This window comes from Camellia sinensis, chromosome 11 (genome assembly GCF_055761805.1).
Source record: "Camellia sinensis isolate YWXY chromosome 11, ASM5576180v1, whole genome shotgun sequence".
Lineage (NCBI taxonomy): Eukaryota > Viridiplantae > Streptophyta > Magnoliopsida > Ericales > Theaceae > Camellia > Camellia sinensis.
In genome coordinates, this window is record NC_138971.1 from 50,245,593 (window position 1) to 50,317,681 (window position 72,089).

At 38.0% G+C, this 72,089-nt stretch overlaps 1 protein-coding gene across 1 annotated transcript; it reads left to right on the forward strand.

The window, feature by feature from the left end:
- The first annotated feature begins 12,437 nt into the window (after positions 1-12,437).
- Positions 12,438-15,359, forward strand: LOC145802321 (receptor-like protein EIX2). The gene has a single exon (XM_082895013.1). It carries the CDS (start codon positions 12,438-12,440, stop codon positions 15,357-15,359), a length of 2,922 nt encoding a protein of 973 aa, XP_082751139.1.
- The last annotated feature ends 56,730 nt before the right edge of the window (positions 15,360-72,089 follow it).

The following is a 72,089-nucleotide window of genomic DNA, read 5'->3' on the forward strand; positions in this document are numbered from 1 at the left end:
CTACACTCCTTTTGTCTCCCACATAGTTGGATAATAAGGCTTCAGGTACCTGCCATTAGTTTTCTTGGAATGCACATAACCATTTAGGTTTCTTAGATGGTAAGCTCCCATAGGCAAGACTGTATGAACCTGATAGAGTCCTTCCCAATTAGGTGACCATTTGCCAAATTTATGGCTCTTAATGCCTATTAGAAGTATTGTCTTCCATTCTAAGTCACCTTTATCAAAGCTAATGTGCTTAACTTTCTTATTATAGCTCTTGGCTACCTTCTTCTTTTGAAAAAGAATGCTATTTAATGCCAATATTCTAGCTTTATCTATATTCTCTACTTCCAAGAACATGCTTTGATAGTACCGTTCAGAAACTAATTGGTCTTGGCATTTTACCCTTAAGGACTTAATATTAATTTCTACAGGCAATACTACATGATGCCCATATACTAAGGCATAAGGAGTGATCCCTGTACTTGACCTTGGAGAAGTCATGTAAGCCCACAATACATCTAACAACAAATTGTGCCAATCCATAGGATTATCTTCCACAATTCTTTGTATTCTTTTTTTTGAAGGACTTGTTAGATGATTCTGCTTGACTATTTGCTTGTGCATAATAGGGGGTGGAATTGATAAGACTAATTCCAAATTTTGCTGCGAAAGACTTTATCATTTTTCCATCAAACACAGTCCCATTATCTACAGTTATCGTCTGAGGGATGCCAAACCTATGGATTAATTTTCTGATATATCCAATAACCTCAGTCTGATCCACAACCTTATAAGGCTTAGCTTTAACCCATTTAGTGAAGTAATCTGTGGCCACTAGAATGAAACAATGATGTTTCGAATATGGTGGATATATTTTCACTATCATATCCATTGCTCATCCTCTAAATGGCCATGGTTTCACTACTGCATGCAAATCAGCTATTGGCATATGTCTTATCATGCCATGCTTTTGGCATGCTTGACATCCTTTTGCATACTCTATATAATCCTTTAAGATGGTTGGCCAATAGTAATAATGCCTTCGAAGCAACCATCTCATCTTCACACCAAGCAGATGGGCACCACAAATACCTTCATGTACTTCAGCCATAGCAGTCAGTGCTTCTTTTGCCCCTAAACATTGCAACAACAATCCATCTGCTCCCTTTTTGTAAAGAGCATTGCCATACACTATGTATTGCATGGACTGTAATTTAATTTTTCTGCTAGCCTTCAAGGAAGAGCGAGTTAAATATTGAATGATTGGATGTCTCCAATCATGCTCTTCTAAGTTATTTTGGTTAACTTCTACCATGATACCCTTTTTACCCAAAGGTGATATTAACTTCTGATATGTTGCTTGACTTATATCCACTTGGGGGTCACCCTTTCTTCTAAAATTAGAGGCCTTCTGGGCTACATCAATGGCCTTATTATTCATGAATCATGGGATATAAGTCACATTGGCTATCTGAAACCGAGAAAGCAAATACAATGCAGCAACATAATATGGCAACATGCTTTCACTTTGACATTTAAAAAATCCCTTGACTTGGTTGACTACTAATTGAGAATTCCTAAATATATCAACTGCATGAGCTTGTAATCTAATAAGTATCTCAAGTCCCATTATTAAAGCTTTATATTCAGCTTGGTTATTGGAACAAGTAGTTTCATCCACTCTGAAACCATGTGTGGTTTCTACCCCCTGTGGTGATTTAATTATAATACCAATTCCAACCAAACCATTGGCTTTTGATCCATGGAACCACATTTGTCATGGCTCAACATTAACCATACCAAGGTCCATTATCTCTTGGCTTTCTATTTGACATAGATGATCTGCCAAGAAGTTAGCAAAAACTTGTCATTTTACTGCATTTTGGGGGACATATTCTAGATGAAACTCTGATAGAGCTAATATCCATTTGCCAATTTTTTCTCTCAGCATAGGTCTAGATAACATGTACTTAACCAAGCCTGTGGTTATAATCGTTAAGACAACAATAGGCAAAAGATAATATCTTAATTTCATTGCTGCAAGGTACAATGCAAGGCACAACTTTTCTACAGCTGAATATTTACATTCACAAGAATTTAAAAACCTACTAAAGTAATAAAATGCTTGCTCCTTGCCTTCTGCATTGTCCTGAGCTAGGAAAACTCCCAATGAATCTTCTACTGCAACAATATATAACTTCAAGGGCTTGTCTCTCCTTGGTGGCATAAACACTGGAGGCTTAGCCAATGAGGCTTTAATTCCTTCGAAAGCAGCATAATGCCCTGCTGTCCACAAAACTCTTTTTCATTTTTCAGTTTTGACAAAGAAGAAAATACTTTAGTTTTCCCTGCAGTGTTAGAAATAAATCTTCGAAGGAAATTAACCTAACCAAGGAACTTTTGTAATTCTTTCTTACTTTATGGAGGTTTGGCCTCAATGATGGCTTTGGCATTATTCTGATCAACCCATATTCCCTTCTTGTGCACTACATACCCTAAGAAGTTTCCAACTGATACTCCAAAAGCACATTTAAGAGGATTAAGCTTCAACTTGAACTTTGTCATTCTTTCGAAAACTGCTACCAAGTGAACCAAGTGTTCCTCCATGGACTGGGACTTTACAACAATATCATCAATGTAGCACTCTAGGTATCCTCCAATAAGATCATGAAAGATAGTATTCATTGCCCTCTGATATGTTGCCCTAGCATTCTTTAGACCAAATGGCATTTTTACCCATTCGAAGGTGTCAATATTCTCAGGGCACATAAATGTTGTCTTGTGGATATCCTCCTCTGCAATGCAGATTTGGTTGTAACCAGAATGCCCATCAATCATAGACAAAATCTTGTGCCCTGCTGAACTGTCCACCAATAGATCAACGGTGATTATGTGGTACTGTTATGACATTGATGAGTTGATGAATAATTGAGTTTATAAATTGAAGTTTTCTTACGAAAATAGTATTTTCTCTACAATTTTCTTAAAATTTCTACTTTTAGCCATGGATTATGGAAGTTTTTGATGAAGATTGATATTATATATGACACTTGAAGTTTTAGAAATAATGAAATGAAAACGAAATTGATCCTTAATTCTTTAAATTGATGATTGGTTTTTAATATTAAAGTGGTATTTGAATGGAAAATTGTGAACTTGGAATGTTGTAGAGATGTTGGATATTGTCACTTCATATTTGCCATAATTGCTTGGATGGTGAAAGACAACTGTTATGTTAATGAATGTATGAATACTTTGAAACTTTGGAAAGATTATCAGGGGGGTAAATAGCATGTGAGTTCGGGTAGAGAGTCGGTTTTGGAAAGTATTGTGTATGGTTGGTACCCGCACGGGGAAGTATAGGTGCCCAATTGCCATGTCCAGAGCTTGTTGCCAGACGAGAAAGGGAAAATATTTTTGGGTGTCCACTGGTCTTGCCATATTGTAGTCAGTAAAAGTAGAAAAATGAATGATTTTGGGTGTCCATTTCCTGCCGTATTAATAGCCGAAAAATGTAGAGATATTTTTGGATGTAAACCTATGTATACGTATGTATTGGGACTATCTTTAGGGACTTCATGGCGTATTTATCCTCAGTGTTGAATTTATCACATTTGTAGAAATTGTGGATTCTTACTTTCTCTTTTAAAGTAATATAATGAGTTGAATTAAACATGATTTGGTTGTGATGATGCTATATGGTTCTTTGAATAACTAGATATTTTATTAAAAGTTTTTCTACCACTACTATAAAAAGCATTTTTTGCGACCGCTGCATGTCGTCACAAATAATATAAATATAGTCGCAAAAGACCTTTTGCGACGGCCCATGGGACGGAAAATGGGGTTCGTGAATGTGGCGGTGGCAAATACTTTTTGCAACTGCAAAACAGTAGTCAGAAACTATTTGCGACCGCCTAACCTACTTACGGCGACTGATGTTTTGTCATCGAAAAAAAAATGTATTAGTGACCATCTTGTTACCGTCGCAAATAATTTTCAATGAAATTTTATAAATAGTACAATAATAGCTTCAAGCGACGAATATTTTGAAATAAATCTACCAAATAAGATCCTGCTAAAAACAATAGCACCAAACCATTTATTTGAGACAAATTTGGCAAAACCATCTTCAGTTTTAGGCTTTAAAAAATGCTATTCAAGCTGCAATTCCTTGTAAAATTATATAATCCAACATGCTAGCTATAGAAAGGGTCAATAACCAATTGTCCTTACCAAATAGTGATGCAATTAGCGATACAAGGTGCTCTTCCAACTCCTCTTTGTAGCCTTTTTTTTCTTGTTCTTCTTGTTCACAGGAATTTGGACAATGAGAAAAAAAAAAAAAAAAAAAACCGAACAAACAAACAAACAAACAAAACAAACAAAACAAAACAAAAAGGATAAGAACAGTGAAACACACTAAGATTATCACCTTTAATTAAGACACAACCAAGTGGATTAAAGAGACAAAATACACTGATAAAAGTGCAAATCTTAACACACTCGTTGTGTAACGAAAGGAAAAGAAATAAACAGATTATATTTCAAAGAATTCACCAACCAAAAAACACTTTGAGAAAAAAGAATATAACTACAATGATTTATGAAAAGCAACAAGGTAGATAAGTAGATACAGGTAATCACTTTTCAATGGTGAATCATTCTCTGTCATGTAGTGTTTATAGTCAATTAACTTCAATTGTCCAAGAGCTAGAAAAATAAAAATAAAAATTAAGAGAAGACCAAATATTACATATCAAAAGATTTGTCAATTGCCACAGGCACTAGCTTCTCCCATCTACTTGGTTGATTTTGTCTAAAAACATGTATATAATCTCTTACCTTATTTCTTAGTTCTTTATGAATTTTTAGATTGTAAATATGAAGAAAATTATTATTATGCTTCACATATTAACTTTAATATGAAAATTATTTTTTTAAGCTGCTTAAAATCCAAAATAAATAAACAAAACACTAAAACCAAGATGAAGGAATATTGATCCAAAAATGTCATAAAGACCTTCCTACATGTTAAAGACATTATGCATCAATCACCACAATAAATTTAACATTGCAGTCCAAGTTCCACGTGTATTTAACATTGCAGTCCAACTTAGTGATTGGAACATGGGGTTTGCAAGTCGGTGCGGAGGTTGATCACAATATAACAAATTGAACACGTAAAAGAGCAAATATGACCACCCTATGGGGCTTCTCTAATGAACATTGGTCAGGGAAAGCAGACTGTATGATTTTATTGCAAGTGGTAGTGATACAGAGTTCTAGACAAAGAACTCTAAAGCTAGTAGTGAAAAAAATAGATAAATAAATAAATAAAGGCTGAAACATTATATCAATAGGTGGGACTCACCTATTAAAGAGCTCTTGGTTTAGAACTCTGAAAAGCTGGTAGTGAAAAAAATAGATAAATAAATAAATAAAGGCTAAAACATTATATCAATAAGTGGGACCCATCCATTAGAGCTCCCTAGAGTTCTTGGTTTAAAACTCTCAAACATTTTTGTTTTTCTATTGCAAGTTTCCAAGTACAATTATTTCACATTTTCATATTGTTATCAATCTCCCTCCAAGATATCCTGGTTTTCTCCATTTTTGTTTTATTTATTTGTGCTTTATAATTAGTTTTTTATTATAAATTCTTTTTTTTTGGTTACTTTATTGTACAAAATAACAAAAAAATGCTGATATTATTAAATAATTTAATTTATATTGTTAGCTTACCTTTTAAAATTGTGTCTAATTACAAAAAAATAAAAAAATAAAAATATATATATATATAATTCCTATTGGGATTTTGGACAAAAGAGACATACATTATCAACCGTAACTGCAAGTATAACAAAGAGAAAATATGAATTGTATTTTGTTTATGTAATTGAGCACAATTTTAAAGGGCAAAACTAGAAATTTATAAACTCAATAAAATGAACAATTTACATTATTAAAACATTCATGGAACACAAACTTAACCCATTAATTAACTAGGTATTCATGACTTAAACTTTTTGAAGCCATCAAGTCATCTTATATAGTTTCATGAAGTTGATGTTTAAAATTGCAGTGCACAAGTTAAACTATTGCTGAGTTTTTCGATGCCCAGGACGAACCATTAAATTAAGGGCAGAGTCAGGATTACACTAGAAGAGTCAAAAGTAAAGTATTAAATAAGTCTAAGAAGTTAGACCAAGTCTAATTTAGACGATTAAAATGAACAAATCACTATTAAAAGAAAGCTAAAATTAATTACAAAAATGTATTTCATGAACTTAAATTTCAGTAATTTATCACTAGAAAAATGCAAATGAGAAATAATATCACACAATTCATCCAGTAAATGAATGGTAATGAATTATAGATACGTACACAAAATTTTGAAATTATCATATACTAATAAATGAAAGATGAAAATACTTTGGTGCTTTTTTTTTAGGAAATAAAACGAGCATAACTATGGTACACTCTTCAAAATGCATACAGTATGCCTTTTCAAAACTACACTATAATGATTGGTAACAAAATCACAATAGTTAAATAACTTTTTCATATTAGTTTGTTATATAACCATAATAATTTGTAACTAAAACTTCTTTTATGGGGCATTCCTTCGTAACGTAATTATAATAATTTGTATTAATACTATAAAAACTCATAATGATCTACAAAATATACAAAATATTATACCCATATCTTAGCAATCTCACCAACTTAACATGCTAGGACCTTCTAAAACTCCACTAAAATAGAGGCTCTTTATATATAATATTTTACCTCATTCTCGTTTGACTCACTCTAACCGTCTCTTTTAAAAATAACCATATACTCCTCATATGATTTTAGATTAATTTGTAACACTAACACCATTAATTTACTTGCAAAAAACACTTGTACAAACTTGTACAATATGTAACTGATATAAATGTATTTTTTTGATATCACTATCTCACACCTTTATGTGAATATTTGATAATTTTTTTGAGAAATTATTTGATAATTCTATCATTGCTCGTGCTCCAATCTGAACCTGACACACCAAAGACTAGAGACAAGAGTTTCTACCCCAAGAAGACGGAATGATGAATTGACTTGGACATAAATGTATTCTTATTTACATATTTTAATAATTTTTAATTATATCCATTATATAATAATAATAATTATTTGATAATTCTATCATTGCTCTTTCTCCGATATGAACCTGACACACAAAAGACTAGAGACAAGAGTTTCTAACCCCAAGAAGAAGGAATGATGACTTGACTTGGACATAAATGTATTCTTATTTACATATTTTAATAATTTTTAATTATATACATTATATAATAATAATTATTTGATAATTCTATCATTGCTTTTTCTCCCATATGAACCTAACACGCCAAAGACTAGAGACAAAAGTTTCTACCCCAAGAAGACGGAATGATGACTTGACTTGGACATAAATGTATTCTTATTTACATATTTTAATAATTTTTAATTATATACATTATATAATAATAATTATTTGATAATTCTATCATTGCTCTTTCTCCCATATGAACCTAACACACCAAAGACTATAGACAAAAGTTTCTACCCCAAGAAGACTGAATGATGACTTGACTTGGACATAAATGTATTCTTATTTACATATTTTAATAATAATAATAATAATAATAATAATAATAATAATAATAATAATAATAAGTAGGTGCTCATGGCTTAAGACTTTTCAAAACCATCTAATTTTCTTAGAGGTCATTTGAAATGTGAGTTGGCTTTTTAATTTTTTGATTTTTTAATTATTTTAGCTTGGGGTTAAAAAGCTTCATTTGGGATAAACTTTTTGACTTTTGTGAGAGAAAAATGAAATAATCATGGGTTGGATGCGACATTTTATCTTATTTGGCTAAAATAGTCTATTTTGTTTTATATGTTTATTTTAGCCCCAATGTTCATCCCAAACAAGCTATTATATGGTTTATAAAACTTTAGGTAGTTTGGTAGAATTTTAGAATTATGATTTGAGAATAGAATTGTATTTTGAGTTTGTAAGTTTTGGAATTATGATTTAAATGTGAAAACTTTGTTTGGTTATGAGTTTTAAATTGAGTTTGAAATTTTTGATATGACATATGATATTTGATTCAAAAACTTACAATTTATAACCAAACATACAATCCAAAATTCTATTCAAAACTCATAAAAAAAATTTAAAAAAAATTCCAAAAATATTTTTTATTTAAAATATAAAAATACCAGGTGCAAAATAAATATATATAAAAAAAAAATGAGCACTGTTCCGGTCAACTGGCCGGACAACCGACCAGACGTCTAGAGGAACATTCGAGTGGATGACCGAGTAGATGTGTTTGCAAAAGTGAGTGTGAAATCAATTTTTAAAAACTGTAATCAAGCACCACAATCAAACCAATGAGTAAAATTAAAGTTAAAAAGCTCTACCAAATAGAGCTAATCTTTCAACACTAGCATCAAATTACATTCCACACTCAAGCTATGGGCTCAACCTCCAGTGTTCATGTGATGTTATTTGCTCTTTTTTATAATTAGGGATAGAGTCAGTGTAACGCCCTCAAAATAAACCCATATTATCATACATTCACGACATCCATAAAGGAAAGAGAAATAAACATATTTGTATTCATCAGAGTGTTTAATCCAAAACTATTACATGTTGACAACAAAAGTAAGTGCCTCACGGGCTTACAACTTTCCAAGCCAACACTTGGTTACAAAAAGGAGAGTACTAACTCTACACAAAATAAGCCCTTGGGTTAATATACATGTAATACACAAAAATAAACAAAAGAGTCTTCAACTCCCACAACTACCCAAGCTATGACCTCAGAGGCGGCATGCTACCTGAACTTGAAAATGACGTCCTATATAGCTTGAGCCAACGCCCAGTAGAGATATGCTAAATATAATATGAGCAATAACTAAAACATTAACATTTGATAAATGTTTATCTTACATAAATCAATTCATATCCCATTTCAATTACATGACAAATGTGTCCATGTTTCATTTCACTTTCCATTTCTTATCCAATTTCTTAATTCATAACTATGGCTCAGAACCTGGCCAAACAATTTAAATTAGATTACATCTCATATCAATAGTACTTCCATCTCAATTGAGATAACAACTCAAATTAGACACTTCCTACTTCACAATAGATACACATAATTGTTGTATCAATCTCAAATGAAACACTTCCGTACTTCATATATGATACATAGATTTGCTGTATCAATACTTCAATAGATACACATATTTGCTGTATCGATGGAGTCCATCCCCTATCTCCTCCCAAACAATATCCGGTTTAGGAGTCCATCCCCAATCTTCCCTTATACCGTGGAGTACATCCCTTATCTCCTCCCACACAATACAATGTATATAAACACATATCATTACATGATCAATCTATACATAAATTTGATGTATTATTCCAACCGTGATATTCGATGATGTATTCAATTGATTAGTTTTAGTTTGCCTAATCATTATGCATTGTCTACAACAATCAAGACCATCCTCCACCGATAGTCCAAAGCAATTATTTCTAAACAGAAAATAATTACCTCAACAGATAATTTATCAACAATTTTCAAAGGTGAGTGATTAATAAATCCAACTCCACTATTCCATCTCATATTATGCCAATTTCATTATTCCCAACTCAATTTCATATTTCTATAACATTTCCCAATTAATTATATAAATTAATTCATAACAAAATTTAGGGCTCTCTCCAATTTTTCTCAACTTTGACCCAAAGGCTCAAATATCAACAACAATACCAATAATCTCATTTCTAGACCCCAAATACACATGTATAGGCTCAAAATACAAAACCCCTCTTTATACATTTTGAAACCCTAACACCCAAAATCACCCAACTCAACATTACATCAAAATGACCAATGGTTTATGTCAAAGACCATAGAAATGAGTAGTTATCCCTCCCTCAAATTCGGAGCTCAAAGGAAGAAGATGTAGAAATCTCGAAGTGCTCCAAATCAAGAAATTTTCAGATCAAAAGATAGCTCACACCAAGGTCAACACTTTTTACAAAGGCCCAGAGGTGGGAGATCACTCTAACTAGATCAATACCTAGAGAGAAGTTGGGTTTTAGAGAGAGGAGCTCTCCAATGGAGGTTTTGAAAAGTAAGAGAGAGAAAAAAAGTTGAAAAAGTGATCAAAAAGGGCAAACTTCGGACTGATACACTGCACTCCCTGCCCGAGCCTGGAACGCCCCGCTCGAGCGTCAAACACAGACTCACGCTCGAGCGTGAAAAGCACCGCTTGAGCGTCGATTGCACACCTGCAAAAGTTTTGCAGACATGGTCTCCGCTCGAGTGTCAAACTCCCCGCTCGAGCGGAGGGACAAAAATCAAAGGGTCACGCTCGAGCGGGAACGCTCGAGCGTCAAAACTCCCGCTCGAGCGTACGAAGACCTGCAGAGAAAAATACTGGGAGATGGAAATTTACGCTCGAGCGTCAAAACTCCTGCTCGAGCGGAGAAGCAACAACAAAGGGCCCGCTTGAGCGTCAAAAGCCCCGCTCGAGCGTGAAGGCCAAATTCTGGGCATCAACTTTTGGTTTCAAAGCACAACCAACCTATTTCAAACCTGCCCAACACAACCCAAGACTCAAATACAAAGAGTAAAGGATGGAAATGAGAATGAGACAACACTACAACCGCAGAACCTAGTCCGGAATACAATAAATAAAGGAAGGACAAACCGGGATCGCTATAGTCAGCATTATATTATTAGAGGAGTCAAAAGTAAAGTATTAAATAAGTCTAAGAATTTATATCAAGTCTAATTTAGACGACTAAAATGAACAAATCACTATTAAAGAAAGCTAAAAATAATTACAAAATTATATTTCATGAACTTAAATTTTAATAATTTACCATTAGAAAAATGCAAATGAGAAATAATATCACACAATTCATCCAGTAAATGAATGGTAATGAATTATGGGTTATTTTGGCAACAAGCCAAAAAAAGCTAAAAACCAGCTTTTAACTCATTTTAAGTCACATCACCTCACATAAAATAGTGAAAAAAGTAAAAAAAAAAAGTCAAAAAGCTAATTTTTATCTATTTTTCCAAAACACCCTAGATACGTACCCTAAATTTTGATATTATCATATACTAATAAATGAAAGATGAAAATAATTTGATGGTTTTTTTTTTTTTTTTTTTTTTAAGAAAAATAAAACTAGCATAACTATGGTACACTCTTATAAATGCATATAGTATGCCTTTTCAAAACTACACTACAATGATTGATAACAAAATCACAATAGTTAAGTAACTCTTTCACCATAATAGTATGTAATATTTTAATATTCATAACATTATCATATTAGTTTCTTATATAACCATCATAATTTGTAACTAAAACTTCATTTATGGGGCATCCATTCGTAACATAATTATAATAATTTGTATTAACACTATAAAAACTCATAACGATTCTACAAAATATACAAAACATTATACTCATATCTTAACAATCCCACCAACTTAACAAACCAAGACCCCCCCTAAAACCCCACTAAAATAGAGACCCTTTATATATAATATTTTATCTCATTCTTGTTTGACTCACTCTGTCTCTTTTAAAAATAACTATATACTTTTCGCATGATTTTAGATTAATTTGTAACACTAACACCATTAAATTTACTTGCAAAAAACACTTGTACAAACTTGTACAATATGTAACTGATATAAATATACTCCCTATGTCCCAAAATAATAGTTCTTTTTGGGGAATTTAACTTTTTTTGATAATACAATTATTACATTTTTAAAAAAATTGATTTTCTAAAATTACCCTTTGATAGTACATTTTTTGGAGAATATCAATGTCATAATTGTACTTTTTATGTTGTTAATAAATTTAAAAGAATGGAAAAATAAAAAATTTATATTATTTTTGTACTTGATTTTTTAAAATGGACTAATATTTTAAGATAATGAAAAATAAAATATGAGACTAATATTTTGAGACGGAGGAAGTATTTTTTGGGTATCACTATCTCACACGTTATCTGAATATTTGATAAATTATTTGATAATTCTATCATTGCTCTTTGTCCAATATGAACCTAACACACCAAAGACTAGAGAGAAGAGTTTCTACCCCCAAGAAGCCGGAATGGCCTTGTTTCTACCCCCAAGAAGAAGATGGAATGGCAGTCCACTGATGACTGGACTTGGACATAAATGTATTCTTATTTACATATTTTAATAATTTTTAATTATGTACATTATGTTATAATAATAATAATTATAACTAGGTGCTCATGACTTGAGACTTTTCAAAACCATCAAGTCTTCTTGCACAGTTTATAAAATTCTAATCTTTCAACACTAGCATCAAATTACATTCCATACTCAGAAGCTATGGGCACAACCTCTAGTGCTCTTGTGATGTTATTTGCTCTTTTTTTCATTGAAAGACTTGAGTTCATTTGCAGTAGTACAAATTCAAATGTGAGTTGCATAGCGAGTGAGCGAGAAGCTCTTATGAAATTCAAAGGAAATCTCACAGATGAAGCAAACCGTTTATCCTCGTGGGTTGGAAAGGACTGTTGCACGTGGAAGGGAGTTGGTTGTAGCAACAAAACAGGCCATGTTGTGAAGCTTGATCTGCGTAATCCAATTCCTATGCCTTTTGGACTCCTCACTGCCGACAACTATGATCCAAATTTCGAAATGAACAAATTGGGTGGTCAGATAAGTCCTTCCTTACTCGATTTGAATCATTTGCATTACCTAGACTTGAGCATGAACAATATGGAAATTTCTAATTCCTTAGGATCTTTGAAAAGCTTGAGATACCTTGACCTCTCTGGGTCAATTTTCGGTGCAACGATTCCTCATCATCTGGGAAATCTTTCAAGGTTGCAGTATCTCAACCTTAGCAATAATTATTTACATGGTCCAATTCCTAATACACTTGGAAGGTTGACCTCTCTCACAGTCCTTGACCTCTCAATTAACAGCTTCAATGATTCAATGTTGTATTCTTTGTGTAACCTGAGCAGTCTTGTCCATATAGATCTTAGTTCTACTACCCATAGAGGTGGAATCCCCCATTGCCTTGGGAATCTTGCTTCTCTTTCCATCCTCAGGTTGAATGCAAATTTTCTTCAAGGTCCAATTCCAAGTGAGATGGGAAATATGACACAACTTACAGAGCTTGATCTCTCTTTGAATGAGTTTGAAGGTGAAATACCAAACTCCATGAGGAACCTCTGCAACTTGCGTGTATTGGATTTGTCCAATAACATGTTCACTGGAAAGCTTTCAACTTCTATTGGAAGTCCATTTGGTTGCATCCATAATAGTTTGGAAGATTTGTCTCTTTCTTCCAATAAGTTGAGTGGTGGTCTGCCAAACCATTTGGGAGAGTTTAAGAAACTAGAGAGGCTTATTATTGGATGGAATTCATTTTATGGTCCACTGCCATCATCACTTGGAAGAATATCATATTTGAGAGTGTTAGATACTAGAGATAATCAATTGAATGGGAGCATTCCAATAAGCCTTGGACAACTTTCAAAACTAGAATATCTAGATTTGTCAAAAAATGCATTTGTTGGCACCGTATTTGAACTACACTTTGCCAAACTCAAGAGTTTATATGAATTGTACTTGCATTCAAATTCATTAGTTTTGAATGTGACCTCCCAATGGGTTCCTCCCTTTCAACTCCAAGTCATACAATTATCATCGGTCAAAGTAGGACCGCAATTTCCTCAATGGCTCGAAACACAAAAAAATGTTACACATTTAGACATGTCTAATGCAAGCATCTCAGTTGTCATCCCTGATTGGTTTGAGAGTATTTATTGTGGCATTATATACTTGAATCTTTCTAACAACCAAATCAAAGGAAAGGTGCCAATATTTCAAAAATGTAAATATAGATATAGTGCTCATGATAAATGGTTACTATTGAGTTCTAACAGATTTGAGGGCCCACTAACACCGCTTCCTTCAGATGTTTATTTCTTAGATCTCTTCAACAACTTGCTTTCAGGACCTATTACTGTGAGTGATGATAATGCGACTATAAGCCTCCAAGTTCTTGTTCTCTCAAATAACCATTTGACTGGTGTCATTCCAGTGTCTTTGTGCAAGGCAAAGAATATAACTCTTATTGATTTCTCAAACAATCATTTATCAGGAAAAATTCCTCCTTGCTTGGGGCAGTTGAATCAGTTGTCGGTGCTAGATTTGACGAATAATAGTCTATATGGTGAAATTCCAAGTTCATTGGGTTCCCTACAATCTCTCAATTCCTTGCACTTGCGTAACAATAAGTTTTATGGGAAGCTTCCTTTGTCCTTACAGAATTTGACAAATCTTTTCACCGTTGATCTAGGTGAAAATGTGTTCACTGATAATATCCCTCCATGGATTGGATATAACCTAACTAATCTTAAATTTCTCAATCTTCAATCAAATAATTTCTACGGTGATATTCCTCCACAACTCTGTCATCTTCAAAATTTGCAATTGTTGAACCTGGCACAAAATAACATAACGGGAAATATCCCTCGTTGTTTTGGCAACTTCATTGCCATGGTTGCACTAGATCGTGGGTACATTTTCGATCCAACTCTCTATTATCATGTTGGAGCAAATTATGAAGAGAACATTTTGGATGCAATGAAAGGAAGAGAACTGGAATACACCAAGACACTCAAATTTCTCATCTCCATGGACCTTTCGAACAATGGCATTGTTGGAGAGATTCCAGAAGAGTTAATGGATCTTTTTGGGTTGCTAAACTTGAATTTATCTGGAAATCATCTAAAAGGAAGGATCCCTAATAATATTGGCAATTTGACACAATTGGAATCCCTCGATTTGTCTCGAAACAAACTTTCTGGCCCCATTCCTCCAAGTCTGTCTAGTTTAAGCTACCTAAGTCATTTGAACATGTCATTCAATAATTTATCAGGGCGAATACCAACGGGAAATCAACTTCGAACTCTCAACGATCCTTCCATTTATGTAGGCAACGATGGCCTTTGTGGTGCACCACTAAATAGCTGCATCGATGATGGTGATCACAAACATCTTGATGAGAGTAAAGTTGCAGATGAAACTGATTTGTTGTGGTTCTACACTGGCATTGGACCTGGTTTCTTGTTTGGGTTCTTGGGGGTCTGTGGCACTTTGAATTTCAAGAAGTCTTGGAGGTATGCATACTTCCAGTTCATCGAAAACAACTACAATTGGATATCAATAAACATAGCAATCAAGTTCGCTCAGCTAAGGAGGAAGTTCAACAAAGGCAAATTTGGAGGATGAATTTATCACCCAATTGGTTCGTCTCTCTCTCTCATTATGTACCTATATTACCTCTATATCCTGTCATGATTGCGATGTGTGCATCAAATCAACATCTTCATATCCCATGATTTATCTTGCATGAATCTTTCGAATTTTTTTTCAATTCCTTACCGTCATTAACATAACAATGCTATTCATGTTAATGATTTTTGGAACATCATCACGACTTGAAGAATAACCATTCAGATTTTGAAGTGGAGGTAGAGATATTTCCACATTATCATCAAACATGTCTTACATTCAAGATCATATAGTAAAGTACAGATTAAATTCCACCAAATTTCTTTACCAAAAGTGCCAAAATTCTTTGTTACATGCTTAAAAACATTGAAACAAATGCAGGTTTGTTGTTATATAGTTCAAATAATGCAAATACATTTCTCAAATATTTTTTCAGTAGTCATTTGTTGCATTATTTTAGAGAGACAATGTTAACATCCACTAATAAGCTTGTTATATGCTTTGCTATCATTAAAGGGTTTTATATTCACCTAGAGAGAGGACCCTCAGAGGAAAGCAGCATTGAGATCATGTTATGGATTTTCTTGAGTTGTTGGAAAGAAATAAGTTTGAATAATTCTATAGTTCTAGCATATATGTTGATGGGGTTTGATGATTTTGTGCCTTTTGTAAAATATTTTAAAGTAAGTATTTCCTTGTATAAATGGTTTGTCCAGAATATGTCATAGACTATGTTTTACATATATATGTATTCTCCTTTTATGGGTGAATTCTATGATTTTTGGATTTAAATCTTATTCTTATTTGCCAATTGAGGTCATGGGCTCTAGTTTTAATTGTGGGAATTGAGCAAAATGTTCCAACAATGATATACATGTAGTAATGGTATCACCAACAAAAACCTTATCAAAACAGAGAGTTATTGTGCAACAGTCAAATTCACATATAAATTCAACTATTCATGTTTTTCTTCACATTGTAGTAATCTTTGCTTGTGTCAAAACTTTTAATGATTTAGGAGAAATACGCAACATCAGTAATATACAAGTATCTTTCTCAACTTGCACTACTTTTTATTTAATTTCTTAATGATTAATCCTTGATAGTTTTTTTTTTACTTCATTTTTTATTCTCTATCTATTTGTATCTATTGAGTTTTAACCAATTTACAGGTGTTTGCAGTTGACTTTTTTAATAACTTTTTGTTGACTTTTTTTCATCTTTAATAATTTTTTTTTCTGAAAAATTTAAAAGTTATTCTACTCAACTAGAGAAATTAGAAAAGATCAAAACTTTGAAAATATTGATAATAAATATAATATAAAAAAAAGTCAAAGGGATTTTAAAAAAATTAAAAACAGTTAATTTTTTGTAACTTTTTTTTTTTCTTTTTTTTTTTTTAATGGGAATGGAGCTAGCTCGTCACATCAAAGTACATCAACTGCAAGCTCGAGACAACTTAAAGTTGGTAATTAACCAAATGAACGGCGTTTATGAAGTTAGCACAAGATCTCTTACCCTATCATACAGCAGCGAGCGAATTAGCACGCACACCTCCAACGTCTATAAATAGAAGCTTCTTTAGGTCCCTATTTTGAAATTTGGGTATTTATTGGTGTATAGTACTTCTGTATACGTATCGGGTACACAAAACACGTACTTAAATTTTTTTTTTTAAAAATTTTGACGTACCCAGACGTACCTAATATATCAGTTGAAACAATATTATTTTCTACTACAGAGATAAAACTCTTTTCACTAGATTTTTTTTTTATTTTTAATTTTATGTTTAACATGATTTTAAAATTAAACTATGATTTGTAAGTTATTTAATATATTGATATTTAATTTTGATTTATACTTTTACTTTTGGCATTAAATGTTAATTATAGGTTAGATCTCAACAAATTAAACCATTTAATTAATTTTTCTATTATTCTAAATTAAAATATATATATATATATATATTTTTTTTTACAAACATACCAAACTGTACACATATCCTATTTTTTTTTTTAAATTTTACTGTATCGACATACCCGTATCGTATCAGTACCAATATTCATATCCCTACCCGTGCTCCATAGGATGCAGATTATATAGCAAATGCCGCTGATGCATTACACATTGAGTTGGACAACTTTCCTTAAGCAGATAGGACACAGCGCCATCAACAGACATACTCGCAAAGAAAGCACCTACCCTGGGGAACTGCCTCGATCTTTAGGGTGCCTACGAGATACAAGATGGCTATGGTGTTGCACAGAAAAGTTTGTTGGGCAACAAAAACTTTGTAATTAATATTATAAAAAATAAAAAAGAAAAAACTACTCTAACTCCGAAAATTTTATCTTGCTGTTGCCTTTTTCTTTTTTCTTTTTTCTTTTTTTATCATTTGAGATTCGTTTACACAAGACAAATCAAAAAAATAAATTAAAAAAATGGACATAATTTAAAAAGAAAATTACTAAAAAAATCAAAATATCTATATATTATATAAGGAAAATGGCATTTTTAGTAAGGAGCATTTTGAGAGTTTTAATATCTCGTACTAATTTTCTGAATTTTCTTAATTTTAAACAATTAAAAAAAATCTCCATTAGCTAGCTAATTAGTCTATGATTTATTTGATAATATCATATCGGGAGAAAAAGGAAAAAGTGAATTGTTTTACTCATATAAAGTCAACTTATATGTCCATTTAATATTATAGTGTGATACATGTTTCAATTTAATATAATTTAAATTTTAAAATAAAATTTAAAAGCATTAATTAATTAACTTTTGTGTAAGTTGGTTGGTCTTTTGACCTAACCAATTAAGCAGAATCATTTTTTATTTGATTGATTCATTGGTTTAACCATGATTTTAATAGTTTAATCAAAATATATTGATTAGATTTGTTTGATTTGAAATAAACTAAAGATTGATCTGATTAAAAATTGAACAATTGAGATTACTTGACTAAAAATAAATTTGCCGTCCAAATAATTGTTAAATTTTATTTTATAATCTCACATCAAAAAAAGAAGAAAATATTGAGTTTTTTTACTTATATAAAGTAAACCTTAATATTGTAATGTTGTGTATGCTTCAATTCAAGTCAGTTTAAATTTTAAAATTTAAACATCATTTAAAAGTTTTAATTAATTAATTTTTATATAAGTTGGTTGGTCATTTGACATAACCGATTAGGCTGAACTCTTTTCAGTGAGGAATATTGTGAGGGCTTCAATATCTCATATTAATTTTCTTGATTTTCTTAATTTTAAATAATTAGGAAAAGCTCCATTAAGCTAAGCTAACTCATTAGTCTATGATTTATTTGATAATCCCACATCGGGAGAAGAAGAAAAAAGTGAATTGTTTTACTCATGTAAAGTCAATTTTATACTTTCATTTGATATTGTAATGTTATACATGTTTCAATTTAATATAATTTAAATTTTAAAATAAAAATTTAAAAGTTTTAATTAATTAATTTTTGTGTAAATTGGCTGGTCTTTTGACCTAACCGATTAGGCTAAATCATTTTTGATTTGATTGATTTATTGGTTTAACCACGATTTTAGCAGTTTTATTAAAAATATATTGATTAGATTTGTTTGTTTTAAAACAAACTAAAGAATGATCTGATTAAAAATTGAACGACTGAGATTGTTTGATTAGAAATAAATTTCATGTCCAAATAATTGTAAACTTTTATTTTATAATCTCATATCGGAAAAAGCCGGAAAAAGTGGGTTGTTTTACTTATATGAAGTGAATTTTAATATTATAGTGTTGTGCATGTTTCAATTCAAGCCAATTTAAATTTTAAAATTAAAATATCATTTAATAGTTTTAATTAATTAATTTTATATAAATTAGTTGGTTTTTTGACCTAACCGATTAGGTTAAACCATTTTTAGTTTGATTGATTAGCCAGTTTAACCGTGATTTTTCATACCGATTTTCTTAATTTTAAACAATTAAATTTTTTTTCCATTGGCTAGTTTTCATTTAACCATATAAAAATAAAATTCTAATTAGTTTATAATTTATTTTATAATCCCACATCGGGAGTAGAAAAAAAAAAGTGAGATGTTTCACTTATATAAAGTAAATCTTATACTTTCATTTAATATTGTAATGTTGTGCATAGTTCAGTTTAAGATAGCTTAAATTTTAAAATAAAAACTTTAATTAGTCTATGATATGATTTATTTTGTAATCCCACATCTAAAAAAAAAAAAGGGTGAATTTTTTCACTTATATAAAGTTAATCTTATACTCCCATTTAATATTGTAGTATTGTGCATGTTTCAATTTAAGACTGTTTAAATTTTAAAATAAAATTTAAAAGTTTTAATTAATTAATTTTTGTGTAAGTTGGTTGGTCTTTTGATCTAACCAATTAGGCTAAATCATTTTTGATAGCCCAACAATCATGCAGTGTCTATAACAATCAAGACTATCCTCCACCGATAGCCCAAAACAGTTATTTCTAAACAGATAATAAATGCCTCAACAGATATATAATTGACATTTTCAAAAGTGAGCGATTTATAAATCCAACTCCACTATTCTATCTCTTAATGATCAAATTTCATTATTCCCAACTCAATTTCATAACAAATGTCATTAATTACACTAATGACCCAAATATACCCAAATATGGTATTTTTCCACATTTTCTCAATATTGACCCAAAGGTCCCAATATTATCAACAACTACAATAATCCCCCTTTTTAGGCCCAAAACACATATGTATGAGCCAAATAAACAAACCCCTTTTCAACATTATACATCTCAAACCCTAACATCCCAAAACCAAACCATTTATACAAAAGCCTAACATTTAGGTTAAAACCCATAAATATGAGTAGGAATCCCTACCTCGAAGTTACAGCTCAAACGGAGAAGATGAAGAAATTGAAAATGCTCCAAACACCAAACTTTTCGGATCAAAGCGAAGCCCTTGATGATCACCACACTTTTTACAAAGGCACTAAGAGAGTAGGTCACTCTAGCTAGATCAATCCCCAGAGAGAAGGTATTTTTTAGAGAGAGGAGCTCTCAAAATTGGTTTTGGGAAAGTAAGAGAGAGAATGAAAAGTGAAAAGTGATTAAAAAATGCCCAGCAGCCAACTGATATACGCATGACCCGCTCGAGCGTAGAATAGGACGCTCGAGCGTAAGACACAAAAACTGGACCCGCTCGAGCGCGAAAAAGGTACATCTCACAACGGATGGAGCCAGTACAAGATCCTGCGCGGTAACAGCATACACGCGCCCTGTAGGCCCCTGATCAACCTGCTCACCTCTCGGAGTAAAGGACTGATGCACAGACTGAGACGATGAAGCCCCCTGATTGGCCCTCGAGGCCTGAACAGACTGTGCTGGCTGCGAACTCTGCGTCTGTCTCGAACCAGACGCATCGGCTATACCACCCAACTGTGGATAGAACCTCTTTAGGTGTCTTGTCTGACCACACTGATAACAAAAGGACGACCAGTCTCTGCCCTGACTCTGGCTCTGAGGTCAAGCTGAAGATGAAGCTGCTCCCTGACTTCCTCCTCTCTGCGGGCAAGCTGGAGACTTGTGGCTCAGCTGACCACATTTGAAACAGGTAAAGTCCCCCTGGCTACCTCTCCCAGAACCCGAACTCGCACTGGAAAGGTGCATCTCGCTAAAGCACTCTGGGACTGCTGAGGGTTAGAACCCCTCTGCCTCCTACCATTCCCCTGGCCTTCCTGACTCCTCTTGGAACCCCTCATCCTCTCATCCTCCTCCATCATAGACTCCATATGGGTCGCGGCATCCACAAGATGCCCATACTCCCGGATCATGGATCCTTCAGCCCTCATCTTAAGGCCATGCCTCAACTTCCTTTCGAACTCAATACAACGGCGTTCCTCCGACGTCACGAGCTCAAGTGCGAACCTGAACAAACTGGTAAAGGCGGCCTTAAACTCGGCCACTGACAAACCTAGCTGCTTGAGCTGGCAAAACTGATCCCTCAGCTTTTCCCTGATAGCTGGGACTAAGTACTTCTCCTGGAAAGCATCAACAAAAGCCTCCCAGGTGCCACCAATACGGCCCCTCGTGAACTTCCACCATTGACCCGCATCCCCCTTCAGCTGGAAGGATGCCAAGGTCACCTTCAATAACCCGTCCTCGATGTCAACCATCTCAAATGTCTTGGTCATCTGCTCTAGCCACTCATCAACCTTGAGTGGCTACTTCGGATCCCCAACAAACTCGTCCGGATTAGACCGGAAGAGCTCCCTTTTTTGAAAGGAAGGCCCTGCATCAACAACCGGGGCCTGAACCTGGGCCTGAACTGGAACCTTAGCTTTAAGGATGCTCATAGATTCCCTTAAAGCATCGGCTATCCCACGGGCTAAGGCGCTCATAGCCTGCTGACCTGCTGGCTCGGCCGCATTGGCCTGACCAACCCCTTCCTATTGCGCCGGAATATCATCCGGTATAGGCATTTCCTGCCTCCTAGGCCTGCTTGCCTACCACCACGCCTTTGCCCTGACATCCTAATAAAGGTAACGAAGAACATTAGCACATTCATAAATGTGTCAAAGCTAAAACACTCGCGTCCTAATGCATGGACAACTGTAATTCACTCCACGTAAGCACATAATCACATAAGCACTTACGAATTTCATTTCAAGATAATGATAGTCCCGAGGCGTTACTAGAGTTCCGGTTAGAAACAACATTGATCAAGTGCTTTTCCAACAAGACTCACAGAAACCCAAGGATCCAATCAACATCCTAGAAACTAAATTCCATACCCATATAGTTACATAATCATGTTATCACATAAGCATATAACACTACATCTAAGTCTCTATCAAGCGAGACGAACCCATTGTAGTACTAACCACTTCCTGCGTACCCAAAGTATTCGAACCCGGTACGCTCTGATACCAAGTTGTAATGCCCTCAAAATAAACCCATAATATCATACAATCACGATAAAGATAAGGGATCTCATATTATAATCATCAGAGTATTCTTACAAAAAGTGTTACATGTTGACGACAAAAGTAAATGCCCTATAGGCTTACAACTTTACAAGTCAACACTTGGTTACAAAAGAAGGGAGTACTAACTCTACACAAAAGAAACCCTTGGCTTGATATATATGTAATACAACAAAAATTAACAAAAGAAGAGTCTTTAACTCCCACAACGATCCATGCTAAGACCTCGGGGGCGGCATGGTACCTGAACCTGAAAATGATGTCCCATATAGGGTGATCCAACGCCCAGTAGAGATATGCTAAACATAATATGAGCAATAACTAAAACATTAGCACCCGATAAATGTTTAACTCAACAAATCTCAACTTATAAACATGGCTCAGGACCTGCCCAAAAAACTGAAATAAGACTACATCTCTACCAATAACACTACAAACTGCCATTTTACGGAAATTGCGTCCGTGGGATTCGGCACCCATGTATTTTCATTCTCTTATGGCCATTTTACGGATATTTCATCCGCGGGACTCGGCACCCATGTACAGATATATTCGGATTGACATTTTATGAAAATTACGTCCACAGGATTCGACATCCATGTATTATTATATTCAAATGGCCATTTTACGAAAATTTCATCCGCGGGATTCGGCACCCATGTATTCAAATACACAACTTGATTAGTTTCACCTAATCATCATGAAATGTCTACAACAATCAAGACTATCCTCCACCGATAGTCCAAAGCTGTTATTTCTAAATAGATAATAAATGCCTCAACAGATATATAATTGACATTTTCAAAAGTGAGCGATTTATAAATCCAACTCCACCATTTTATCTCTTAATGATCAAATTTCATTATTCCCAACTCAATTTCATAACAAATGTCATTAATTACACTAATGACCCAAATATACCCAAATATGGTATTTTTCCTCATTTTCTCAATATTGACCCAAAGGTCCCAATACTATCAACAACTACAATAATCTCCCTTTTTATACCCAAAACACATATGTATGAGCCAAATAAACAAACCCCTTTTCAACATTATACATCTCAAACCCTAACATCCCAAAACCAAACCATTTATACAAAAGCCCAACATTTAGGTTAAAACCCATAAAGATGAGTAGAAATTCCTACCTCGAAGTTAGAACTCAAACGGAGAAGATGAAGAAATAGAAAATGCTCCAAACACCAAACTTTTCGGATCAAAGCGAAGCCCTCGACGATCACCACACTTTTTACAAAGGCACTAAGAGAGTAGGTCACTCTAGCTAGATCAATCCCTAGAGAGAAGGTATTTTTTAGAGAGAGGAGCTCTCAAAATCGATTTTGAGAAAGTAAGAGAGAGAATGAAAAGTGAAAAGTGATTAAAAGATGCCCAGTAGCCAACTGATATACGCATGACCCGCTCGAGCGTAGAATAGGACGCTCGAGCGTAAGACACAAAAACTGGACCTGCTTGAGCGTAAAGAAGACCCGCTCGAGCGCCAAGATATAGGAATAAAATACATCCGCTCGAGCATGAAAAACAGTCCGCTCGAGCGAGGATTCTCCCCTCCCAGTATTTTCTCAGACAGTGAACACCCGCTCGAGCACCAAAAGACCCGCTCGAGCGCGACCCGCTCGAGCGTAGGGAAACCCGCTCGAGCGTGAAAAACAAGCCTGCAGTACTTTTGTACTTTTGCAATGGCACGAAATGCTGGAAGAATGGGATCTCCGCTCGAGCGCGCACGGACCCGCTCGAGCGGACCGCTCAAAAACTGGGCAACAAGAATTTGAACTAAGGCTCAACCCACCTGTTCGAAACACGTCCAACACATCCTAAAACTCAAACATAGGGAATTAAAGAATGACAACAAGACTTACAACCATTAACTCCACGGATCCTAAGTCCGGAACACAACAGTCAAAGGAAGAGAAACCGGGATCCCTGCAATATATATATATATATATATATTCTAATAAAATGGTTAAAATTTAATTCATTCTAAATTATTTTTCAATACTTTTAAATAAATTTTATGTTATTATTTAATTTTAAAATTATTTTTAATTATTTATTTAGTCCGTGCATATGCTACTGTATATATATAACTTTTTTAGATGAATTCCATTGACTAACCGAAGCCAAAGCAATAAAACTGTCAATGTAACCAAAATATCATACCAAAATAGCATACGTTTCCATATATGCATATGCAAATGCAGATGATTAGCTCCTAACTACATATTGATTTCAGCAGTCCACATAATGACCCAAAGGGGATCTAAATCAATTATCACAATTTCAATGTGCATCAGGCAATCCTACACACTATACCAACAATTAGTATAGAGAAAAGGAAGATACTATGATGTTAATGATGCATATGGTATACATTTTATAATTTATTTATTTATTTATAAAATTTTACAAATTTTTATAATATAAACACAAAATGTCATAACATTTTTATCACAAAAGTCATAATTTTTTTCACAATAAAATATTATAACAAAAATTACAAAGTGTCATAATATTATAATTCTTAACTTTAGGATGTACATCATAAATTCAATATTCGTAACTTCATCACAAAATATCATAACATATATCACGAATAATTATAATTTTATTTTCGGATGTAGGTTAAAAGCTAGCTTCATAACTTTTTTTGGCTTTTTTAAAAAAAACATACAAAAAAGTAGAGAGATGATGTAACCCAAAAAAATTAAAAAACCCAAAAGTTGACTTTTAACTGAGTTGCCAAAATAGGCCAAAGGTTTGTTTTGAGAAGTAGGTTAAAAGCTAGTTTTTTGATTTTTTTTTTTGATTTTTTTTTTTGAAAAAATGTGTAAAAAAGTAGAGAAGTGATGTGACTTAAAAAACTCAAAACAATCAAAAATTAACTTTTAATCTAATTACCAAAATAGACCAAAATTATTACTTTCTTAATACATACACAATTTTGAAATGCACACAAATCTCTAAAACTATTTTTTTAGAGCTCTCAATCATTTTTAAAGAGAAAAATCACCCACCCAACTAATCCACGTGGTTTATTCGCTTTCTTGGCGCTCATGCTTCGTTCTTCCCTAGCCCTCTTAGATGGTACTCACTTTTATCCACCAAATAATTAGTAGCTATTGAGATGGAGAGATGCTCTTAAAATCATATTACTTACAATAATAACACTACAAATTTAGACTTATAAACTCAGAGAAAAAAAAAAAAAAAATTTAAATTCATTTTAATAATAAATTTCACATTTTATCAATGTAATTTTCATCACACAAATACATTTAGAGTAAATTATATATTGGAGGAAATATCATTTTTTCTCCCAAACTATCACGCGTTTTTCAAGTTGACCCCCATACTTCAATTTAATACTTGAACTTTCAACAAATTGATCAATTAGACCCCTGTTGTCACATTCCGTCCACAATTGGACGGAATGTGCTGATGTGGGGGGCAAATTGATTTTTAAAGTATAGTTTGGGAGGGGCAAATTGATTTTTAATTTGGGAGGTAAATTGATTTTTAAGGTATAATTTGGGGGGTAAAATGAAATTTTAATTGAACTTTGGTGTCACGTCAATACATTACGTCCAACTGTAAACGGAAGGTGACGACATGGGTCTAATTGATCAATTTGTAGAAAGTTCAGGTACTAAATTGAAATAAATCAAAGTATGGAGGTCAACGTGAAAAGCGCGTGATAGTTTGGGAGACAGAATGATATTTCCTCTATATATTGATAAGAAAGAATTCATAGAATTTTTGTTTCAACAATCCACAGACTTTTGTGCATGGAAAGAGAAAGATGATAACCCCCGAGTAACTGTAGATCAATAATATTGACAAATCTTTTACTATTCAATGGCATTACAAATAATTCATTTCATTAATTAACTATTAAATTAATTCATAATTTTGAAAATATATTTCAATTAATAATTTTATAGTTTAATTGTTGTATAGGGGGAGTAGTTAGGAATTTTTTTTTCTTTTTCTTTTTTTAACTCTTGTTAAATGAAAAATGCGTAATTCTATTTTCGCACACCCATTCCCCTCAATAAACACTTAATGTAAATCTTCTCAATCAATACACGTCAAAAAATAATTCTTAGTACATATTTTCTTATCCCAATATAATACCCTCATCTTCAATTTTAATACCCTAGTTTTTCTTCTATCCACTCACACTTCATTCGTCACCATTGCTGTCACTCTCAACCTTTCATCGACACCACTACCACTCCTAGCTCACCCATTCCCAACTTAGACCCCTACAATTAACCTCAAAAGTTGTTGGTTTGCGGAAGGAGACTTGTAGGGGTGTATGGTTCATGATGGAAGATAATTGTAGGTGGAGGGGGGCAAAGGGGATGATAAATAAGAGAGGTAGCACTGGCAATGGAGGATGGTTGTGATGTTTTAGAATTAGGGTTTAGGGAGAAGAAAATAAAGGATGGTACTTTTATTCTAAGACAAAATTGTATTAACAAAAAATTTCATTAAGTGTGTGAATTAAGGAGAATTAGTGTGGAAATAAAATTACTTATCAAAAATCTGTCGATGAGGTATTTATAATTTTCAGAACTAAAAGAGACAATCTATATTTTAACAAACCTTAGAGAGTATATTTGTAATTTACCCTAGATTGTATTAGTTTTTTTTTGGCTCCAGAAAATACATGGATAGACACTCCCCGTGGATAAATGATTCTCCTCCATACCATTATTTGGAGGGCAATGGCTCCCCTACATAACATTATCCTTATATACTTCATTTTATAGGTCTTCTTCCAAACCCACACCTAGAATATGAAAATTTATAAAGGATAATGTTATACAGGATAAAAGTAAAAACTCAATTTTCATATATACAGAAGACAAATAACCGACGTTACCCGTACTCCTTGTGTCCAAGCTGCGCTTTGCTCTGATCGACTTGAGAACACAATGAAGGTGAGCTACCCGACAGTGTGCTGCCAGAAACCCCTCCGACGATCAAGTTAGCACACTTAGGGAGAGAGAAAAGAAGGGAGACAAAGTGGTAGGTGAGTTCTGATTAGAGGATGTTCCAGACCTGAGTATGGGGGCGCAACACCGTTTATATAGCTTCTGTGCGCACTTCTGCGTCCATTCTCCCCTGGACGTGTGGACTTGCTCTCCTCTCCCATTTCCCCACGTGTCAGCACAAATACAACTAAACACCACCTAACGAAACCGCCAAATGGCTTTGGCACTCACGGACAACGCAATCCCCTTCCTACAATCTCATGGCGCCGCATAGCTCTCTTGACTGAGCTATGCTTAACGCGGAGCCATGACATCTCACAACAACCGTGCCACTTGTCTGGCTTCTTTGATAACCTCACATCGTGGCTCAACCGAGCTCCATAGTCACAACTGAGCATGAGCTTGGTCCAAGCCGTTGAAGCACTAATCCAATCTGATTCCAAAGAGTGCAAATCTCCCTCGGACCGGCAATCCACAACCGTTCTAACTAGACCGGACTGAGGCCTCGGTCAAGCACACACTCAATGTTTGACCAAGCAGAGGGCATCGACTCTAGTCCAAACCAACTCGACCCAATATTTAGTCGTAAACCTCCCTCTCAATTGCCCCTTAATTCCGTCCACGCCAGCATGACCGGGATTAACTTCTTCGGCTGAGGTCATCCATCCCCTCGGTCATCCATTTTCTATCATTCGCCGAGCTCACTTTGATGCACGGCCTCATGACTTGCTCAGTTGGCACTTCGACTTTTCTGTCTATCCTTTCAAGACTGTCACCGGTCTTATCACAGACTCGCGTCCTTCGTTCATTGGCCTCATGCAGCCAACCCAGCCGCCCCACGCCATCTCTTTAGTTTCAAATTTTGGCACCTCTTCACCCCTTATACATACACCGTTTGCCTCTTTGCATTTCTTCTTCTACTGTTCATTTCCTCTCTCAGACGACCCAAAGATCCTGAGCTACAATGCGACCACACCCCATTTTCTGCATTTTTAGCCCACATCGAAGCATTTCTCTGGTGAATTTTTCCTCGCCGTTGTCGCGTGGAACCTTTTCTCTATCTAGAACTCCGATTCTTGCCCCAACCTGTAAGTCCATCGAACTCCCTCAATTGTTCTCAACTGTTCTTCAGCTTTTGCGTTTGCCATTTTCTAAAACTCAACTCCCATAGATGAGTCTAGGGCGTGATAATCAGTAGGCCTCATGTCTTCAAATGAAGGTAGGCTTGGGTTCTTTTCCATTATGATTACAAAAGCTGTCATCACCCCCACTAGTCCTTGACATTGTTCATCACCTTTTTGTGATGAACACGTATAAATTTGGGATCGATCGGGCTACAAACATTCGTTTGATCCAAAATCACAAGTGAATCGAACAAGTATCTTGTTTATAAAACTTCTAGCGAAAACCGATCTAGTAAAGCGTTGGGCCGCTCGACCAGGCTAATATCTGGTTCGCTCGAGCGACCGAGCTATACAGTTACCCAACGGGACTAAGGTGCTCTTGCACCCAAAGTAACCGAGCTAAAGTCTAGGTCATTTGTGCACCCGTGCTATCACTTACACTTGGTTTTTAACTGCAGAGTCCTAGGGGACTAGGCACACCAACACAAGGGCTCTCAAAGACCGAGCAGCCACCGTGCAATACTTTGCCAATTTAACACTGTCGTGCTGAACAAGTCGGCCTTCAATGGGGTGCTACTGCTTCCTAGTTAACACACCGGACGCATTGGCCGCATTCCGAGAAGAATACGGCATCCCGACTGATGTGTATTTGGAGCTCAATGAGGAAGACAAAAATCCATGGGGTAGGCTGGACTCCTACCCCTTCACCGTGCTGAGCATAGTAGAAGATGGACTATGATTCCCTGTGCAACCCTTGATCTGCGAGTACTTGAGAAGAACCGGGCTCGTTCCAACACAAATATCCACCAACACCTTTAGAATTATAAACGGTGTGGCCGAGTTAAACCACCGGCGTAGTTTAAATCTGGGCCTGGCCGAGATCTTGCATCAATACACGCTCGGTCGAACAAAAGACAGTTTCAACTACTATTTGAAAATACGACCGGGCAGGGAACGATTAGTAACCAGCACGCCAGACAAGGACATGCATGATGATGATTTTTTCTGGGTATCCGGTAACTATGAAACGGCTAATGCGCCCGGTTGGTACATCAGTAAGAACTTCGGTTCTTCTAGTAAGCCCATCTGTTTTGACTGATTTATTTCGTCAATATTAATTGTGCCGAGCTAATTGTTTTCCTTGCGCAGCTATCGAAGAATTACAAGCTAACTACCAATATCTGAACGAAGAGTCAATCAGGGCCATGCTGAGATACCGGCACCGAGATTGCTACGAGCTTCTCGGTTATGTCCCGACTTATCATTATTCAGCTCCCCGTAAGAGCAAGGTTACAGATTTTCTCTGGGCTCCTTCTCCTCCGCCTGACCCAACTTTTCCAAACACGTCCTTAATTAGATTAACCAAGGAAGAAGAGACGGCAAAGCGGAGATGGATTAAGAATCTAATCACCACCACTTTTGCCGAGCTACCGAGCGTGCCACCTCTTGCTCCTACCGTCGGCCAGAGCACAGGGACCGTGATCGCCTTGGCCTCCACGACCGTTCCACCTGCTGATTCTAGCCATGCTGGCAAGCTGGCCCGGTCTGCTGACCCCTCTACCGAGCTCGTGGCTGAGCTAAGCACTGAGCAACCAATGCAAGTTGTTGAGCCCACACCTCCGTGGAAGCCGGAGTTTAAACACCAGGGTAAAGAGATCTGAACACCACATTTGTCAAGGGGGACAAGGAGTACCTCTTGGCTTTCAATTTATCAAAGGCATTACTACTGCCGAGCGACGGGACTGGAAGTAATCATGTTCCCGACACCCAGCTCGTGAAATCAGCAGTCAAGTCCATGACTAGGGTATGATTCAGAATTTACTTCTCTGCTCGATTTACTCCTTTACTTGAGCTAACTTCCTTCTTACTTCTTGTAGACCATCCAAAAACAATATCTCGTCATGGACCGTATTGTCAATTTGTGCCACAAAGTGACCGAGTTGAATAACACCGGCAAAAACATCTCAGCTGAGCTTAGCCAAGCTAAGGCCTCCCTCGAGATCGCCAACGCTGACAATGCCAGGCTTCTCGGCCATCTTGGTGGAGCTGAGCAAGAGAGGGACGCTTTGAAAGCTGAGCTAGAGGCTGAAAAGAAGGCAAGGCAGGGCGCCGTGGACGAGGCCAATAACCTCGACTTCAAGTAGGCTGAAGATAACTACGTCAAGCAGTTGAAGCTACTAAGGACATCTACTTCAAGTCCGGTTGGAAGGCTGCTTGTGAAAGATTTGGCCAAGGATTTGAAACCGAGGTGTTTACCTCTTCTCTTCCTACCTTCTTGCCGGTTTACATGATTCCTTATGCCAATGAAGTCTTCAACTCTTTGCAAGAGGAGGCCAAAGAAGAGGCCGAGGGTGAGGCCAGCCAGAAGGAGACTGGCAACAAAGAAAAAGCCACTGTAGTCAACCTAGAGGCCTCTATAGAGGGAGCCGGGGATGAATTTGCTGACCTCTCCCCCCTAGCTTAGTCAAGAATCCTCCATCTTTTTGCTTTAAATTTTTTTGTAACCGGGCTACAAGCCCCGCCTCTTGTATTGAAATTCTCAATTAATGAAAGTTTGTCCAATTTGTCGCTTGTATTCTTGTATTCTAGCAATGTATGTTGTGTTTCTTCCTTGCAACTGTGCAACACATACCGGACAAGCGTTCAGTAAATCAACTCTATTGGCCGAGCAAAAATCACCTTGGTTAGAAGCTTAGAGTTGAACAATTCATCAACTCCATTGGCCGAGCAAAATCATCTTGGCAGAAGCTTGGGGTTGAACAAGTCAACAACTCCATTGGCCGAGTAAAACCACCTCGGCTTCTATCTTGGAGTTGAACAACCCATCAACTCTATTGGCCAAGCAAAATCATCTCGGCTAAAATCTTGGTGTTGAACAAGTCATCAACTCTATTGGCCAAGCAAAATCATCTCGGCTAAAAATCTTGGAGTTGAACAATTCATCAACTCCATTGGTCGAGTAAAACCACCTCGGCTTCTATCTTGGAGTTGAACAAGTCATCAACTCTATTCGCCGAGCAAAATCATCTCGGCTAAAATCTTGGAGTTAAACAACTCATCAACTCTATTGGATCCGAGTAAAATCACCTCGGCTGGGGGGGGGGCAGTTGCCCCTTGTCCATTGCACAATCCATTAATCACAACAAATTGGTTATGTACAGTAACTCTTTGCTATTACGTTCATGAATTTACAAGGTGACGAGAAGAATTACATTGGTAAATGGAGGGGACTACTTTCCCTTTACAAAAAATTACATTCAAAGATGGAAACTAAAAATAAAACAACTTCAGATTGGCTGCATTCCATGGCTGTGGTATAGTTTTGCCATTCAAGTCTTTCAGATGGTATGCCCCTTTGCCTGCCAGACCGGTGATCTCGTAAGGCCCTTCCCAGTTTGCCCCTAGTTTTCTTTCGCTTGGCACCAGAGTGTTGCCCATCACCTTCCTTGAGGCCCAATCCCCAACTTTGAATGGTTTGGGGTGAACCGTTTTGTTATACTTCTGGGATAGTTCTTGTTGATATGTTACGACATGGATTAGGGCCTTTTCTTGGCGCTCTTTTGCTGGTTCCAATTCTAAGGCAATGACTTCGGCGTTGAAGTTGGGCTCAAAATTTTCGCTGCGGACGGTGGGCATACCGATCTCCAATGGGATGATTGCCTCCATACCATAGGCCAAGGCAAACGGTGTCTCCTCGGTCGAGCGTCTTGATGTTGTTCGATAAGCCCAGAGAACATTTGGAAGTTCCTCGGCCCACTTTCCTTTGGTTTTCTCTAATCTTTTCTTCAGCCCATCTAGAATGGTCTTGTTTGATGCTTCGACTTGGCCGTTGGATTGAGGGTAGGCTGGTATGGAATTATAGAATTCTATCTTTAGTTCCTCACAAAATCCTCTCAACAACTGCCCATCGAATTGGTTGCCATTGTCAGAAATCAACGCTTTAGGGACTGCAAACCGTGTTATCACGTTCTGCCAGACGAATTTCTTTACATCCTTTTCTTTAATTGTTGCCAAGGGCTCGGCCTCAACCCATTTGGTGAAGTAGTCCGTCGCAGCGATAAAGAACTTACGGTTGCCTGGCGCAGCTGGGAGTGGTCCCACAATGTCAAGCCCCCATATCGCAAAGTGCCAAGGACTTGTGAGAGGGAGGAGTTCTCTGGCCGGCAGATGAATTTGATGTGCGAACTTCTGGCATTTCTCACATTTTCTCACATATTTCTGTGCATCTGCCTGCATACATGGCCACCAATATCTTTGCAAAATAGTACAGTAGGCCAGAGATCTTCCACCGATGTGGCTTCCACACATGCTTTTGTGAATTTCGTAAAGGAAATCATCGACTGTGTTTGGGTGAACACACTTGAGGTATGGGCCGGTGAACAACTTCTTATACAAAGCACTAGATGGGGAGAGCCAAAATCGCTCAGACTTTGCCCCGAATTTTGTGTGCCTTTTTTTTTTTTGGTCGACAAGATCCTTTCTTTAAGGAAAAAGATGATAGGGTCTATCTAAGAAGGGCCTAGCTCGTTGTAGAGAACTTCCGTGTAACGCCCCAAATTTCTTGCCCAAATGATAAGACAACAATATGGCTCTTTCAAGGAAAACCGAATATAAATCTCTAAACTTACATGACATGATACAATAGTTCTTCATGCAACAATACATTAATCCAACAATAAGTAAATAAACAAATAAATACCCCCAAGGGTTTACAAGTTTCTAAGGCTTGAGCCTGGTTACACAAAATGGTTATTCAAACCCACACAAACACAGCCCTTGGCTTACACACAGAGTCACAGCAAATGAGAGCATTGTACTTCTAAACCACATACTTCCATGCCCCTAGTTGGGTGGGATCACCACATCTTTTCTTTCACAAAAATCCCGTAGGGTGAGCATAAAGCCCACAAGGAAATTCTTAACAAAGTATATACATTTTATACAAGTCTCAAAAGATGAAATGTACATGCCATGCTATGCCCTTTTTGAAGATAAATCACATTTTCATCTTTTGAAAACCATCATGCTCAATGATATCATGCAATTTCAATTGTTCAAAACTTAACAATTTATTTCAAGGGCGATAAATACGACTTTGGTAATCCCTAGGTCTGTGTTTGCAAATAGACTATACAAGTACTACCAATTTGTCATTTTTGCCAACATTGACTAGAAGACTCGACACCTACAATTTGTCATTTTTACCAGTATCAACTGGAAGGCTCGACACCTATTCAATTTCATCTACACCACCTGTCAAGACTTACCACCGTATTTACCCCAAAACCAATTCATGGAAACTTATTTCTCAACATTCTTTTCTCATTGCAAGTTTTCAAATCAACTTTCAAAGTTTAATGTAATCAAATGAATTGATATGCCAATAACACAAGATGAATATAAATATTTTTATTTCAATTCTTCATCCAAGGAATAACACAATTCTCTCTTCTCAAGTATCCTCAACAATTAGTCATTTCAAGACTATGTCAACGTTTTGAACAATAATTTCCAAAATGAACAACAATTCTCATATTCCCTGAAATTTATCATTTATATAAATATAAATAAGAAAATTTCCAAACGTCTATTTATTTTGACACACAAAATAAATATAATAATATCATTCATGGATTTTCAGTCTCTTTTAAAAAAATCTCCAAATTCTAGGTTTTCTCACCAAAATTATATAACTCAAATCTTTTGAAAGAAAACTTTCCAAAATCATCTTTTCTTTAATCAACGAAGATCAAAACCCATAAGATCATTTTAAAAGAACAAGAGACAAACCCACTCTCAAAATCGCTCAACTTCTTGAATCAACAATCAATTTTCAAAGCTATCGAAGGATGATTTCGAAAATCATCTAGATCTTGCAAAAATATATATATAACTCTAAGAAAATCCCCATCTCAAGTTTTGAAGAAGAAATGAGATGAAACTCCCAAAATCAACGATGTCGAAACTCGATCTTCACCGCACACAACGAAGCGCTCGAGAAATTAACCAACTTTGATGAGGAACTTATGGCAGAACTCTAATGGATCTTGAGAAATCAAGGTTTTGATCCTATTTGGCATAGGGAAATGTAGAGAGAAATGAGAGGAAAGGGTTTTAGTGAGAGATATGCAATAGTGATCTGAAATATCAGATTCATGAACTGATATAACATGGTCCGCTCGAGCGTGGAAAGCCCCACTCAAGCATCAAATACACTTTCCCAGTACTTTTGTAGACAGGTCAAACTTTTGAAACTAAACATTCTTCGCTCGAGCGCATAAACGGCCGCTTGGGCGGACAAGTAACTTCTAATGCATTTTGCATTTTTGCTTCGGGGGCGCTACCCCTCAACCCCGCCAGGGCGCTACCCTTGGACCCGTCAAGGGGCGCTGTCCCCTGGGCCCCCGCGAGCTGACTTGGCAGCTCGATCCCCGACATACTCAGTGAAGTGGCAAAACTAGGATCGTTACTTTCTGTCTGCTCTAAGTCTTCGATGCTAGGTCTTGGGAGGAATTCAATTAGGAGAGGGCTGAGTGTAGATTTGTCGATCATGGAAGCTAAATTGGCCAACTCATCTTCCCGGCCATTATTTTCTCGGCCAATTTGTTGGACTCTTATGGCTTGGAATTTCTTGATTTGCTCTCTTACCAAAGTTTGGTACTTGGCCATTATGCCATCTTTGGCTTCATATTCCCTAGAAACTTGGTTTGTAATGAGTTGGGAGTCACTATAGACCATCAGCTCAGATGCTTGCATTCGGAGTGTGTTTTTCAGTCCGGTTAGCAGCACTTTGTACTCGGCCTCGTTGTTTGAAGTAGGAAATCCTACCGTGATGGAATATTCAATGGTTAGTCCGTCCGGGGAGATCAAGATCACTCCCAGCTCAGCTCCATGGCTGTTTGAGGCACCATCGACAAAACATTTCCACATTTCGCCAATGAAAAGTTTTCAACATTCAGCAGGGTCTTAAGATGTTCAAAAGTCCCGGTGATCAGAATTGTTTGGCTGCTCGGCTAGTTCCGCGGCGAGCGCGCCGTTGTCGATTGTAATAAGAATGCCTTCATCCTCCCGTGGCGATGCGGCGTTAGATCCTACGGGTTGCCCAATTATTCCAAAATCTAATGGCACATTGTCAGGTTGAAGTGTGCTTTCGAGTGATGGGTCTGTAAACGGGCGCACAACTTCCGCGTCGCCTTCAACACTCTGTTGGATGGCAGGTTATGCAATTTCCATTGTGCCTATACCTTGCAGCCCGGTTGCACTGGTAAGATCCACTGGGCAAACGGATGTATTTCTGGTGAGAACTCCGCAACGAAGTCGGCCAAAGATTGGGCTTTGATGGCCGTTCGGGGTTGAAATTTGACGTCGAATTGTCCCAACTTGATTCTCCACTTAAGGATATGACTGGAGAAATCTGCTCGCTCGAACAAAGCTTTCAACGGGGAATTCGGTCAACACCATGACTGTTTGAGCATGAAAGTAGTGCGCCAATTTTCGTGAGGCCATCATCAGTGCTAAGGCGATTTTTTCCAGTGGCAAGCATCTCAACTCCGCCGAGAGCAAGGTTTTGCTCACGTAGAAGATCGGTAGATTCTGGGTACCTTCTGCCCAAACAAGCACTGTGCTTACGACATGTTGAGAAACAGCCAGATAAAGATAGAGTTCTTTCCCGTGCTTCGGTGTGACCAAGAGTGGAGCGGAAGATAGGTACGTTTTCAGCACGGCTAAGGCTCTATCACATTCTTCATCCCATGAAAATTTGGTCTTCAAGGCTTGGAAGAAAAGGCAGCAATGATCTGATGACCAGCTTATAAATCGGTTAAGCGTGGTTGCCATCCCAGCAAGATGTTGCACCTCCTTTGCTGAGTTGGGTTGCTTCAATTCTCGTATAGCCTTTATTTGGGACGGGTTTGGCTCAATGCCATGGTTGGTGACCAGAAAGCCCAAGAATTTCCCTGATCCCATACCGAAGGCACACTTTGACGCATTCAGATGCAACTTGTGTTGTTTGAGGATGGCGAACATTTCCGCCAAGTCAGACAGGTGGTCGGTCTCGCGTTTGCTCTTTACAACCATGTCATCGATATATGCTTCCATTGTTTGGCCGAGCAAGGAAGCGAACATCTTGGTGACCATCCTTTGAAAGGTTGCCCCGATGTTCTTCAACCCGATGGGCATAACTTGGTAGTAGAACGACCCCCTTGGTGTGGTGAAAGAAGTAATCTCCCGATTTGGCTCATGCATGGCTATCTGATGATAATCGCGGTAAGCATCCAAAAAGCTGAGTCGGTTGTGTCTGGTTGTCAAGTCTATCAATTGGTCTATTCTAGGCAAGGGAAAATTGTCCTTAGCTTAGTTAACCATCTTGTAATCGACGTAGACTCGCCATTTCCTATTCTTCTTCGGTACCACGACCGTGTTGGAAACCCACCGAGGGTAGTACACTTCCTGGATTGCCCTTGCTTCTAGCAAGTTTTTGACCTCCTCTGCCACTACCTCGACGTGATGAAGTGCTGATCTCTACGTTCATTGAATGACAAGCCGAGCATCCGGAAAGATGTTGAGTTGGTGGCAAATAAAGTTTGGATTGACGCCAGGCATGTCGTAAGGTGTCCATGCAAACACTTCGATATTCATCACCAAGAACTCCACCATCTCCAGCCGTTCTTGGGTGGACAGGCTAGATCCCAACAGAAAGAACTTGTCAAGGTTATTTTCATTGATCCATACCTCCACCAAGTCTTCAACAACCTTTTCTTCAGCCCTAGTGCCACATCATCCAAGACACCTTGAACTTCTGGACCTTCGATCATTTGCACGAAGCCTTTGGCTGCTTGGCTTCCATTCACGGCTATGAAACACTGCTTGGCAATGACCTGATCGCCCCAAATCTCTTTAATCACCCCTGTAGCAAAGGGGAACCTCATAACTTGGTGGTAGGTCGATGCCACTGCTTGCATGGTGTGAAGCCATCCTCTACTTAGGATCAGATTTTATGTAGAGGGCATCTTCAATATCCAGAACTCCACTTGCTGGACCACGGATCCGGCTTTGACCGGTAGGATTATCTCTCCCATGGGCCACTCCGGTTGCGAGTTAAAACCAACCAGTGGCGAAGTTGCTGGAGCCAAGTTTGTATCTCTTAGTTTGAGCTGCTTAAAGGCATCGTAGTACATGATTTCGACCGAGCTATCTTGGTCGATCAGAATGCGCTTAATGTCAAAGTCCCTAACGCGAAGGGTGACCACCAGCGCGTCATTGTGCGGCGTTTGAATTCGTTCAAGATCCCGATTTGAGAAGCTGAGCACATTTTTCTCCTCGATTTTACCGCTTTTGACCGCGGGCTGGACAGACAGGACTTCCCTCATATGTTCTGCTTTTTTGATGATCCCTCAGAGCTTGCACACCCGTGTTGGCACGATGATACCGTGGATCACATTGACCACGCCTTGGGGGGGTGCTTCTAGGGCAGCCAAACCATTTGGCTCAGTCGGAGCATAGTGCATAGCCTTGATGCCTCCGTCGATGTAACGGTCCAAGTGACCAGCGGCAACCAACTCCTCCAAGTGTTGTTTCAAAGGCAAACAGTCCTCCATACGATGCTTTCACTCGCCATGAAAGGTGCAGCGATATCGAGGATTGAAGCCCTTATGCGCATCGCCCAACTTAGCCAGAAACCGGATGTACATCTTGTCCCAAATTTCGCTAAGGATGCAGTAGATTAGAATTTTAAAAATCGTGGTGATGCCTGTTCGGGCGTTCATCTTTCTCTTCGCATCTTTCGCAGCGTCACGGGGGTAGTCAGCTCGGTTGTTACGGCAACCTTTACTTCGGTTGCTGTGGTCTGCACCATGGTCTGACTCTCTTGTGCGGTCACTTGGACGGTTTGCCTCCTGTCCGACTACGTTAACTTTTTCGACCACCCTTTTTTCTGTTGCCACCGAATTCGCCTTCACAGTGGTCGCAATAACATCATCCTCTACACGGATGTGCTCATTGATGTGTTGGATCAATAGCTCCATGGTCACCGGTTGGTTCATGGCGAGCGAGTCCCTCAGTCTATGTCCAACCGAGAAACCGTGCTTGTATTGGATGATTGCTAGGTTGGTCTGGCAATCAAGGATTTTGCTGAAGGTTTCCTAATATTTGGCATTGTATGCTTTGAGGGAGTCACCCGATTCCATCTTGACGCTCAGAAGGTGGTCAACTTCCTTCGGCATTTTTGTGTTGGTTTTGAATCGGGTCACGAATGCTTCCGCCAACTGCTGCCACCTTTTGATACTTTCCTCCGGTAGCCTCTCAAATCACTTCAGGCCCAGCTTGCCCAAACTTGACGGGAAAATAAGGCACATGAGAGCATCGTTACGCCTGTATCTAGGCATAACCTACCGGAAGTGGATCACGTGCATGTATGGATCGATTTTTCCGTCACAGAGCGTAAACTTGGGCTAGTGGAAGCTCGCAGGGAGTGGTGTGGTCTCTATCTCAAGGGAAAAAGAGATGGCGCTCTACCTCGCCAAGTCTTTGTCCAAAGGGGCATGTGCAGTTGGTTGTGGTGGCGATATTACGACTTCCTCACTGGCGCGACCTTCACGAGATAATCGCTACAGCGTCGGCACCTTTTGCGCCTCCCGCTGGTGCGCTCATTCTTCTAGGACGTCCCTCAGGTCCTCTGAACGGGCGGAGTAGGAATACCTCGACATCGTCAACAAACGTGAGGGACAATAACTGCTGTTCTGCGTGTAAGACTTCTCTGCTGGTGGATCGGAGTCACCAACCCCATAGCTTCTGGTGATGAAGAGAGAGGGTCTCCGCCACTGGTTTTGGCTGCCTAAGCGACGGGGTTGGGTGCGCTCACTATGGTCACCCACTCCAATAACACCATTCCCATTGACCTGCTGCTTTAGCGCCTTCATCTCGCCGCCATCCTTCGAATGATGGCATCTTGATCTCTCAGCTTATGCTCCAGGCGCTGAGCGTGCGATTCTCTTCATCGCCGGTTCCCGTCGGGGCTTCGCGAGTGACCAGTACTCCTTGCGTGCTTGTCTCGCGCATCTCTGGGGAGTTTTCTAGGAGAGGACTCCAAACCAGTCATGGCAGGGATGGCTGGAAGACCATCTCTTCTCTGGACGGACTCCGGGGAGATATCGTCGATGGCGAACAATGGTACATCGTCGTTGTTTGCCATTGAAGCTGATCGGAAGAGCTTGAAGGACAAGGTTTTGTCTATCGGAGAGAAGTTCCCACAGACAGCGCCAATTGTACGGGAGCCAAATATCCGACGTTACCCGTACTCCTTGTGTCCAAGCTGTGCTTTGCTCCGATCGACTTGAGAACACAATGAAAGTGAGCTACCCGGCGGTGTGCTGCCGGAAAACCCTTCCGATGATCAAGTTAGCACACTTAGGGAGAGAGAGAGAAGAAGGGAGACAAAGTGGTAGGTGAGTTCTGATTAGAGGATGCTCCAGACCTGAGTATGGGGGCCCAGCACCTTTTATATAGCTTCTGTGCGTGCTTCTATGTCCATTCCCCTATGGACATGTGACCTACTGTCCTCTCCCATTTTCCTACGTGTCAGTGCAAATACAGCTAAACACCACCTAACGAAACCGCCAAATGGCTTTGGCGCGCACGGACAGCGCAATCCCCTTCCTGCAATCTCATGGCGCCGCATAGCTCTCTTGACCGAGCTATGCTTAACGCGGAGCCACGCCATCTCACAACAACCGTGCCACTTGTCCGATTTCTTTGAGAGTCACAACCGAGCATGAGCTCGGTCCAAGCCGTTGAAGGACTGATCCAATCTGATTCTGAAGATTGCAAATCTCCCTCAGACCGGCAATCCACAACCGTTTTAACTAGACCAAACTGGGGCCTCGGTCAAGCGCGCACTCAATGTTTGACCGAGCAGATGGCATCGACTTCGATCCAAACCAACTTGACCCAATATTCAATCGTAAGCTCCCTCTCATCATATTTCATAAATAGCAAATAAAATTAATAAAGGTTGTTTAAAAAATTAGCTATTTTAATTGACTTTTAAATTTTCTATGAAAATATGTACAAAAGAATAAAGAAAATATTTTGTAGTCGTTTTTTGGCTATTTCATTAGACATGACTAGATACATGAAAATTGTCGGTAAGGTCATTAAAATCATCTATATAGTGACCGACTGGTCCGAATCGTTCGATTTTGATGAATTAGATAATTGCTTGCCAACCCTAAAACTATTTTTTTTGTAAAAACCTACTATATAAAATTTATGACATGGATGATTTAGACTTGCTCAATTGCACCATTATAAAAATAAAATTATTTTTTCACGATTCCACTCAAATGCAATTTTCCCAACTTTATTCACAAAACAGAACAAGGGCACAGAAGGAGAGAGTTCTCCATAGAAGAAAAGTTGAAGAAAATTTCGGGTGTGAGCGCACGTCACTGATGTGGCAGCTGTTTACTGGCTATTAGTGTAGAATTCAATGTGGTTACCGCTAATTACTGAGAAATCATACACAATTCTTGAAGTTCGATGTTGTCTAGCGAATTACCTATGCTTGAACACATTCATAACACAATTTAATATTAATCAAAACTAATTACTCTCATACAATTAATGTACTTCTCTCCTTTCCTTTCCAATTTATATGCAATCACTTCCTAATAAATTTTTGAACTTTTTACAATTAAAAATAAATTTTAAAAATGCTATTGGCTAACCCATTAAACTACCAATTTTAAAAATATTAAATAATTTCATAATTTATACCTTTCAAAAGGAAAGATAAATAAATGGAGAAAAAAAAATTATTTTCCTAATCTCCCTTATCTAACCTCTCTTACCAATTTTCAAAAGGAAATATTAAATCCATCTTTCTTATTCTATCTTTTAAGGTAATTTTGAAAGAATAAACTAACAACGGCGATGATCGATAATTCTGTGAGGATGTTTATCACGTAAGAATGTAAATAATCTAAAAGTGAGAAAAATCGTTGATTTTTTAGTGTATTGCAACCTTACTGTTATGGGTTTATATACACATTTAGGTGTCCTTTGGGAATTGGGACAACTTTTGGATTTGCTTACAATGCCAACAGTCACCCTGGTTCACCAAAGGGTTTGTGGCTTTAGATGTTTGAATTCAAACCAAGTAGCTTCCAGATTCTTCAAGATTTTGCAGGAATGTTTATTACCATTCAAGAGAGAAATGATCGGGTGTAGTGAGTCACACCGAATTATGGTGTGATCACTCCTATTCCATCAAATTTATAAGACTTGATATTTTTTTTGGAAAATTACATTTCAGTAGAATAGTGGAAAAATAATTTCATTTTATTGCACTACAAGAAAAAGCACTATTGGCGACTAAAAAATCACATTTCGTCGCTGAAAGTATAACATTTGGCGACTAAAAATGCATTAGTAGCCAAAAGTTAAGATTTTTGGCGACTAAAAAAATTTAGTAGCCAAAAGTATAGGTTTTGGCGACTAAAAATCTGTTTGGTTGCCAAAAGCGAGGCTTTTACTGACTAAAAAAATTTTATTAGCCAAAAATAAGGCCCTTTGGCGACTAAAAAAAAATTAGTAGCCGAAAGTGAGGCTTTTTGGCAACTAAAAAGTAGTTTAATCGCCAAAAGTGGAAATTTCAGCGCGGGAAATTTTTTTTTGACGAATAAAAAATAATTAGTAGCCAAAAGTATTGAATTGGCGACTAAAATTATGTTTAGTCTCCAAAGTGGTGTCCTTTTTTTTTCTACTAAATAATTTATTTTTACATAAATTATGTTCAATAAAAAATAATTATGTTTATATATATACTTTTATATTAATACAGGTCTACGTACTATATAAATAATATATGTTGCATATATAATCATATGATGTTATGGAGGTGTAGTGGAAAGAGTGTGTTGTATAAGGTTTATGGTGTAGGAGGTTGATGGTTTGAATCTCCACAAGAGCAAGGTGTAATTTTTGTTTTTTTTTTTTTTTTGGAATGAGCTTTTGGCGACTAAAAATTTAGTCGCCAAACGTATAATTTAAAAAATATAATTGACTATTGGCGACCAAAGTTTTAGTCGCTAAAGACTTTCTTTTTGGCGACTAAAAGTTTTTTAGTCGGCAATACCTTTCCTGACCATTTTCCAGCGACCAAACCGCCGACTAAAAAATTTAGTCGGGCAAACTTAAAAACTGACTTTTGGCGACTAAAAATTAACTTTTGGCGACTAAAAATTTAGTCGCCAAATGTGTTTTTTCTTGTAGTGTTGGTGATGCAAGTCTCATGTGTGTATAGGGTGAAAGTCCATTCCTATGTTTGGTGCAAGTTGTAACAAAAAATATTCTCATCTGTAGTACAATTATATTATGTTTGTCCCATCTATATGTAATTTCTCAATTCATTTTTATGTTCAAAGCATACATAGTTTAAGATAAATCTTCTATATATATACTATATATTAATTGAAATGTATTTTTCTTCTGAAAGACTCTATAAACATTAAACATTAATCTAAATTTTTTATTTAAAAAAATAAATGTTAAGAAATACATATAGTATAGAAATTTTAGCCTATCTAAATTTTTATAATTTTGAAATTTAATAACTTAATATAAATATTAAAAAAAATAAAAATAAAATAGCAATATCTAACCTATCATACTTAACCATATATAATTTGAAATTCAAAAATCTTTAAAAATAAATTTTCAAATACAACTTTAGTTTTATATAATTTTTAATTTTAAAAAATTTTATTTTTATTTTTAAAAACTATTTGGCGTCTAAAAAACTATGAATTTTTTAGGCATCACGACACATTTATTAGTTTAAAAAAAAAAATCCACATGGCACACATGAAAAGAATTTTTTAAAAAAATACATGTATAATGTATATTTTTATGTTGCGTCCAATAATATATGCGAAAAAGAACCATCAATATAGGGTAATCAATTATTGTAGTTAACTCATTCAAATTTACATAAACATAGAATCTTCCATTTTGTAAAGAAAATAACAAAAGAGAGGGAGTGATATGGGGAGTGAATGGCAAATAGTTAGGAAGAGAAAATAAAGGAAAAAATAGGAAAAAAAAAAAAAAGGAAAGAGAGGAAGGTGCTAGGAAAGGGAAAATTATTAGGTACTTCTGGAGTATCAGGTGTCTGTACTCATTTATCAATCATCATTCACGATACCCTCTTATGTTCCTTAATCATCCAACAGAAAATCATAATACTCCACATTCTCCATCAATCATAATACCATGGAGCACCAAGTGGCCGTATTCCGAAAGTACAAAATAATTACTAGCTAGGAAAGTGTTGAAACTTCTTTGAGCGGGAAAATTATTTTTGTTTAAGTGAATCTAACTGTTAATCTCATAGATGGATTGATTTGGATCATTCTAACCAAATGTTAGAGTGAGACATTTTCAAAAACAAAACTATTTTATTATATGGATTTTTTATTTTTGTGAACATAATTGGTGAAAAGTCCATATTCATAGGATCATATGTTATTTAATCTAAAGTTTGATCCTTTTTAGTAATAGAGACATGTTTAATGAAATTCTTCAATAAGAAATACAAATTATTTTTTTAAAGAATTTTTTTCCACTAAAAAAATTGTCATCTCCAAAAAAAATTTCAATAAAGTCATCATTGCTAGAAAAGTTATCGACGATAGTGTGGTGATGATTTGAACAATAGCACTGATTGGTAGCTTGAATTTGAGTTTGCTCAAAATCGCCCAAATTTTGGCTTGCCTGTTGTCCGGTCGGTTGTTCAACAAGAAGGTGAAAGCTACGGTCGACAAGGGTGACAATCGCGGTAAACAAGTGTTTTATTGGTCATCTAGGTGGTCATTCAGAAGGTCGTCCGGGTAGTCGACCGACAAGAAGGTGAAAGTCGCAGTCGACAAAGGTGACAACCATGGTAGACAAATGTTTCACAAGTTGTCCGGGTGGTCGTCCGGGCAGTCGACCGGCAAGCACAAATTCAAGCTTTGGGAAAACTCAAATTCGAGCTACTAATCATTTTTCTTTGAACAGATAGGCAGATTAGTTGGATAAATAGGTAATACATGGATGAATAGTATGATGACATGTGGATAAATAGATAGGTAGGTAGGAGCAAAATGATTTTTCAAATTATAATTATCCTGTTGATCCCAAAAGAATAGAGTTTCGACCTATTGACCCAAAAGTTTTAGAATTGAACCTTTGGCTTGAGTGCCATTTTTTTATTGGTGAAAAATAGAAAGATCTACACTTTTAGGTGTGTTCAAAATATTTTTTGAATCAGAGTGCTTGTGCCACGCCCCAATTTTAATTAATCGGAAAAATTACCAAAGCCTATAATTTAGGTCCATTTTTTTTTAATGTCTATTACCCTTTGGTGATAGAAACATAATAATACATGTTCTCTCTCTTATTGAAAACAACAATGTAATAATACATGCCAAGCTTCTACTGCGAAGCTACAAATAAATAATTACAAGCCACAAGATACATTTTTCATTCCCTTAGCATTTATGATAAAATTTATACAAAAAGATACATGGAATCCATACTCTTCAACTAATGAATCCGAAATTCTCTTCCTGAAAAAGGATAAAACAACGAGGGGTGAGTACAAATGCCCAGTAGGAATCTCATATTTCAACAACAATAGCTAACACATAGATAGACATGATCATGCATGCAGAGTGATACCATATAGTAAGGTGACATTTTGTAAGTCCAAAATATTATACGAAAGGTATCTTTTCTTAAAATTTCACTTGGACCTTTAAGAAAACTCTGCCATAAATGTAGTCTCTCATCATTAGGAAACCATAAATTTTCTTTGAAAACAAGTACACTTAAAGAAGAACATCATCTTAAATTCATTAACTCGATTTCAAATTATTCCTCATTTCGTTTCCATTTTAATATTCCACATTTCGTTTCCATTTCCAATTGCCATACTCCATAATCCAGAGGATTAGAGTTCAAACAATACACAAGAATCACAAACCCTTTTTAATTCAATTTCCCAATTACTTACAAAACAAAGCTCATAATCTTCCCTTTTGCCACAAGCAATCCATCGAGTTCATCATCACTAGCCCTTAATCCAATTACCCACATGATGCCAATGTCAATCCTTAATCCATTTTTCTTCAATTCATTTTCAATTCATTTATTCTTCTAAATTCATGAGTCAATTTCATTATTTCACAACAACCAAACTGAGACTATAACTCAGTGGTTTTCCAATCATACAAAACACATATAAACACTTCAAACTGCCATTTTACGGAAATTTCATCCGCGGGATTGGCACCCATGTATAAATTTCGGAACTTTCACCCAGGACACTCCGACCAACTTAGTTATCAATGGAGTCCATCCCCTATCTCCTCTCAAACCATGGAGTGCATCCCGTATCTCCTCCCAAACCATAGAGTACATCCCCTATCTCCTCCCAAACATTATACAATGATCAATCAATACACATATTTGATGTATTATTCCAACCGTCATATTCATTGACATTTTCCAGATGATTAGTTTCAGTTTTTCCTAATCAACATACAATGTATTTAATCACACAATCACACATGGAGTACATCTCCTTTCTCCTCCCAAACAATCATACATATACAATGTATTAAAACACACAGTCATATTCAATGAAAACCATTTCTTAGACTTATCATATTATTTACTGTTTTCAACTAGCACAATACATGTGATCCAAAATATGATTTTCAAATGAAACAAGTGCTCTTAAATATAGTACAAGAATTTCCAAAATCTTTTTCCAAAACATACAGTTTAAATCCTCAAAATCTATTGCATTCTCCATGATATGCATGATTTATAAATACTCCGGTTTGCCTAGTCAACATGCAAGTCTACACCAATCACAACTATCCTCCACCGATAGCCCAAAACAAATACACCTAAACCGATACATAAATTCCTTTAAAGATATGTTTTTCCAAAATCTCATATGGGAGTGATAATGCAATCAAACTCCATCATCATCATTAATAATCCTCCGCTTTCACATTTACAATGACAATTTTAATTGTTTATACACAATAGCAATTTGATCCAATTAGGGCAAAACTTCCTTTATTTATATCAACCCAAAATCAATACAACTCAACTTAATTCAACACAACTCAACGTAGTCAACACAATTCACATGATTCAATTTAACACCACTAGATATAATTCAACATAATTCAAGATAAATTCTTAAATCCCATTTCAACATTCCATAACCGAGTTTATGTCATCTATATCATTAATAAATCATTTCTTCCAATTTCCTTTCTCATTATAACACGATTTACAATGCTCATAACAAAGTTCATTCGCAAATTTTAAGCATAATTTTCAAATATAACCAAATTTCAATTAAACTTGTACATATATAATTCAACCTACCAATTTCATGATTCTACTTTCAATTTGGCCCAAATCATTGATTATCATCATGAATCAACCTAGGGTTTCTAGAGAACCTAGAAATTTCAAGAAAAAAATCAAATTTCTTAACCCATTACTTTTTATTCCAACTTTCCCATTGATTATACACCTAGGGTTCATAATCCACCATTTTAACCCATCAATTGAACTCCCAACATCTCAAACCCTAAACCCCCAATTCTCATAATATACTCTAGATGCCCAAAAATGTAGGTTTTGTATGTATATAATCAAAATACCACAAATCTATCTATTTATGAAAGTATTGAGGAAGAACAAGAACCCCTACCTCAAGATTCAAGCAAGAAAAAAAAATCTTTGAGAAGAATCCTCCACAAATCCGAATTCCAATCGGTTGGAAAGTGAGATCTTCAAACCTTCTTCACGTTTTTGCAAGGGATCTTGGCCAAATCTTTGAGAAATTGGAAGTATTGGGGCCGAAATCTCTAAGGTTTTCGGACCTAGGGTGAGAGGAAGGAAGAAGGAAAAGGAAAATGCAAAGAATGAGCTAAAAATCACGTTTTAAAACTGCTGAATTCGCGCAGTTCGCTCGAGCGTATATTTCCTCGCTCGAGCGTACCTGCTTCCAGCATAGATATGAAAACTTCAAACGGGTATAACTCTCTCATCGGGACTCCGTTTTAGGTCGTTCTTGTGTCCAAATCGAAGCCCCAGAAACAAAATTTCCAATGGTTCTAGCCTCACATCCAAATTCAAAGTGTGGAAAAAGAAAAAAGCAAAAGAGTGACGGCTGTTCGTGGGAAGATTATTCGAATTAAAGTTTTTGGTCTAATCTTACTTTACCATCATGTTACCACTTCAATCAATGACCCAAAATAAAATATGGAGGCTCCAAACAAAGTAATAAAATGTCAAAAACAATCCCACTAGCCTTAGAAATTCAAACTCAACTAGGCAGACTGCTCGAGCGCCCAATCTCGCGCTCGACCACGCAGACCAACAAAGCTGGCCACTCGAGCGACCACTTCTACGCTCGAGCGGGAATTCACAACTCTCAGAATTTTGGACAGACTGCAAAAATACTGGAAGCCTCACAAGTCCGCTCGAGCGTCAACTCCCCCGCTCGAGCGGAGGGAAAAATTCTGAATTGCTACAGCTTGGCCTAGTGATTATGAAGTTATGGGTTATACTCCTATAGAGAGGAGTTTGATATTTGTAGTGTATATTTATTTTATATTATGAGGGTTGTATTCTCAAGTTTTAGCTTGATCACTGTTGGCTTTTTAGCTATTGTTGGGCTAATGGTCTACTAGATGTAATGCTTCTCATATTTATAATTACTATCCTATTGATTAAAAAAAAAAAAAAAACAAATTCATTGTTTGAAATCCAATTGAGTGTGTGAACGATACATACTTTTTGATTGGTAAAAAATTAACATCTAATTCCTACCATACACGAGATTTATGTATAAAATTAAATATTTAATAAGCTACTTCATTAAAAATTCTAATATCTTTCTTTTTCTCAATCTATATAGTTTCAAATTTATTCTATTATATTCAAGAATGAAACTAGGAGAAGATTACAGGGGTCATGTCCCTCGTTTTTATGAAAAATTTTGTTTACAGTAGTACTTTTAAAAAATATATTCCCTCTGTCTCAAAATAATAGTCCCTTTTGAAGAATTTAACTTTTTTTGATAGTACAATTATTGCACTTTAAAAAAATTAATTTTTCAAAATTACCCTTTGATGGTACATTTTTTGGGGAATATCAATTGTCATAATTGTACTTTTTATGTTGTTAATGAATTTAAAAGAATGTCAAAATAGCAAATTTATATTATTTTGTCATTGATTTTTGAAAAGGAACCAATATTTTAGGACAATAAAAAATGGAATAAAGGACTAATATTCTAGGACTGAGGCAGTATATATATATATATATATCTTATTTTATAAATATAATGACGTCTTAATATAAAAAATATATATCTCATTTTTCTACCATCTTACATTTTCTTTTTATTTTGTATCAAAAAAATTTCTTTATCCCATTAGAGTTTAGTTCTATGGTATTTGAATTTTTATTTTATTTTATTTTATGTTTTTGTGTATATATTGTTAGGACCCTACTTGTCGTCAAATTCCATGGACAAACTTGGGTTTAAATTAAGTTGTAATTTTTCAGTTTTTGGTCTTCCTGCTTGAGCGGGAAAACTGGCGCTCGAGCGGAAATTTCACTCTCACAGTATTTTGCTCATCTGCAAAATATACTAAGTGGTGTGTTTTTACGCTCGAGCATGGGATCTTCCGCTTGAGTGTGAACCCTGGTTTGGAATATGCGATATTGAGTCCCCGCTCGATCATCCATTCTCACGCTCGAGCGGACCTCGTGATCTCAACCTCTATAAAACCTCAAGTTACTTCAAATTTAGGATTATGTATTCTAGATCTTCTTTAAAGGTTTTAGGGTTTTCTATTGGGGATATTTTTCTGGTTTTCCTTGATGTTTGATTGAGTATTGAACTCATGTTCTTATAAGCACACATCAAGGAGTTTGGTTGATCTTCTTTGAGAGTATTCTTCTTCGGTGGGTTTCGAAGATTCAAGCACAAAGTAATCAAAGGAGTTTGATGTTGCGTGCAGTCGTTGGTTCGACAATGGATGTTGTGGATTCAACATTAATCTAATCAATTCTGAGACAAAGGTTGCAGTGAAAGGTATACAAAAGATTTGAAGACAAATTGGAAGTGTTTGGGTAATTTGTTTGGTATCTTTGTAATCTTTCTTTCTTCAGTAGTAGATTGATTTGTAGCGTTTAACCCGTGATTTTTTTATCACAATTGGAGGTGCTCCAATTGTGGTTTTTCCACGTCAAAATCGTTTTTGTCAATTTATTGTTTTCAAAACAACAATCTAAATCACATTTGTACGTGCTTGATGATTTAGATTGGTAAGTTTTGTTGTTTGGGAATTGGTACAATTAGTTATTGATCTAATCACGAATCACTTAGGTTTTTCAATTGATATCAGAGCATGTCACTCTTTGTTTTTATCAAAACTATAGGAGTGTGATTTTGTGTGATTGGTGATATGGATTCAATTCGCGAAGGTAACTTGACCTATAAACCTCCGTTACTTGATGGTACAAACTATTCTTATTGGAAAGCTCATATGAGAGCATTTTTAAAATCTATCGATGAGAAAGTTTGGCACTGTGTGATCTATGGGTGGATTGAACCTATTGTCACCATTGATGGTGTTGATATTCCCAAATCCCTTGATAAATGGGACGCATTCGACTATCAAAATTCGAGTTGGAACAGTAAGGCTCTCAATTCCCCTTTTTGCTCCGTCACTCCTGAAGAGTTTCGTCGTGTTTGCACGCATGAGGTAGCAAAAGAGGCTTGGAACATTCTTGAAACAATTCACGAGGGTACTACTTCTGTTAAAAGGTCAAAATTTCAACGTGTCACCTCTGCCTTTGAAACTCTTTTTATGCGTGATGCTGAGACGTTTGATGATTTTTATGCTAAACTTAGTGACATCGTGAATTCCTGTTTCATACTAGGTGAAAAAATCCCTGAAGCTAAGGTCGTTGGAAAAATTTTGAGGTCTTTACCCGAGAGGTTCCAATCAAAAGTGACAACTATTGAGGAGGCTCAGAATGTTGATACTTTCAAGCTTGATCAGTTGGTTAGAAATTTGCAGACTTGTGAAGCCCACTAGATTTCTAGATTTCTAAGAAAAAACAAAAAGATAGTGTGGTATTCACGAGTGCTCATGAGACTGCAAAAAGTCCTGAGACTGAGTTTGATCCAGAGTCTAAGATGACGGCTGTGTTTACTAAACAGTTCAAAAAATATTTAAAGAAGAAGAAGCCTAATTTCAGGGACCCTATTTCAAAAGATAAGAGTAATAAAAAACCTAAAACGTTTCCACCAAAAGTTGCTCTAAAAACTGAAAAGAAGATTGTAAAGGGGCAAGGGGTCAAGTGTTATGAATGTCAAGGATTTGGACATATTGCTCTTGAATGTCCATCGAAAAAAATCGGAAAAAAAGTCTATACAGTGACCTGGGATGATGAAAGCGGGTCATAGCAAGAACATGAAGAAACTGAATCCGGTGAAGACGAAGATAGTACTTTCATGGCATTTTGGTCTACTGTCACTCAACCTCCTCCGAAGCTAGTGGAACTTGTTTGTGGTCAGAATCTGCATCGTGCTCCTACCTTTGATAGGAGTAATTACTTGTGCTGGAAGATCATAATGAGGGTGTTTCTAAGAGCTTTCGACTCTGAGGGTTGGCAAGCCATTGAAAAGGATGTTAAAAGCACTGACAATCCAAGCAATCAAAGAGTTTTGTCTACTATTCGTAAAGCAATTTTTGATGAAGAACAACAACGGGTTGCTCACTACACAAAGGCCAAAGATGCATGGGACATTCTAAGTCAATTTCATGAAAGATGAGAGTCATCTTTACCACCATCTATCAACTTTCTTGCCTTAGTTGCTCGACTGGATGAGGTCCAGGAGAAAAAGGAGCAAAAAGAAGATGACAAAACATCAGAAGACAATGATGAGATTGATGGTGATGATCTATAACAAGCTTACGAAAAGCTTTACGATGAATCTTTGAATTTGTCCAAGATCAATGACAAACTCACTCTCAAGCTCAAAGCATGTGAAAGTGAAAATGTCAAGCTAAAAAGGGAAATTGCAACAACAAAATAGAATGTCATCAAGATCTCTAATGACAAGCAAGACCTATGTGAGAAACTTCTATCTTGTGAGACCGAAAGGAATGAACTTCTGAAAATATATGTCAAATTTGAAGAGAAGATTGAAAGCCTTGAGATGTCACAAGATACATTGGAAGAGATGGTTTGTCAAAAAGATGGAGAACTCAAAGATGCTATAGCCACAATTGCCATGTGGAACAAAGGTTCCAAGTCATTACAAGACATCCTCAGTTCTCAACAAGTGGGTTGTGACAAAAGTGGGCTAGGCTATGGTAATGCGACAGCTCATAAGGGACAGACATCTACATCTCATGAACTGAAGACTCAAGCAAAGGAAAAGCTGAAGGTACACCAGGGTGATTCCTCTCTTCATCTACCTAACGGGGGTAAGATCAACAAAAGAGAGGTAAAACTTGTTTTTGTTTGTCATCATTGTGGTAAGTATGGCCACATTCGCCTTTATTTCTTTGAATTGTTTTGTAAGGTGTCTCAAAAGGGTAGAAATTCTAATACTTTTTGGGTTAGGAGACAACCTTACATGTCTAGGTAGAACACCAAGATTCATGAGGGTGTTCACAACCCTAAGACATTTACCAAGACCGCCAGTCCTGATTTTGTTAAGACCAAAAAGATTTGGGTGAGAAAAGATGACTTGACTTGTTTAGTTGTCCACACTGCTCTAAAAGCACGTGACTCACACATGTGGTACCTTGATAGTGGGTGCTCACGTCACATGTCAGGTGACAAATCCTACTTCACCTCCCTTGAAAAATATAAAGGTGGAATTGTTACCTTTGGAGATGGTGGCACTTCTAGAGTCATTGGTAAGGGCTCTATATATGTGGCTGGTCTTCCCAAGCTCGAAAATGCATTACTTGTTGATGGCCTTAAAGCAAATCTTTTGAGCATCAGTCAAATGTGTGATTCTTACCATGAAGCATAAAAAAAAAATGTGAAATTTTAGATAAAAAGGGAAATACTGTCATGCATGGGATTCGCACATTTGATAACTGCAACGGGATTGTTACCACTAATGATCTCACTTGCCACTCAACCATCATAAGTAACATTGATCTGTGGCATCAAAGATTAGATCACATGAATTTCAAAGACCTAACTAAGATAGCCAACAAAGAGCTTGTGTGAGGAGTACCTAAACTGGGTAAGAATCTGAACCATGTGTGTGGACCATGTCAACTTGGGAAGAAAACTCGTGCCCCTCACAAAAAGGTGAACAGCTTAACAACCAAATGTCCTCTTGAATTGGTTCATATGGATCTTATGGGACCTACTCGCACTGAAAGCATTGGAAGTAAAAGGTAAAAGATATTTTTTTTTAGCTGTTGATGATTTTACTCGTTTTCCATGGGTAAATTTTTTAAGAGAAAAATCTGACACGTTTGATGCTTTCCAGGCCTTAGTCCTTAAATTCCAAAATGAATAGGGTGTTTCTATTGGGTGTATCATAAGAATTTGAATTGATCATGGTCGTGAGTTTGAAAACAATTCATTTTCGAATTTTTGTGATATGCATGGAATTAAGCATGAATTTTCAGCTCCTATTACTCCACAACAAAATGGAGTTGTTGAGAGGAAGAACAGAGTTGTTCAAGAAATGGCTAGGGTCATGCTCCTTAGTAAAAAAGTTTCCTCTAAAGTTTTGGGCTGAAGCCTTAAATACTGCTGTTTATGTCATAAATCGTATGTATTTAAGGGCTAGCACTTTACAAACTCCATATGAATTGTGGAAGGGATTGAAACCGAATGTAAAATACTTCAAAACTTTTGGAAGTAAATGTTATATTTTCAAAGATAGAGAGTCTTTGGGAAAATTTGACTCCCAAAGTGATGAAGGAATTTTTCTAGGGTATTCAACCACTAGTAAAGCTTTTCGTGTCTATAACTTGAGAACTTTATCTTTAATGGAATCGATCAATGTGGTTGTAGATGACATGGGTTCTCCTACTTCAACAATAAATGAGGAAAAATATGGTGAGTCTCCAATCCTGGATACTGAACCACAAAGTCAAAGAGAAACTAAGGTCCAAGCACCAGAAGTTGAAACATCACTAACTTCTCAGGTAAGTCAGAGTCCAAATGGTGCACATAGAAACACCACTTCTAATGCTTCTGTCATCACCAGTCCAGAGTTCAAAACATCAGCAAAGGTGAAACCGAATCATCCAGCTCAACAGATAATTGGAAATGTCTCAGATCGAATGAAAACCCAAAGACAAATTCGGGAGGAGGTATCTTATATGTGCTATGTTTCATTAATTGAATCTAAGAATATAAAAGAGGCCTTACTAGATGATAGTTGGGTCAATGCTATGCATGAAGAATTAGGTCAATTTGAACGTAACAATGTATGGACTCTTGTTCCCAAACCTAGAGATATGAATGTGATAGGTACCAAGTGGATCTTTAAGAATAAATCTGATGAGAATGGTATTGTGGTTAGAAATAAAGTGAGGTTGGTTGCTCAAGGCTATACACAAGTAGAGGGTGTTAACTATTATGAGACGTTTGCCCAAGTTGCACGTCTCGAATCTATTCGTATTTTACCTGGTGTTGCATGCTTTCTTGGTTTCAAATTGTTTCAAATGGATGTGAAAAGTGCCTTTATGAATGGATACTTGAAAGAAGAGGCTTATGTTGAGCAACCGAAAGGGTTTGAGGACTCGAAATGTCCAAACCATGTCTACAAGTTAGACAAGGCTTTGTATGGGTTGAAACAAGCCCCTCGGGCTTGGTATGATAGACTTACTACCTTTCTTCTTGGTAATGATTTTCAAAGGGTAGTGTGGACAAGACTTTGTTTGTGAAACATACTAAGTCTCATATACTTGTTGCACAGATTTATGTTGATGATATTGTATTTGGATCCACTACTGATTGTTAAATACTTTTCAGATTGCGTGACACATGAATTTGAGATGAGCATGATGGGAGAGTTATCTTATTTCTTAGGTCTTCAAATTAAATAGTCTCCTTCAGGTATGTTTGTTTCTCGGACTAAGTATGCCAAAAACCTTGTGTCAAAGTTCGGTCTTAAGTCGGCCAAACATGCACACACTCCCATGAGCACCAGTCTTCACCTTTCCAAAGATTTCTCTGGTATTGATGTTGATTTTACCCTTTATAGGAGTATGATAAGGAGTCTCTTGTACCTCACTGCCAGTCGTCTTGACATTGCATTTAGTGTAGGTGTTTGTGCCCGTTACCAAGCCTGTCCTAAAGAGTCTCATCTGATTGCTGTCAAACGCATCATTAAGTATGTGAATGGGACATTGGGTTATGGGATTTGGTTCTCGACTGACGCTACAGCTGAAATCACTGGTTTTTCTGATGTCGACCGGGCAGGGTGTGCTGATGATCTTAAGAGCACTTCTGGGGGGTGTTTTTACTTTGGGAATAACTTGGTTGCCTAGCATAGCAAAAAGCAAAATGCCATTTCTCTTTCGTTCGCTGAGGTTGAGTACATTGCTGCAGGGAGTTGTTGTACCAAAATGCTGTGGATGAAGCAAATGCTTCATGATTATGGAATTGACCAAAACACTCTCACTCTATTCTGTGATAACACAAGTGCCATTAGCATTTCTAAAAATCCTGTCCAACACTTTCGCACCAAGCACATTGACATTCGTCATTGTTTTATTCGAGAGTTAGTGGAAGAAGGCCTTGTTGTTCTTAAACATGTACCCACTAAGCATCAAAAAGCTAATATTTTTACAAAACCCCTTAATCTTCTTAGGTTTGAGTTCCTTAGAAAAACCTTGGGTGTAGTGCTCAGTTACTAGAGTGTTATCTGTTACTTTAAGGGGTGTGAGTGATTGCTTTTATGTATACTTGGGTGCTATAATCTCATTCTCATTGATTCCTGTCATCCATGCATTTAGACTCATATGAACACCTCACGCTGCTTGCGAGATTTCATTTTTCTTTGTTCATAGCTCATTCTGAATGCCCATGGTCCTTGACTTCATGATCTCATTCTGTACACATTCTTGAGATAAACTATTGCAGTGATTTCCGCACAAGTGATCAAAGTTCTCTATGGACCATTAACAGTGTATCTTTTACATTATTGGAGGAATTGACCTATACTGGTATATCATGGGTGATGTTGAGTCTCTTAACCATCTACCATCGTTTTTCATTTTCATGGTTCCTCCCTCAGTTCATTGTAGTCTGGGAATTAGGAAAAGGCTACCTCAGAGGCACCAACCAGGCCATCCTTTCTAATTTCATGCTTCTCTGGTTTGGTCTCCATACTCTTGAGCATGCAAGCCACCAGTGAGTGCCCACGGAAAAAAAAATCACATAATATTAAAAAAAAAAAAGGACTCTTTGATTGAGGGAGAGCCTCCATGCTTACTCAACAAATACCCCTAGATTCCTAGTGGTTTGATTTTTCTCTGAGATGTTTCGCTACTCTTGTCGAAGGTCTAGTCATCCGATCATTACGAGGATTAACTCTAGCTCTGTGGCCTCTCAAGGATTGCACACACACACATTCTTTTTGTGAGCTCTCATGTTTGCTTTTGAGTTATGCATTCTCATGTAATTTATGATTATTGATTAAATTTTATTTGATTTGCTCATGATTTGTGGTTCATAATTTCAAAATTTGCAAGTTTGCAGGCTTCATGATTTGTGGATTATCTCATCTTAGTGTCACAGTCTTGCGGTTATGCTCACTTCTGTTTTGTTACAGGTTACACTTCTCTGTATGAGTTGGTTTTATTTTCTCAGAAAAGATGTTTTGGGTATTGGAGTTCTTTTGTCCCCGCTCAAGCGGGCACTCTCACGCTCGAGCGTGGATTTCATCCTTCCAGCATTTTTTGCAGAGTTGTTCAGTTTTGTGAGGTTGTTTTTGGCGCTCGAGCGTCCAATTCCTTGCTTAAGCGTAGCCACACGTGTTTTAGCGCACGCTCGAGCGTTAAAACCCACGCTCGAGTGGACTGGTTTGTTATAAAAATCCTTCTCTCGTCTCTTCAGTTGAATTTTTTTTCCCAAATTCGATCTCTCTCTCACTTAGGGCTTCTTGGCGACTCTGTATTTTTCCTCCCTTGGGCTGTTGATAGGTGTGCTTCCTTCAGTACCCTGATTCTCGTACTTCTTGGTTGTCTCAGGTATGTATCTCTCAGATTTTGTTTCTTTCCCTCTCTTGTTATTTGTTTATTGGTTGTCTCTTGTTCCTCTCATGTTCATCACCCATACTTGTTCGTAATGTTTGAGTCTTGTGTGTCTTGTCTATTTTTGTTTATGATCTGATTGGTTTGGGTATTTTTGGTTGCAATGTGATTATTGTTATGGAATATTGGGTTCAGTATTTTTGATTTGAGTAATGGACTATTGAGTTTTGTCTTTGGTCTGATGACTGCATTCTGTTCTAGTATTTTTTTTCTATCTATCTGGTTATTTGGTTATGGTCACTATGTTCTCATTGCTATTCTAATCTGCATTCTGTTATATTGTGATCGCATTGAGGGTTGGTCATATTGTTTCATATTGCTCTTGGCTGTTTAATGTTTGATAGATTTGACTATTCTACTAATAGTTTGTTTTTGTGTTTTTTTTTTTTGGTTTTAATTCTTGTCTTGGGTTAGGGGGATTTTTGTTTGTTCTTTTTAGGTTATTCTTGGTTTAGTCATGTCCACTTCTAAGCATAAGAAGTCCACAGCCTCTTGCTCCTCCTTTAATACAGATCGGTTTCCCTCTGCTGATAAAGCTAAATTGTTTAGAGAGTCCTATCCTTCATGGACTGTTCATCTTGAACGCAATGTTCTACCGAACACTTTTGAGTCCATCCACATTCATCCTCTTTTTGATCCTTTGGGTGGGGATTTGGTTCTCTCCTTCTCAGGTTTTTATTTTGTGTTGTCATGGTTGTCCTATTGGAATTGTGTTGCAAATTAAAATTGTGCTATGTACGCTCAATTGAGCAGTTTGATATTTGGCAAATAAGATCAGTTCATATTGGTTGAATGGAAGTTTATAACATAGAAAATTACTGGTATACAATTGATTTTCAGGAGTTTATTTTAAAGGTTTTGTTGTAACTTTAGAAATTCAGGTTTCTTCTTTCTTTTCTTTTTTTTTTTTTGTTTTTTGTTTTTTTTTTGGTTTGTTCCCTGCCCCTACATGTGGTGTGACAAGAACAAGAAAGTTAATTTGTTTAGGACTTTTTGATATGAAAAAAAAAATAAAATAAAATAAAGCCAATTTCAATGCCAATAAATGTGAGAAACACATGAACATAACAAGTTTTCTCGTATGGGCATATTGTCAACCACATTGTGTGCCAGGTATACATATTAACAAACACATATTAACACACAAATATACAATTCCAATACCAACATCTACAAACAAAGAAATTGGAAACTATGATGTGTAATCATCTAATGTATAAACAAAACAAAACAAAAGGTTTGTAATAATGTCTTACCAGGTAGTGTTATTTGGGAGTTTGTAAAAATGTCTAATGTAATAATGACCCTCGCTAGATGCAGTTAGGGAAACAGAAAAATCAAATCGCTTGGCCAGGTTTGAGCTTCTTCCTCGAAGAGCAGAGTTTTGGGTTCTAGGAATTTCTACAGGAACTTTTCTTCACTTAGTGCCTTGGTTCAACTGATATTGTATTTTGCCACAAGAAAGGTGTATTGGACATTTTAATATGAGTTACATTCAATCCGATAGCTTTTTCGCACTTTTTATATATGGTTATAGAAAAAAATATTTTGAGTTTTATATGCGATTACTGATGGATGATTTCGATTTTTTTTAAAAAATGTTTATGATTTTGTTATCTTGACAACTCAATATTTGTCATATTTGCGGCCTAAAGGATGAAGCTTTTTGTTGGATTTTAGGTGGTGGTGATATTATAAAGTTTGAGCAGCGCAAAGTTATTATTGGTTAAAGGTATGTAATATGGGAAGTATATTTTTAGGAAAAAAAAAAAGCATTATACTTATATATGTTTTGATTTTTAGGTTCTCTTCTTTTGGTTTGTATTCAAGCTTCTATATGGATATTTACTGATTTCTAGGTTCTTATTGTAAATTTGTTAAATTCTTCTGAATGCATAGAAAGATGCATTTAGCTTTTATAATATCACTAAATGTTTCACAACTAACCTTAGTTACGGTTTCACGGTTTGTTTATTTTTCTTTCTTTTTTTCTTTTTTTTTTCTTTTTTTTTTTTGCAATCAATTTTTTCTTTGCACTTCTAATTTCTTTGATTTTGTTTCTTAGTTTGGTCTTGGTTTCATTTGTATTTAAACTTCAGGCAATCATTTATTTTTTTATTCAGCAACAACTAATTCTATATTTTCTTTAATTGTTTTTGTTCTTCATCTCTGTTAATGTTCTACGTATAGTTCTTGTTTTATTTATATATTTTCATCTATATTTTGAATTTCACAAAATTTACTATAGTGATCCCGGTTGTCCCTTTACTATTCTGTTGTTTTCTGGACTCGGTTCCATGAAGTTGGTAGTGGTATCTATATTGTTGCCGTCCTTTAATTCCACTTGATTGAGTTTTAGGATGTTTTGAGCAGGGTTGTTACAGGTTGGTTAGGCCTTGGTTTCAATTCCTTGTTGTTCAGTTTTTAGGCGATCCGCTCGAGCGGGTCTTCTTGCGCTCGAGCGGGGATTGCACACCTCCAGTATTTCGTGTTCCTGCAAAACTTCTGCAGATGTGATTTTTACGCTCGAGCGGGTTTGTTTACGCTCGAGCGGTGGCGCTCGAGCGGGCTTGGCGGCGCTCGAGCGGGTAGTACCTTCTGGGTATAAGTTCTGGGAGGGGGAAATCTACGCTCGAGCGGACTGGTTTTCGTGCTCGAGCGGAAGTGCTTTATTCTTGTGTCTTGGCGCTCGAGCGGGCCTTATTGCGCTCGAGCGTGTTCAGATTTATATTCTTGGCGCTCGAGCGTTGTGTTCTCCGCTCGAGCGGGTCATGCGTATATGAGTTATCCGCTGGGTGATTTTAAATCACTTTTTACTTTCCTTTCTCTCCTACTTTTTCTAAAACCCATTTTGAGAGCTCCTCTCTCTAAAACCTTGACTTCTCTCTAGGTATTGATCTAGTAGGAGTGAGTTCCTCACCTTCGACCCTTGTAAAAGTTGTGTTGATCGTCGAGGGCGTCGTTTTGATCCGAGAATCTTGGTCTTTGGAGCACTTTGGTTTTGGTCACTTCTCCATCCGAGCTCTAACTTTGACGTAGGGATATCCTACTCCTCTTTATGAGCTTTGTCTTTAAATTTTTGCATTTTGATATGTTGGGGATTGTTGGGTAATTTTGAGAGAGTTTGGGCCTTTGTGTAATTTTACAAAAGTTGGGGTTTTTATTTATATAAAACCTAAATGCATGTTTTGCATGGAAAAGTGGAATTGATGTTGAAACATTAATGAAAATGGAACCGAAGGGTTGTAATGTTAATTATGGAAAATGCCCTAATTACATTGATTGATTAATTTGTATAATTAATTGTTGGAAATAAGGGATTGATTTGAAAATGTGGAAATTGGAAAGGGAAGGGGTTAAAGGGTGTAGTTGGATCATTTATCACTCACCTAGTTGAAATGTTGATTATATATCCATTGTTGCATTTATTTTCTGTATAGAAATAACTGCTTTGGGCTATCGGTGGAGGATAGTCTTGATTGTTGTAGACAATGCATGATGATTAGGCAAACTGGAACTAATCACTGGAACGTGTCATTGAGTATGACGGTTGAAAGAATACATTAAATTTATGTGTTGTGTGATGATGTGTATAATTATTGTTTATATGCATTGTGTGTGTTGGAGGAGATAGGGGATGTACTCCACGGTTTAGGGGAAGATAGGGATGGACCTCTAAACCGGATGTTGTTGGGAGGAGATAGGGGATGGACTCCATAGATAGAGCTCATATGCTTATCTATTAATGTGTTGACAGAGTTCATATGCTTGTCTTTGGAAGTGTGATAGTGCTCTTATGCATATCTATGGAAGTGATGATATAGCTTGTATGCTTATCTGTTGGTGTGTGATATAGCTAGTATGCTTATCTATTATGAAATGGGAAAGTGCTTGATATGAGTTGTTTGGCCAGGTTCTGTGCCATGGTTGTAAATTGAGAATTGAACAGAATTGGAAAATGGATTGTAACATGGACTTGTATGTCATGAAACTGTAAAGTGTGATAAGGGAAAGTATCAGTGTTAGCCATCTATCAACTGCTAATCTTTTAGTCATTGTTCATATTTGGTTTAGTGTACTTCTACTGGGCTGTGGCTAACCCTATATGGGAAAATCATTTTCAGGTACAGGTAGCATGCCACCTCCAAAGACGTAGCTTGGGAGGCTAGAGGCGGGCATACTTTTGTTGTCTTATTCCTTTTGATGTATTACATGTAAATTCAAGCCAAGGGCTTAATATGTAATTGAGTTAGTACTCTTTTTTTGTAACCAAGTGTTAACTTGGAAAGCTGTAAGCCCGTAAGGCATTTGCTTTTGTTGTTAACATGTAATACCTTTTGGTAATGGAACTCTGATGAATAGTAAAATGTGAAGCTTTTATATATCAATGCATGTCTATGTTAATGGGTTTAATATTATTATTTTTGAGGGCGTGACAACTTGGTATCAGAGCGTACCGGGTTCGAATACTTTGGGTACGTGGGAAGTGATTAGCATCACAATGGGTTTGTCTCGCTTGATGGAGACTTAGATGTAGTGTCGTATGCTATGTGCTTAATTGATAACATGCTTATGTGACTATGTGGGTATGAGATTTAATTTCTAGGATGTTGATTGGATCCTTGGGTTTCTGTGAGTCTTGTTGGAAAGGCACTTGACCAATGCTGTTTCTAACCGGAACTCTAGTAACGCCTCGGGACTATCATTATCCGGAAATGAAATTCGTAAGTGCTTATGTGTTTATGTGCTTACGTGGAGTGAATTACAGTTGTCCATGCATTTGGACGTGAGTGTTTAGTTTTGGCACATTTGTAAATGTGCTAACGTTCTGTATTACCTTTATTAGGATGTCAGGACGAGGAAGAGGTGCTAGGCATGGTAGGCCTGCGAGGCAGGAAGTGCCTTTTACCGAAGGAGGTTCCGGCAGTGCAGGAGGGAGTTGGTCAGGCCAATGCGGCCGAGCCAGCGGGTCAGCAGGCTATGAGTGCCTTGGCCTGAGAGATAGCAGGAGCTTTGGGTATTCTCAGAGCAGGGAATCAAGCAGCTGAGGCAGGGCCTTCTTTCTTGAAGATGGAGTTCTTCCGGTCTAATCCGGACGAGTTTGTTGGAGACCCTAAGGAACCACTGAAGGTTGACGAGTGGTTAGAACAGATGAGTAAGACGTTCGAGATGCTTGGCATCGAGGACGGAGCATTGAAAGTGACCTTGGCATCTTTCCAGCTGAAGGGAGATGCGGGTCAATGGTGGAAGTACGAGAAGGCTCGTGTTGGTGGTACTTGGAAGGTGTTTGTGAATGCTTTCCAGGAGAGGTTCTTATCTGCAATTGCTAGGGAGAAGCTGAGGGATCAGTTTAGCCGGCTTAATCAGCAGGGTATGTCTGTGGCAGAGTTTGAGGCCACTTTTACTAGTTTGTCCAGGTTTGCACCTGAGTTGGTGGCGTCCGAAGAACGCCGTTGCTATGAGTTTGAACGGAAGTTGAGGCGGGGCCTCAAGCTGAGGGTTGGTGGGTCTTACATCCAAGAGTATAGACATTTAGTGGATACTGCAGCTCATATGGAGCTTATGATGCAGGAGGAAGACGAGGAGAAGCATAGAGGCTCCAAGCGGGGCCAGGAGGGTCAGGGTGATGGCAGGAGACAGAGGGGTTATAACCCTCAGCAGTCTCAGGGTGGAGTTGCTAGATCGACCTTTCTGGTGCCAAGTGCAGGCTCGGGGAGAGGTAATCAGGAAGGTTTGACTTGCTACACTGGTGGCCAGCTGGGTCACAAGTCTTCAGTTTGCCCGTAGAAGAGCGGAGGTCAAAGAGCTGCTTATTCTTTAGCTAGACCCCAGAGTCAGAGTTTGGGCAGGGGGCAGCCCTTGTCTTGCTATCAGTGTGGTCAGCCTGGGCACTTGAAGAGGTATTGCCCGCAGTTGAGTGCTACTTCAGGAGCGTTTGGTTCTAGACAGACGCAAAGTTATCAGCCAGCTCAGTTTGTGCAGGCCTCGAGGGCCAATCTGGGAGCTTCGTCATCCCAGTCAGTGCAGCAGTCGTATGCTCCGAGGGGTGAGCAGGTGGATCAGGGGCCTACGGGGCGCGTGTATGCTGTTACCGCGTAGGATCTAGTACCGGCTCCATCAGTAGTGAGAGGTACTTTTCTGTTTTGCAACTCGGTTGCTAGTGTGTTGGTTGACACGGGTGCATCTCATTCTTTTGTATTTGCTGCATTTGCATCTATTTTGGAGTTGGAGTTAGCACAGTTACCATCTCCTATTTGTGTAGTGTCACCTCTTGGGGGAGAACTGATCTTGAAACAAGGTGTTAGAGGTTGTGATATAGAGGTCGCCGACCATAGGCTTCCTTTTCCTTTTGTAGTTATGCCCATGAAGGGTTTTGATGTTATTTTGGGTATGGACTGGCTATCGTCATACCGGGCTATCATTGATTGTTACCGCCAGAGGGTCACGTTATGTACCTTGAGCAGGGAGTGGTTCCATTTCTTGGGAGACTGGGTTGGTAGTGTTTTGCCACCGGGGTATGATTCGCGAGGGCGGAGTGAGCTTAGTGGTCTACTTGCTAGCTGTGAGAGTGGCGAGTGTGATGAGACCCAGCTTGTGTTGCCGAGGGTGGTTTGTGAGTATTCAGATGTCTTTCCCGAGGACCTTGTTAGTTTGCCACCTCACCGAGAGATAGAGTTCTCTATTGATCTAGTGCCCGGCACGGTGCCGATTTCTATGACACCTTACCGTTTTGCCCCAGCAGAGTTGGTTGAGTTGAAAGTACAGCTCCAGGAATTGCTAGATAAGGGTTTTGTCCGCCCTAGTGTTTCGCCGTGGGGAGCACCGGCCCTCTTTGCTAAAAAGAAAGATGGTGCCTTGAGATTGTGTATCGACTACCGAAAGTTGAATCGGGCTACGGTCAAGAATAAGTATCCTATGCCCCGTATAGATGATCTGTTTGACCAGTTAAAGGATTCCCGTTGTTTCTCTAAGATAGACTTGAGATCGGGTTACCACCAGTTGAGGGTCAGGGAGGAGGATATTCCTAAGACGGCATTCCGTACGCGGTATGGCCATTATGAGTTTTTGGTGATGCCATTCGGGCTTACCAATGCACCGGCAGTCTTTATGGACTTGATGAACCGGATCTTCCGGGAATTCTTGGATCGATTTGTAGTCGTTTTCATGGACGACATCCTGATTTATTCACCTTCAGAGGAGGAGCACGAGGAACACTTGAAAGTGGTGCTTGAGTTGCTTAGAGCCCATAGGCTGTATGCCAAGTTTGGGAAGTGTGAGTTCTGGCTGAGGGAAGTCAAATTCTTAGGCCACGTGGTATCCGGGAAAGAGGTGTCAGTTGATGCATCCAAGGTTGAGGCAGTGCAAGATTGGGCACAGCCTAAGAGTGTGTTTGAGATCCGCAGTTTTCTGGGATTAGCTGGGTATTATCGTCGGTTTGTGAAAGATTTCTCCAGACTAGCTTCGCCGTTGACTAGATTGACTCAGAAGGGAGTCAAATTTGTGTGGAGTGAGACTTGTGAAAAGTCGTTCCAAGAGTTGAAGGTTAGATTGACCACCGCTCCGGTTTTGATTATTCCGGAGAGAGGGTTGGGTTACGCGGTTTATTGTGATGCCTCACGAGAGGGTTTGGGTTGTGTGTTGATGCAAGAGGGGAAAGTGGTAGCTTATGCCTCACGTCAATTGAAAATTCACGAGAAGAATTACCCTACACACGACCTAGAGTTAGCAGCAGTGATCTTTGCCTTGAAGATTTGGAGGCATTACCTTTATGGTGAGAGGTTCGAGGTGTTCTCGGACCACAAGAGTTTGAAGTATCTGTTTACATAGAGAGACTTGAATTTGAGGCAGAGGAGATGGATGGAGTTCATTGAGGACTATGATTTCAAGTTGCACTATCACCCGGGGAAGGCCAATGTTGTGGTGTAGACGTCCCTGAACACCCCGGGAGGAACGAGCTCCCGTTCCGTTCATTTTGGAGTCACTACAGCTCAGGACTCTCAAATTGTCACGGTTCTAAGTCTGAACCAAAGAGTCCAAATCCAGCAAATCGTTTTGAGAAAACAGATTTTGAAAGAAGTGCCAAACATGGACTGCTTTGCCAGATACAGAGTCGCCACCTAAATGTTTTGTTTTGGGAAAATTTAGGAAACCCTGACTCGGTGCCAAAGGCCACGTGTCCGTCATCAACAAAGTTGCCTCGGCTCGGGAACTTGGGTACGATGGCTAAGTTCTTATGCAAGAATTGGACCGAAAAATGGACAAAGAAGCAAGTGGTAGATGCAAAGCCCAAACAGAACAAGATTCTTCTATAACACTGAAGAGGGGCCAAAAATATGCACATTTACAGTTTATGGCAGCCCCGAAATCAGTATACAAACATGCTAGAAATGCAATGCAAAATGAGGCTCAAAAGTGGCTATAACATGAGGTATACAAAGCATTCACCAAACAAGCAAAGACCCTTAATAAAACATGTTAAGAAGGTCAAAATAAGGCCACTTTCAGTTCTGATCATGGTCCAAAAATAGAAAAATGATAGGCTACTGAAGCATGCAAGAATATTGACATACAAAGAGATATTGAAACAAGTGTGAGATAGGGTTCTCAAAGAGGGTTGAGCCCTTCAACAAACACGTAGAATAGCTCAAAATAGACCTAGTTTCAGTTAAGGTCGGAGCCCAAAACAATAAGCAACTTGGCTAAGAAATTGGCGCAAAAATGAGCTACAAAAGGGGGAAAGTCTACTTACCCTTGAAGACCAACACTTTTGTTGCTTCTTGGACCAGATTTGATGACTCTAAGCTGCTGGAATTCCTCCCCTTGCTTCTGGAATGGAGTGGTGGTGGTAGAGCTTGATGATGATGAAGAAATGGAGCCAAAACTTGAAGGAAATGCAGAGATATGTATGTATATCTTCAAAGCAATTCTTCTAACCCTTTTTCTTGAGTTGGGAGGCCAACTATCTAGGCAAGAGAGGAGGAGAAGAGTCTAGGAAAAAGTGGAGGGAAATGAGGCCTCTTTTCCCTCCAAAAGGGTCCCCCGGATATAGATATTTTTGGGGAAAAACCAAGGCACAGCTGGAAAGCACACACAGTGAGGAACATGGCCGGCCTGACATTTTGGCTGCAGGTGGCCGGCCAGCCACCCCCCATGGCCGGCCGGCTAGAGGTCAAAAGGGGCAATGTGATTTTCTGGCCGAGCACCACATATTGGTGTCCTCCCATGTCTCCTCATCACAACCATGTGGTTCAAAATTGGCAACTCTGAAACAGGAGAGAGAACAAGCCATTTTTAGGAGGGGTTCAAAAGGTTCAATTGGAGTTTCTGGCCGGCCATATGATATTAGGATCCTCCCATGTGTGTACAACACAAATATGTGGTTTGGGGTTGAAGAAAGTGGCCCCAAGGTGTTCAACATTGGCTCGGAAGTGAGAAAAACGGGTGTCGGAGGGCGAAAATGGAATATAACTGGTTGCCAAGATAATTTCTGGCCTCCCATCCTCCAGTGACCTTCTTGGTGATAAAACAGAGGCACCTACCAAAAATGAACGAAAATCGATGCAAAACGAATGCTCGGGGGCCAAAACACGCAGTTCGGGGTCCCGAAAATGGGCTGCCAAGCACCAAAAGTGGCGTTCGGCCACGAAGTGGGTTTCTCTGACCCCAGTGTCCCTCAAAAGGGAGTAAATAAGATGCATGCCAAAAATCAGAGCAAATGGAGATGGTTAAGCAGTCCCGAATCGAGGCACACGGCCTGACGGTTCCGAAAACCGGGAACCGGGCCCCGAAATGGGCAAAATGGCCTATAGCCACAAAATGTAGCCCACGGACACTGAGAGATGGTCTACAGGACCTCTCCCTCCCCTCATAAAAGAAACAGAGAAAACCGAGCCTGGTTCGCAAACCGAGGCAAGGCACAAAAGAGGGTTCGGAAATCCGGAGGCGGGGCTGACGGCCAAGACTCTGAAACTTCTGAACGAGCACGATATGCAACGTCACCGAGCGCTCAATCGGTGATGTCTGAGTCTTAAGGTCGGTCAAAAATGGGGTGTCTACAGTTGTCCCTCTTTGATAGAACTCGGAAGTCACAAGTGACGGGAGTGAATGTCAAAGCCCAGAGACGACCCATTTTTGACAAGGCCGAAGACTTAGACAAACGTACAAGATAAACGGAGATGTGCCCGCAGGCATGCCCGCAGGCAAAGGGGGCAAAATGCAAAATGATATGCAAGAAGATTTTGAAGATTGGACTTATATGCTACGCGAAACCGGTTTTGAAAGTTGGACTTATACGCTACGCGAAGCCGGTTTGAAAATTGAGGATTCATGCAATGCACTGTAATGTAGTGGCTAAAATGCAATGTAATAGCTAAGAGGTAAAGGTACCTTACAGGGGCAATTGGCAATGACTTACCTCATGCTGCTGGGGATCTTTCACTTCTCCTTGGTTGAACCACAGGTACTACTTTTCTCCCTGACTATGGTCGCAGCTTTCCCTATTCTCCAATAGGGTGACAGACTAGGTTGGATCAGTATCCAGAATTGAGGTGCATATAGATGCTATCTCAATCTATGGGGCTGCCATACAGATTTCAACCTGAGGATATACCCCTGGGTATTTAAACCAGACTTTAATCTCGGAAATCCCGAACCTTTGCATTCTAGGCATAAGCCATTCGAACTCTAGTTTCCACCGTCTCAGTTGGTCTCCTAAGAACTCACCGCAAACACAGGCAGGTGGCTATACCAGACCACCAGAAGTCGTTCGGGCACGACAAACACCAAAGGAATTGCACCTTTAGAGGATTTAAGGTCTCCTAGACCGGGGAGTGCACAAGACAGTGTGAATAAAGATGCAGGATTTAAGGTCTCCGCAGACCGGAGGATTTAAGGTCTCCTAGACCAGGGAGTGCACAAGACAATGCGATGCAAAGTGAATGCACAAAACAGTGCTAAACAGATGCACAAAATAGTGGGATGCTAAAGGTGTACAAAACAGTACGAGCAAGGTGAATGCACAAAACAGTGCGATACAGATAAGGTGCGTAAGATAGCGCGATACAATGCACTAACAAGTACAGGTGAGATGCGCAAGATAGCGCGATGGAATGCATGCAAAATGCAAGTAAGGTGCACAAAACAGTGCAATGCGCAAGAAAGCGCGAGCGATTTGAAATGCACAAGACAGTGCGAGTGATTCGAAATGCACAAGAAAGTGCGATTGAGGTGTGTAAAATAGCGCGAAATGTAAACTGCACAAAACAGTGCGATGCGCAAAATAGCACGAATGATAAGCTGCACAAAACAGTGCGATGCGCAAAATAGCGCGAGTGATTTTGAAACGCACAAGACAGTGCGATACGCTAAACAGCGCGATTGATTTGAAATGCACTAAACAGTGCGATACGCTAAACAGCGTGATTGATTTGAAATGCACTAAACAGCGCGATACGCTAAACAGCGCGATTAAAATGCACCAAATAATGCGATACGCTAAACAGCGCGAGTGATTTTGAAATGCACAAGACAGTGCGATACGCTAAACAGCGCGATTGATTTGAAATGCACTAAACAGCGCGATACGCTAAACAGCGCGATTGAAATGCACTAAATAGTGCGATACGCGATATGCTAAACAGCGCGATTGAAATGCACTAAACAGTGCGATACGCTAAATAGGGCGAGTGATTTGAAATGCACAAGAAAGTGCGATTGAATGCATGTTCTATGCAAATGAGGTGCATTTTCTATGCAAGTATGGAAGAGTGCATTTTCTATGCAAAAGATACGAGCATTTTCTATGCAAGAAACAGGAGCATATTCTATGCAATATTGAAAGCAAATTCTATGCAGAATCGAAAGCAAGCATATTCTATGCATGAATCATAACGATGCGCGGCACGCATGCCACAGAAGTGTATATGAAAGTGCACATTCTATGTAGTAGAGGAGCATCAAATATGTACTCTGGTGCCTCTGATTTACCTCTTAGAGGACTTTGCAACACACTCAGCTCAAAAAGGGCACACCCTGTTCATATTGGCGAGAGATAACATCTGCTGCTGCTGCTTTAATTGCCGTTCTGGCTTGAAGCATGCTTAAGCTTGGAGTAAAGGCATACTCATTCTTCAGGGCACTGGCAAGGCCTGAAGAGGTACATATGGAATGCAATCTCAGAATTTTCTGAAGGTGAAACACACTTAGATGCTCAAAATTTTCCCTATTTTCTTTTGCTTAGCAGTCCGGAACTTATATAGCTTCAAATAGGTCCTGGTTTTACCGTTCACACTTATCGGGGGTGGACCCTGCAGTTTTATGAAAGAATGAATCTTGTTTTGCACAGATGTGGAGAACGGCACGGCACTCTGAGCGCAAAATGATTTTATTTTGGAATTGATAAATGAGCTCTCGACCGGGTATCGGGCCTACCACTGACCACAGCCAAAATGACTCAAAAATGGAAAACAAAGGTAAACAACCTAAACACATGGAGACACGCTCTGAACGACTCAAAGCAAGAATCGAGACAAACAAAACAAAAGACACGACACACAGACGTGCACAGGGAGCCTGTTTCTTCGGGTATTGTTTCACACCCTTTCTCATTTGTGATTCTCACATCACTCGGCCCTCAAGCTCTGTTTTTCTGAAAAAGCCCTTTTCTCACTTTTTCTCTCATCGCACATCTCTCTATTCTTCAATCTCTCATTTTTTCATCCCTCCCCTGGGTGGTTGATGGATGAACAGCAAATTGTGGGCTCATGCCCGTAGCATTCTGCTAGATTCTCTTTCTTCCGCTCATAGCTAGTGAATTCCTCTCACGGAAGGGTTGCGCTACAACTAGGTGTGTGGCGAATCCGCAGCTAACATCAATTGATGATGCTTTGCTGGGGAGCTTGGACGTGATAAGATCTGTCCAGATGGAGTGGAATATCTTGCCCCATTCTAGTTCGTACTTCGCACTTGGCTTGATACCTCGTTGGTTTGGAGGATGTGAGAGCTTTCTGCCCTTCGTTGTTAACTTCAGTTGTGCCCTATTCTGGCGAATACGATGCCCTTTCTGGCAAGTATGTTGACAATGGGAAAGTCAGGAAGTCTGACTCAACTGTGTCCCTAGTTTATCATTTTGACCATTTCTTGTTTTTGCTTTCTACTAAAACAGTTTTGACCAACATGAGAGTTAGATTAACGCGCTTGTTCGATTTTCTGATTTAAAATCATGCAAGTTAGGCTGTGAGCACTGAGAGTTTTCCTTTTTTGGGTCCGAGAAATAGTCCAGTTTTGAAAAATGGAGTACTTTTCAAGAAGATTAGTCAACATCAGTAAAAATTCTCAAAAACTATCTTTGCAAACGTCCACTGCTCAACGAGCACGAAACCTACTCTCGAGATGCACAACCTCGGATCCATAGCAATGGAAAGTTGCCCCTTGTCTGAAAGACACTGCATGGCAACGGAAAGTTGCCCCTTGTTTGAAATGACACTGCGGCGTTCTGAATGGCAACGGAAAGTTGCCCCTTGTTTGGATAGCACCGCAACGCATTGAATGGCAACGGAAAGTTGCCCCTTGTTTGAATGACACCGCGGTGCATTGTAGTCAGTCCTCAGAGCGATGATTGCAACCGAACTCTCGGATATAGAGAAGGCAAAGATTATCAGAACCATTACATGGACATGATTGAGTTTGAAGTGTTTTACGGCTGGACTTCAGAATGAAGTTGCCTACGTATCCCAAAGATGGGAATCAAGCCTCACGTAGTTCGGGGTTAAGGTACACTCGGGTAATAACCTCTCCTTTTCAGGCTCTAACTTTTGCCAAGGCGCTCGTTGCGGGTTTTCAACCTTGCGAGCTTTGTTCTTCTTTCTTTCTCTTTTCAATTCTTTTTCATTTCTTTCTTTTTTGATTTTCTCTTTTTGTTCTTTTCTTTGCATTTTTCTTCATTTTTCTTTTTTTTGTTTTCTTTTTTTTCGCATTTTTTTTTGCTTCTTCTTTTTTTTTGTATTTTTCTCTTGCTCTAACTTTTGCCTGGGTCGCCCTTCCGGGTTTTCGGCCTAGCGAGCCTCTCAAAGGGTAAAAGTGTAAAAAGTCCATGCCAAATGGTTTTAGTATCTCGAAGCCATCCGTATCAAAGAGAGTGGCTGCTGTATCGATTTGCAGAAGGATCCATCTTCGGCTCTTCGAGCACATCGGACATTTTCACCCCTAGTTCGAGGGGTGTTTCTGTTCTAGCATCGCAAGCTTCTTCTGATGAGGTCTGATCTTCTTGATCTGACTTTGGTGCCTCTTGTTTGAGGGCTGTTTCAAATTTGGCCGCACAGGCCTCATATCGCGATTGACCGTTGAACACTCTGAATACAAGGTCAAGGTTTGAAAGCAAGGGCTCAAGTCTCGAGGCTGAGAGCGATCCTAAACTGCACAGTCTCAAGAGCAATTCCACACAAGTCTTCGTAGGGCCGCGCAAAACATTTTGTTTCTTGAAAATTTTTAAGAAAGCGACAAATCGCCCGCGCTGAAGATGGTGTGGGACCAATTTGGATCAAGCCAGGATCCTTCTCAGTACTCACATTAACAAGCATGATTTCGATCATTAAAGGCTTAGCATGCATCTCTTTCTCTCAAATGATCAAATTTTGAAAAACCCGAGGAATTCCTTCCTCTTCGTTTTCACCGCAGTGTTCAAAAGGTTTTGAAAAACTTAGGTCAACGCAATGATTTTGGGGTGCAGAAGAGTAGGCGAAAAGTACTGCCGTTTCATTCAAACTTTCTGGCACAATTGGCACACAGCCGAGGCAAACACAAGAGCGTGAAAAACCACTGCTGTTTCATTCAAAATCTGTTGGCACAACTGGCTCCCTGACAGAAACAGACTCAAAACAAAACGAAAAGACAAACACAAAACAAAATGGTGATGCCCGAGGCAACACCCCCTGGAATCACCTGACTCCTATACAACAGGACTGACTCGATACAACAAGACAGACCCAAAACAAAAGAAACTGACTCAAAACAAAACGACAGACTCAAAACAAAACGACAAGACTGACTCAATACCCAAGTCAGACAGTACAAAGACTAGCATTCACAAATGTTCAAAACAGTGCGTGCCATACGCCATATCTAGAGTAAATCGAGTGCCATTCGCAGGTGGTTCATCCCCCGATCACATGGTCATATTATCCCCCAAGTTCACCGATCCAGTGCCGATAGA

Bases quoted from the DNA above. Each gene is read 5' to 3' on its own strand.
- LOC145802321 (XM_082895013.1), top strand. From the start codon at position 12,438: ATGGGCACAACCTCTAGTGCTCTTGTGATGTTATTTGCTCTTTTTTTC.